Source organism: Musa acuminata, chromosome BXJ3-3, assembly GCF_036884655.1.
Source record: "Musa acuminata AAA Group cultivar baxijiao chromosome BXJ3-3, Cavendish_Baxijiao_AAA, whole genome shotgun sequence".
Taxonomy (NCBI): domain Eukaryota; kingdom Viridiplantae; phylum Streptophyta; class Magnoliopsida; order Zingiberales; family Musaceae; genus Musa; species Musa acuminata.
In genome coordinates, this window is record NC_088351.1 from 11238661 (window position 1) to 11306497 (window position 67837).

At 42.3% G+C, this 67837-nt stretch overlaps 11 protein-coding genes across 13 annotated transcripts in view; 9 read left to right on the plus strand and 2 right to left on the minus strand.

Moving 5' to 3' along the window:
- Positions 1-7361: 7361 nt before the first annotated feature.
- Positions 7362-9129, plus strand: LOC135633368 (dof zinc finger protein DOF1.4-like). The gene is made up of 3 exons (XM_065142749.1): positions 7362-7515; positions 7576-7910; positions 7989-9129. Exons 2-3 carry the CDS (start codon positions 7884-7886, stop codon positions 8754-8756), a joined length of 795 nt encoding a protein of 264 aa, XP_064998821.1. The 5' UTR covers positions 7362-7515; positions 7576-7883; the 3' UTR covers positions 8757-9129.
- A 566-nt stretch (positions 9130-9695) lies between these two features.
- Positions 9696-12864, minus strand: LOC135633367 (E3 ubiquitin-protein ligase HAKAI homolog). Of its 2 annotated transcripts, none has more exons than XM_065142748.1 (3): positions 12510-12864; positions 12239-12297; positions 9696-11131 (listed from the first exon to the last, which is right to left on the minus strand). In XM_065142748.1, the coding sequence occupies exons 1-3, from the start codon at positions 12771-12773 to the stop codon at positions 9940-9942; spliced, it is 1515 nt and encodes a 504-aa protein (XP_064998820.1). In that variant the 5' UTR covers positions 12774-12864; the 3' UTR covers positions 9696-9939. The 2 variants fall into 2 exon arrangements, with proteins under 2 accessions (XP_064998820.1, XP_064998819.1); XM_065142747.1 differs by having other exon boundaries at positions 9696-11143.
- A 3805-nt stretch (positions 12865-16669) lies between these two features.
- On the plus strand, positions 16670-21811 carry LOC103978246 (uncharacterized). The gene is made up of 6 exons (XM_009393969.3): positions 16670-17326; positions 18141-18352; positions 18447-18648; positions 18793-18878; positions 19221-19312; positions 21072-21811. Exons 1-6 carry the CDS (start codon positions 17240-17242, stop codon positions 21323-21325), a joined length of 933 nt encoding a protein of 310 aa, XP_009392244.2. The 5' UTR covers positions 16670-17239; the 3' UTR covers positions 21326-21811.
- A 607-nt stretch (positions 21812-22418) lies between these two features.
- Positions 22419-26041, plus strand: LOC103978245 (iron-sulfur cluster assembly SufBD family protein ycf24). The gene is made up of 2 exons (XM_065144826.1): positions 22419-23919; positions 25675-26041. Exons 1-2 carry the CDS (start codon positions 22456-22458, stop codon positions 25891-25893), a joined length of 1683 nt encoding a protein of 560 aa, XP_065000898.1. The 5' UTR covers positions 22419-22455; the 3' UTR covers positions 25894-26041.
- A 132-nt stretch (positions 26042-26173) lies between these two features.
- On the plus strand, positions 26174-28123 carry LOC103978273 (probable pectate lyase 4). Its single transcript, XM_009394005.3, has 3 exons — positions 26174-27113; positions 27182-27537; positions 27629-28123. Exons 1-3 carry the CDS (start codon positions 26667-26669, stop codon positions 27984-27986), a joined length of 1161 nt encoding a protein of 386 aa, XP_009392280.3. The 5' UTR covers positions 26174-26666; the 3' UTR covers positions 27987-28123.
- Positions 28124-29310: 1187 nt separating this feature from the next.
- On the plus strand, positions 29311-30468 carry LOC103978243 (NDR1/HIN1-like protein 6). Its single transcript, XM_009393967.3, has one exon. The coding sequence runs from the start codon at positions 29547-29549 to the stop codon at positions 30273-30275; it is 729 nt and encodes a 242-aa protein (XP_009392242.2). The 5' UTR covers positions 29311-29546; the 3' UTR covers positions 30276-30468.
- An 873-nt stretch (positions 30469-31341) lies between these two features.
- LOC135633379 (GEM-like protein 4) lies at positions 31342-36715 on the plus strand. Its single transcript, XM_065142758.1, has 5 exons — positions 31342-32037; positions 34854-35712; positions 35805-35885; positions 35971-36245; positions 36330-36715. The coding sequence occupies exons 2-5, from the start codon at positions 35592-35594 to the stop codon at positions 36540-36542; spliced, it is 690 nt and encodes a 229-aa protein (XP_064998830.1). The 5' UTR covers positions 31342-32037; positions 34854-35591; the 3' UTR covers positions 36543-36715.
- A 599-nt stretch (positions 36716-37314) lies between these two features.
- On the plus strand, positions 37315-45397 carry LOC103978241 (lysine-specific demethylase JMJ26). Its single transcript, XM_009393964.3, has 15 exons — positions 37315-37978; positions 38106-38309; positions 38398-38531; positions 38790-38889; positions 38991-39123; positions 39196-39259; positions 39352-40093; positions 42223-42552; positions 42718-43399; positions 43738-44168; positions 44265-44337; positions 44460-44545; positions 44682-44801; positions 44924-44993; positions 45187-45397. Exons 1-15 carry the CDS (start codon positions 37604-37606, stop codon positions 45243-45245), a joined length of 3603 nt encoding a protein of 1200 aa, XP_009392239.2. The 5' UTR covers positions 37315-37603; the 3' UTR covers positions 45246-45397.
- Positions 45398-45532: 135 nt separating this feature from the next.
- LOC103978240 (plastid division protein CDP1, chloroplastic) lies at positions 45533-52819 on the plus strand. 2 transcript variants are annotated; one of them, XM_065140991.1, is made up of 12 exons: positions 45533-46389; positions 47431-47544; positions 48379-48483; positions 48569-48691; positions 48765-49133; positions 49214-49309; positions 49377-49502; positions 50959-51024; positions 51107-51898; positions 51970-52160; positions 52258-52364; positions 52587-52819. In XM_065140991.1, the coding sequence occupies exons 1-11, from the start codon at positions 46108-46110 to the stop codon at positions 52346-52348; spliced, it is 2355 nt and encodes a 784-aa protein (XP_064997063.1). In that variant the 5' UTR covers positions 45533-46107; the 3' UTR covers positions 52349-52364; positions 52587-52819. The 2 variants fall into 2 exon arrangements, with proteins under 2 accessions (XP_064997063.1, XP_064997061.1); XM_065140989.1 differs by lacking the exon at positions 52587-52819 and having other exon boundaries at positions 45533-45894; positions 46012-46389; positions 52258-52580.
- Positions 52820-63181: 10362 nt separating this feature from the next.
- On the minus strand, positions 63182-66222 carry LOC103978239 (probable metal-nicotianamine transporter YSL8). The gene is made up of 6 exons (XM_009393960.3): positions 65444-66222; positions 65157-65320; positions 64970-65067; positions 64736-64870; positions 64429-64618; positions 63182-64349 (listed from the first exon to the last, which is right to left on the minus strand). The coding sequence occupies exons 1-6, from the start codon at positions 65943-65945 to the stop codon at positions 63243-63245; spliced, it is 2196 nt and encodes a 731-aa protein (XP_009392235.3). The 5' UTR covers positions 65946-66222; the 3' UTR covers positions 63182-63242.
- The window catches only part of LOC135632488 (uncharacterized), a 4299-nt gene continuing 2561 nt past the window's right edge, over positions 66100-67837 (plus strand). Inside the window, exons 1-2 of the mRNA XM_065141096.1 lie at positions 66100-66179; positions 66475-66667. Of these exons, the coding sequence (XP_064997168.1) occupies positions 66100-66179; positions 66475-66667 (273 nt within the window). The remainder of the gene's footprint in view (positions 66180-66474; positions 66668-67837) is intronic.

Genomic DNA, 67837 nt, shown 5'->3' on the forward strand with positions numbered 1-67837 from the left:
CTCAGTACTAGATGGGTTCAGAGGGAGAGGCAGGGGCCTCAAGAGCAGTAGCTCTTGTCGGTCGGGCCTCCAGCGGGGTTGCACCGGGGCTACTAAGGTCATTCCTCGGGATTGTTCCGCCCTTGGCCTCTTTCCGTCCATGCGCTTTCCCACCACCAAAGCTTCGGTGGCAATGTACTGGTTGGTGCGCTGGAGCATTTCGGGGATGGTTGATGGCGGCTTCTTTATCAATGACCAGAAGAACCTTGAAGGCTTCAAACCCATCAGAAATGCCTGCATGATTAAAGAGGTATGAGCGTTCGGGAATCCCCGGATTTTGGTGGCGAAACGTGCCACAAATTGAGAGAGTGACTCGTCTTTGCACTAGGACAATGTGAGCAAGGTGGCCATGGAAGGCATGGGTCGCACGCTGGTGAGGAAATTTTGCTTAAACTCCCTTGCGAGCTGGTCGAAAGACAAGACCGAGGACGAGCGCAACCGGTTGAACCATGCTCATGCCGGTCGCTTGAAGGTGGTCGGGAATGCCCGACACATCAGGGCATCGGAGGTGCCATAGAGGGCCATCACATCCCGAAACGCGGTGACGTGCTCTACGGGATCGGAGCCACCATCGTACGTCTCCAATGTCAGCAGCCTGAAGTTGAGGGGTACATGCTTGTCCTATATTTCTTAAGTAAAAGGGGATCCGCCCGAGCTGCCTTCGCCCGACTCCCCCCATAACTTTTGGAACTCGCACTAGAACTCGTCCAGACGGCTCGAGTAGACCTCTCGGGTCCATCATCTGCTCTTGAGCTTCTCCCATCCCGACTTGCTCCCTGCTCGGCCTTTGCCATGTCAAGTCGGTCAGGGGAGCCGCTAGCCACACGATTTAGGGAATAAGCGGGATCCGTGGTAAGTCCGGGGAGCGATAGCCCCGGGTCATTGAACAGGCGCTAGTAGCGATCTGGCGTTGAGGCCAGGATCGCCCCGTCAGAGGGGTGACCGATCGGTGGTTCTCTTTCGAGGAGAGCTCCTACGGGATGCTCCTATGACATGGTCCTCCTTCTAGCGCCAAATATGTTGGTGAACAGATGCACCGTGGCTGATGAGTCAGCACGGCTTGGTTCACCGGTCGATGTTGAGAGTCTTCAGTCGTCTGAGCTGGTTGCCGAGGTTGGGAAGCTGGTTGGTAGCTCTTGTTTGAGACATTAGTTGATGGCTCTCCGCCGGGATGCTGGTCGGTGTGTTGGGGGGAGGCGATCTCTCTTGATCGAGATGATCTTGCTTTGGGGATGACCGTTCTCTTGCATATAAGGCACCGTCGGGTGGGTACTAACCATGGCCCCTCAACGAGTAAGTCAGTGTGGGGTTCTGCTTTTTGTTTTTTTTTCTCCCATTGGGCCAGATGCCGGCTAGGGGCTTTTATACTACTGTACGAGAGTCGATCATATGCGGGTTTGGCGTGGCAACCGATCCTCGAGGGGTGAGTTGGTACCTTTGTGCGGTTGTCGTCCCAAGACGTGCGGAACGATGCCATGTTGTCACGGACTTAGATGGTTTTGCCTATGTCATGCGGCACCCTTGCGTGTCCGTCCGCAAAGGTCAGCCTCTCCGAAGCCTCCCATAATCCCTTAGGACCCACAAAAGAGAAAATAGGTTAAAGAAAATGCCTCACTTGGGATCCACAATCAAACATTTCCGGAAACACTTCATAGACAATGCAAATTACAAACATACTTTACAAGCTCTGAATAGTTGTACAATAAAGGGTCAAAATGGTCCATTATAGATCGAAAATATTTCACAAATATCCATATGACACAACCTTTATTTACAAGCCTAAAACGGCCACTAAACCCTACTAAAATGGGACTATTAAGCCTTCGACCGTCCCTCTACTGTGCAAAGCATGAATATACCAAAAGACACGGACATACATAAGTATTACATCAAACATCCTATTTAGAAGTTTGTCCGTGACATTCTACCCCACTTATTCCTTCGACGTCCTCGTCGAAGCCTTTTGCCAACACTATAACTCCTCGCCTTTATTGAGTCTTCAATCTTCTGCTCTAGTTACAATGCACCTCTTGGCTCCCAACTGCTCTCCGTTGCTATTGTTGAGTTGTCGAACTTTTGATCCACCATGTTGCTTTAACTCGCCAATAACTCTACTCTAGTGTGGGTTGGCTGAGTTGTGTTGATCCCTATTGGTTCCTACGGATTCTCCAAATGAAGAAAAAGACCATCCTTACTATGCGCCAGTCTCTCAAATGCCTCCTGCTGCTTGAATTGAGTGGATGCTTGTTGGAGCTTTGACGAGCATCGCCTCACAAACTTCTGATGTTTTGGGTCTTTCCTCCGTAAAATTTGTCGATTGACTCTTCTTTCACTTAGTTGACACTTCCAAGTAGATTTGCATCACTTCCGCTTTCAATTGGCATTCTGTTGAGAAATGAAGCAGATAATCTACTCTCAGTAGCACTGATCACCATTGGTAAGGATATAATAACTATTGTCTTTTAATATCTTCGAAGAGTCTTTAAACTTGTGTAGAGCTCTTCTACTAGATAGATAAGAGAATTGGGGCACTCGGTTTCACCCATTCTCTTAAGAGTTGAGAAGACAATAGTTACTTGACTTCGCCCGCCTCCTTAAGGGTTGTACTCCATGCATCAAGCTGGTTACTAGCTTTCGCCTGCTCTTTGCTCACACATATGAAGTACTCGAAGTGTTTGCACTCCTTGAGTTGAGTTAGCTACTTTGATTCACCTTCTTAATGCCATCGAACTTCTGGAATGTAGGAACTTTTCACCCCAACTTGGAGTAAGTCTCTAATAGTTTTGGTCGCCTCTAGGATTGTATCGTCTTCTCCATCAACCCAACCGCTTACTCCACTGAGTAGAAAAGGTACAACACCGTGTACTGCCTGCTTCGTTCTTTGGTCGTGCACTCTTGCATAACCCGAAGTTCTTCACTTTTGGCTATCTTGATGAGAAGCTTGTTGACACTGATCTTATGAAGTTCCTTGGCCTCTGCTCTTCAGCCTTATCTCGATACTTGGAGTTTGCCTCTGCATGCTCCACCTCCTCGGCTCCTTTTCACGACCAAACGCTCTCCCTCCATGAGAGCAAGGGATCAATGATTTTCACGGAAGTCCTGCCTCTGCGGTACCATGGCTCTACTATCCGTCGCCTCGCATTTGTATCCCTTTTCTTCACGATCAATAGATATATCTCTGTGGCACTCCTTCGAGTCCATCTCCATTCTAACTGATGCTTGCTTTTGGGTAGCTAAGTCCCTCTGGACTCGTCGTCGCTTCCTTGCCCCTTTTGACCCCATGCTTCAACACCTCTGTGTTCTCCAAGCAGCTCCCTTTGGTCAATGGAAAGACATACTACAACTCCCATGCATAGCCTTTGCTATCACGTTATAGGGTTTGCACCGATTCTGTTCTCCTTAGCTTCCTTGGTAGCAATGTTCGCTTACTCGAACTTGTCCTTTGACTTGCCGGGCTCCCTTAAGCGAATATAGGCTCTGGAGTAGTCCAACTCTCCAGTTGCTTTGATCATACCTCTGCATGATCAAGTCCCTCCCATGGGACTCACTGGTACTTGCATTCGAACTTTTCCCTTGGTGGAACACAGCCCCCATATGTTGATGACCAAGGCTTTTATCCGATGAAAAATTCGATGCACGCATGGAAGACCCGCCTCTACGGTACAATGACCTTCACTCCTTGAATCCATAGCCCTTCTTGCCGTTGTGTTGTTCACCGAAGTGGAGCTTCCAGAAGCTCTCGATCATACCTCCATATGATCTAGTCCCTCACGGGACTATGTCATGTGTATCATATTGCCACGAACTATTCCACCACGATCCGCTACACCATGTTGCCTCCTTGTGACATCTCTATTGCATTATGATCCTTGTGGGATGAACTCGAATTATGATCCCTCCATGTGTGGCCTCTGCCAATACATCGTAGGGTCTCTTTCACCTTCGATTTTGTTCGCTCCTTTGGCAATCGACCTTCATCCAGCCATTCTTGGGTCACACTTAGATGAAGCACCGCTCTAGGATAGTCCATCGCCTAGTAGCTCATGAAGTCCGTCGACTTCGCTGAAAGTGGTGCACCATTATCTAAATCCTGGGCCTCTGCCCCTATCAGCACAATCTCCGCTGCGCACCACTTCCTCCATGGCAACTTGAATGGCAACACTATGGCACATTCTTCAAAAGTACCTGCCTTCGCATCCTCTTGCCCCATGCCAAGGCCTTCTGAACCCAACTTCGTCTCCGCAAGTTGAGTCGCCTTCGTTCCTCCATCAAATGCTTCTCCGAGATAAGGTGCATGTGCCCAGAAGCTCCCTTCATCTTTGGCACCATACAAGATGAGTCCGCTCCGTTAGAATGAAGGACCCATGGAACAACATGATCCTGTTCTTACCTCTGCAAGAGTTCATGTCCTTGACCTCTGTCCAAGGAAAGCACTATGCCTCCGCTCCATGTTCCATCTTCTATGCTGGCTCCCTTCATGCGACTTGGGTACTTCGCCAAGTTACACCCAAGTTGCTCCGCTCCTCGTTTTTGCATTAAGTTGATGGTGGCCCTCGCGCCCACCATTCCACGGTTCAGCCCTCTCTTGAGTCTGATCTCTATATCGACTCCAAGTGTGCCTTCATTTGTGTTGCTTTGGGTCGCTCCCCCACTTGATCTCGCAATGCATCCACTAATGTATTCTCTCAAGCGAGATCATGCGATGACTCCTCGTCGCTTGCTCAGTCCATTAAGCTTCGTGGAGTTGTTGTTTGTTGAGGTACACCTCCTCAACATGTGCGGTGTATTGTACATGATTCTCCCTCTAGAGAAATCGGGATCTATCCCTACTAGATAATTGTCCCGTTGGAGCAACATCTCTCTTCGTTTCGGAGACCACCATCCCCTTGGACTACTCCGATTTGCTGAATTCGCTGCACACTTCAGCCTCCTACGGATGTATCCTTCACATTCCAAAGAGAAAGTTTTAATGCTCCATGGCACCGAGTTTTGGTTGCCTTGGGATGGCCATGAACATTCCATCGTCTGCATACAATCCCATGCATGAGTATCGAATTCTTCAAGTTAGCAATTCCCTATACCTTTGTGAGCTTTGCACAACTCTTTCAGTCGTTGAGCAACTTATTCTACCTTGCATGGTCTCATCCTTTACTAAACGCCTCGCTTGCCTTAAGTACCATCAAGTATAATTGTCAACGTCGAGCCATAGCTCGAACTTAGCCATCCCAACCTTTGTGCGCTCCGCATTCTTCCAAGCTTGTTTGTTCTCGTGATGCCTCTTGCGCGAAGGGTTGACTATTCTTCTGAATGCCAATCTCATATACTTACTCCTCCGAACGACTCCTTTTCCCTACATTTCTATGGCTATTTTTCCCCAAATGGTCATGCATGTGCTGACTGCCCTCAACGCAGCCCCGCTAGGTCCTCTACGTTTGCATGCCAAGTGTTTCTATGAGTGCTTGTCCCACTCTGATACCAACTGTCACGGACTTAGCTGGTTTTGCCTAAGTCGTACGGTACTTTTGCGTGTCCATTCTCAAAGGTCAACCTCCCCGAAGCCTCCCATGATCCCTTAGGACCCACAAAAGAGAAAACGGGTTAGAGAAAACGCCTCACTCAGGATCCACAAGTAAACATTTCCGAAAACACTTCATAGACAATGCAAATTACAAACATACTTTACATAGACAATGCAAATTACAAACATATTTTACAAGTTCTGAACAGTTACACAACAAAGGGTCAAAATGGTCCACTACAAACCAAAAATCTCTCACAAGTGTCCACATGATACAACCTTTTTTTACAAGCCTAAAGCGACCATCAAACCTGACTAAAATAGGACTATTAAGCCTTCAGCTGTCCCTCTACATGCTGTGCAAAGCATGAACATACCAAAAGACACGGACATATATAAGCATTACATCAAACATCCTATTTAGAAGTTTGTCCGTGACAATACGGTGTCGTCCCAGGCTTACCAGGACGAGACATACCAAGCGACGTCTTGATACGATTGCTGGCTCGACACGTGGGGGTGCTTCTCTTGCTGACTTGGTTGTAGCGTAGCGTGGCATCGATTGTGACGTAGCTTGGGCCCAAAATATATCTTATCACATAGTATTTTATTACTATATTATAAATATTATTGAAATATATTATAAATAACATCATATCGTGTTGATTTGATTGTCATTCCTTCTAAACTAATATATTGATTTTAATTTATAATTAGTTTGATTGAGATTATGAGTATGTTTAGATCATATTTTCAGATAGGATTTTGCGATGATCAAAATTTTATAATAGGCCAAAAACACTATAACACATAAAACACTTTTCCGAGTGAAAAAATTAGCAAGGAACGGCTTGGGTATTTTTCAGATTAGGATACTGTTTAAAGAGAATAAAATAAGATGCATCGATTAAAAATTACCTAAAATATGAATATTTTCTAGGAAAATCGCTCATCAAAAGTACTTTTAATTTAAAAAAAAATCTAAAATAACCCTCAAACGTTTTCCCATCAAAAAATTTCGCCCATTCTTTTATCAATTTTCAATTATTACAATGTTTTCACTTTGCTTGTTTACAATATTTTTCAATAATATTTATAATATTTTATTAATATACTAAAAATACTATAATTTGACATCATATGCTTCTTTGATTGTCGTCACTGGTAGACAATATATTGTGATACTATATTTATATTCTTGCAGTTAATTTGATTAAGATTGAGAGTCTATTTAGATATATAATTTTTTTAAAAAAAATATTTTTTTAATTATGACGATCAAAACATGGATGAAAATTTATAAGGATAGCTTGGATTTTTTTTAAATTTAGGAATACTATTTGAAAAAATAAAATAAAAATATTGATTAAAAACCCAAAATATAAATATTTTTTAAAGAGATCACTCGTGTCTATATATATATATATATATATATATATATATATATATATATATATATATATATATATATATATATATATATATATATATATATATATATCATCTCATCGTGTGATAGTAGTGCAGAGGAAGATTAGGTGTAGCGTCGCGACACGTAGTTTTGGTGGCGACAGTGACGGGCGCAGACCAGCTCGGTCCATCCTCGTCATCGTCGTCTTCTTTCCTTCTCCAATACTAGACAGCGCCCACCGTCCCACTCACCTTCCTCCACCGACCAAACTTTGGTCTCTGTCTTATCTGTCGCCCACTCGCCCCCGTTGGCAACCCCTGCACCTCGATCGACCGTCCGTCGTACTACCCACTTCGGATTCTCCCCGTCCTTATCACCCCAACCCCCCATCCCTCGTCCTCCTCCGTCTTCCACCCCGTCCCTCTCTCTCTCTCTCTCTCTCTCTCTCTCTAATGCCCGGGAGTCCGGCAGTCTCTCAGGAATCTTAGTCATTGCTGTGACACCAATTACGTGTTGCTTCTTCATAAAGAATTGGTTTGCTTTAGAAGTAAGCTATCACTCTCTCTTTCTTCTTTATCTCGCCTCCCATTTATACAACTTGCCGCAGGCATTAAAAAGGTTCGTAGCTTCCAACGCTGGAGAAGACGCACAGCTCTTTGATCTCTCTACGCCACCAAACAATCCCACATTTAAAGCACACGAATTAACGTCAGCTGCAGCTGCAGGAAAGGACAGGGATCAGCGGCGATTCCACGCTCTGTAGGCCAATTTATTATCTCATCCCAAATCCGACATGCCCTCAGCTTCTGTTCGCTCTCCCAACCCCGGTTCTGTGCTCTGCCAATCCCTGCTGCCCATTCTTCCTCTTTCCACTCTCCCCCTCTTTCATATCGCTAGTTCTTGCAATCAAGTAGCATGGGAGAGCGCTTGAACTGCGCACAGGTGTGATTCTGCTTTCGTGTTGATTGGTCATGGTCTGTTGTACTTGCGATCTCAATCTGAGTTTTATTTGTCTTCAAGGGAGTGAATATGGTTAACGGGAGAAACCAGCAGCAGGAGAAACCGACGCATGAGGCGACGGCCGCAGCGGCGCTTAGATGCCCGCGCTGCGACTCCGCCAACACCAAGTTCTGCTACTACAACAACTACAGCAAGCTGCAGCCGCGGCACTACTGCCGGGCTTGTCGCAGGCATTGGACCGAAGGCGGCACGCTCCGCAACGTGCCCGTCGGCGGCAGCCGCAAGAAGAAGCGCCCCCGGACCGCTCGAACCGCAGCCGATGGTACAGCAGACGATCACGGAAACGGAAGCGCCATCAGCAGCAACTACAAGATACCAGAGTCGGAGGACAGCCATAGCAGCAGCGGTTTCACCGACACATCCGACCAGGTGATCCTCCCTCGGCCAACACCGTCGTTGCCAACATCACAGCACGAGGACAGTCATGGCACTGGCGAAATAAGCATGGTGGAGTCATGGGCGATGTCCGATCCTCCATTCCCGACGGAGTATCATGGCGCTGCTCCTGAAGAGCCGGACATCTTGGGCTCTTATCACGAGACCGGCCACCCCTTCTCTTCATTCTCTTCGCCATCCTGTTCATCTTCCTTGTACGATTACGCAGGGCAGTACCACTTTCCTGCTGATGAAGGCCTCTTTGCAATGGAGATCTCGACAACGAACCCACCGGCGAGCAACCTGAGCCACTGGGACGACATCATCGACCTCGTCAACCTCGAACTCAAGCCGCCAGCATCCGACCGCGTCGATCACACTTTGAGTTACTGAGGTATTTGCGGCATTCCTGCTCCTTGTTAGTGGATGTTGTTCCCTGGAGGCGGACGGACAATGAGGAGGACACCAATGGATCATTTGGCTGCAATGATCGCTGAGTTGATCATTATGAGCTTCTCCATCTTTGGCTCACAATTCCATTGCTTGGTGGTTGCAGTAAAGACTACCAAGATGCCATCTATGCAGCTGCAGTAAGAAGACAAAACCATTCCAAAGATATGTGTTTTGAGTTCTCGCCCACTTCTTATAAATCATCCGAATATTTTCAGTGAGATTTCTGAGATTTATTGGAACATTTCAAAGCCAAAAGAGTAGGAATCATGACGTTGCATATATTTAATTTACAGATGTGTGGTTTTTGGCTTAATCCAGCTCGTATGGCTCTATCTATGCACATAACTCACATCGTATAGCTCTATCTATGCACATGACTCACATCGTATAGCTCTATCTATGCACATGACTCACATCGAAAAATCAAAGGAGCTTATGAACCGAGCTGCGGAGAGTAAATCTCACATCGTATAGCTCTATCCATGCACACAACAACTGCAGTTTTGGAGATGAACCCTTCCAGTGTGATTAATTGGATGCACTGATGAACTATGTCATCTACAGGAACGAATTAGATACAGGTCACCGAATCAAATGTAGATACCAAATTGTCATTAGCTAACCATGCATCACAACCAGAAGATAAAAGGATCACTAAAGCAACACAGGCAAACGAGAAGAGCATGATCATGCAAACCAAATCAAAGTTGTTCTGTCATTCAATAGAAGTGAGCCGCAATTCAAAGGTGTGCAATGGTAGGTTGTTGCGGTTGACATGAATCATCGTGATACCTCCGGGAACATAATCCACAAAGTTGAACAACAACAGAAAGAGCACACAGCTTTAAGCATTTTGAGCATCCCACGGGGGGCAGAGAATTGAACCATAAACTTAGGCATTTGAACAAAGCACTGAATAAAGCATTCCTTTTTAACAACACAAGCATTATGCAGGAAAAAGACATTCAACTGCACAAAACACTAATTAAGGACCGGGGATGGCGTCACAACGATACAAAGCACATATAACAAAAGCAAAGACCATGTGTTAAAGAAACACAACAACATGGTTTTAAGCCAAGCACTATTACGCACAATTGGCAAAACCATGACCATAATCCTACTAACCATAGCGCTGGCCCTCTTGGTTTGCAGTGCAGAAACTGGAGAAATTTCCTGCATTAAGCTGCTGAGACATGGGCAGAGGCAGTGGAGGTGGAGGTGGCGGTGGAAGTGACGCTTGCAATGCTACTGGCTGTGGCAGCTGAGCCAAAACACCCTTGTTATCACTATTAACAGCTGAAACACCCTGGAGCTGTGATTCCTGACCAATTTGAGAATGATTCAGCAGCCATCCTCCAGCAAGCTGACTGCCATCACCTTGCAAGGACTGAATTCTTCCCTGAGAATCAGTCAGATTCATGTATGCTTCTGGAAGCCCTTGAGTTAACATGAAGGGTCGGTCCAAGGGTACAACCATCTGGCCAGCGCCCCATGGGCGTGGAACACTGCCTGCAAAACTTGCTATCCCTGCTGGAGCAGGAGAATATCCCAATACTGACCCCTGTGCTGGCCCACCTGCTGGCATCAGTTCTGGGCGTGGAATTTCATAGGGAGCACTGTAATATTGCTGAGAGCCTTCTGCAGAAAGAGGATAGTTAAATGTTGCAGGGGGAACTACGGCCTGGTTGGCATTCAGAGGTAATTGATAGTTCGGTGGCAAAGGTGGCTGCAGTGGTGGGTAATCTGAGAATGAAGATTGTGAAGGATTCCCTGCGTGTTTCTCAGAGAGCAACTGGTCAGAGACTTGCTGATTCGGATGACCAGACTGGCTCATAAAGCTTTGGGGTTGATTGATCCAGCTGTTGGGATTGTCAAAGCCTTGAGGTGGGTTATTGTCTGCCTGCACATCACCTGGCTGGCGCTGGTGGGGGCTCTGAAATGGCACTGGCTTCAAATTAGGTGGCACCATGGAGGGTGGATGATCACTAGACTGATGACGATAAGCCCTTTCATCACGATCCTGTTGCTGGGAATTTGTCCCGGGCGAGAAGCCTGACTTTGGAGGAGCACGTGCAGTGGATGTCTCTTGCAGAAATGATTGCTTATGAGTGTCTGTAGATGAGGCTCTAGCCTCCTCCTCAGTGCTACCTTCCTTCTTGGGATTGGATTGAAGAAGATTGGGATGAGTTTCATGGATATGAGATTCGAACTCTGATTTTTTAAGAAATGACTTAAGACAATGGGGAGCTGCACATATAAAAATGCCCTCCATCATTTTAATAGATTGGATCTTCTGGATACGTTCATCGCAGCTGCAAAAGACACTGAATATCAAGAATTTACAACGAATTGAATTATACTACATTCCAAGAATGCTCTTGATATAACTAGAAAACTACATTAAATAGAGCTTAATGACCAGAAAAAAAATCCATGTAGTCAACCCATATGGTTAAGATATTACATCTTTTTCTTATTGTTGTTGATGAGGGTAACAATTGCGATAAGACTCGCGTGACATCAGCCACACCAGGTGACGCATCACGCCTCTGTTGACCTGATGAGGCACCCGGTCAAAGCGGACCGGAACGCCTACCAAGGCACATTAACACACTACTCAGGCTCGGTCCCTCACGCCACGCCAATGGCAATGTCAGACGCTTCCAGAAGTACGATCTTGCTCCCTGCGGGCAGGCACATCATGCAACAGTAATTCTTACTATAAAAACCCTCACGCTCTGAGGAAAAAGAGAGGGACAACTTAGCAAAAGAAACCCCCTTCACCATCCGCTAACTTGATCGTCGGAGGGGTCGGGCCGAGCACCCCAACCCGACCTTTGTGCAGGTGCGAAGGCGGAGGTCTCCCACTAAACGCCCAAGCGAGGAGTCCCTTCCCGGAGGAAATGACGACCTCGTCCCAATCGGACCACCGTAATCGGCCACCTCAGCAGTCTCGAGGAATGTCCCAGGGAGATCCCCCATCATCCGGACCCGAACCAAGCCGCGTCGGCCCCGAGGCCACAGCTTAAAGTTGTTTACACTAACAGCTGTTGCTGTATTTTTATCGATGAAGTCAATATAGAATGGACATTAGTTTAGTATATATGTTTTCAGTCAGCAGGTAATGATGCCAACAACCAGGAAAAATCCGTGCACAAAAAGGCATTGTAGCCATACTTCTTATGGCGGATTGTTAGCTCTGATCATGCAAACAATAAACAGAGATAATTATATGCATAGAAAGTTCAGTATCGAGCGACAAAATGGATTGGGAACAAAAGAAAGCCTCTCCAACCATAATGCCTCTATGAAAGAGTCGAATTTCTAAGTTCTGATAAATAGATTGAGCATATCTCCGGGTTAATCGGTGAACTGCAATAATGAGATTCTTAAATGAAATAAAGTTGAAGAGATCTTACAGGTAGCAGCTAGCATCACTTCTTGCACATGTCAAACAGAAAGCATGTTCACAGGGCACCTGCAAACATGTCAGAAGGGTTACAACATGGCATGAAACCAAATGGCAAATCAAGTGCCAATGCGATTAACTAGCAATTTGCAATGTACTACATCTATTCCTCCCTTATCAGGATACAGACTCCCCCATAGCTAAACACTGCTCTTTCCTCGACCAAAAGAGAAAAAAAAAAAGGAAGAAACACAAGGGAAGGGGGATAAGGGGATTCGTACCAGGCGGCCGTACAGAGCGATCGGGAAGTCACAACGAACGCAGAAGTGGACCCGCTCGCCGAGGTTGCGCCGGGAGCGGCGGCCGACGGTCCGGACGGCGGCGGCGGAGGAGGTGACCGCGCCGAGGCTCTTGGCCACGGGGAGGTCGGCGATGACGAGGTGGTCGGGGCAAGCGACCGTCACCGTGTCCGCCGGCGGGGGAGGCTTCGCCGCCGCTCCGCCTCCGTCCCCCGCCGATCCCTTGCTCAGTCGGATCTGCAGCATCGCCCTCTGTCCGCCTCGCTCTCCTCCTCCCTCGCGATTTCGGCCGTTCGGATTTGGGGCTTATGCGGCCCCCGTCTAGGTCTCTCCGTGAACCTTTGCACGTGAAGGACACGCGTGATAGAAGCGTTGCAATGGACAAGCTACGCCTGTACAGAATCGTATTCCGTTTCGTAACAACGTCTCGTACTGCGTATGCTAACGTACAGAAGATCTAACGGTCGAGATTTGATTCGATGCGGTGCGTCCCACGAAGAAATTAGCCGAACAATGTTACTACTAAATCGTCATATTGATGCGGCTTTCGTGATTCGTGTTAATTATCATGATTGCAGTACAAAATCATGTAGATATATTTCGTTGGACTTGTCATACCGACAGACGAACAATTCTGAACCATAATATCTGCTTTATTTCTCAGGAAGCTTCGTCCAACACTAAGAAACTGGGAAAGGCACAACGCAGTGGGAGATTTTGAAGGAACAACTCTTAACCCCGACTTCGAAGCAGTCGATTCGGATCCTTAGCAGGTAGGGGTGCACTTGACGCACTTGAAAGGGCAATTCTGGGGCTCTTTCTCCGTCGAGTTGGTGCACACCTTGAAGCATATCACCTTCTTCTTCATGCAAAACTCTGCGGAGATGCAACCGGGGTTGAACATTTTGTCCTCGTCATTGGCTCCTTGGACTGTCTTCCCGGTGCTCCTCCCATGGCCATGGGAAAGCTTCTCACCTCCCGTCACCTTCCTGCTCTTGGAAGTCCATGACCCGCCCCTCCTTGCGAGCTGCCCATGCATCCCCCTCCCCGTGTCGGTTGGACCACCGTTCACCTCCGCATCCTTCGGCGAGGAGGAGGCATCGACGGCAGCGACAGCGAAAAGAAGAACTACGGCAATGAAGCAAGAGACCTTCATGGCTGATCCTTTGCTTCTGTGTGTGCATGGAGAACATGCTCGGTTTTATAATATGGCGAAACTGAAAGCTGGAGTTGTCAACATGGCGTGGGCCAACAGATCCGAGGAAACGAACGAGGCGTGCTCATCATGCGCATGGAGTTCGTGAACCATGGAAGAACAAGTTCGAATGCATGATTTGGTAACTTAGTGGATTACCATCTTCCATTGTGTGTTAACCTTCATAAAGCTCGAATGCCATGGGTTCTTCAAGGAATGTGACAGAAGTTGGTAACAAGCAGCTTTATCATTAAAATCTTGGGGATCTAACAAAGGCAAGTGACATCAAAATAAATGAAAGAAAAGAAATGTCATTTACGATCCACCTAGCGACACACTACCTAGCTATGGATCACAGGCGAGCAGTCAGAGAGGCAAAGTAGAAGCCAAGAGCACTTCAAAGTTGGATTGCAGGGAGATCGCATGCGCAGTCATGCACTATTGCGTGGAAACAACTTTTTGTTGCAGATCATGTTTGCTAAAGAATGCAGCTCGATTGATTACGCTGATGTCTCCAAACGTGAATCATTAATTATCTGTAATCCTCTTTAAACAGTTGGGAGTCTCAGCCATGACCATGTGCAGCAGCATGACAGGTTACCGGTGAGGGGAACACTTCATCAATCTACCTCACAACAGCCCTCTTTCATGTGATGATGGGACCAACGCACCAGTTTCTCATCTTCCACTACAAATGCCGGAAGTCTGAAATGACAGTCTCCTCCTACTACGTTGGTGGATGGCGACCCAGTTGTGCTGCCTGCTCGCACTATTGGGCTGTCATTTGGTTCTTTCTTCGGCAGTCATGCCAAGACGAAAGAAGACTAAGAACTGCTCTGCAACTTTGCTCTCCTTCCGATCTTGGCAATTCAATGCTCAGAAAGCTGTCATAGTAAGTAGGGACAGTGGGTTCATTGTGTAAAAGTGGATGCACCTCTCTTTCTCTGGCTGGGAAAACTGTTCACAGTCTTTAGCAACTGGGAGAATTGCTAATCAACTTGCGTGAGACAGTGACAAGTGCTATCTGATATCTGATTCTAGCTGATCCCAATGAGGAGTATCTCTTATCCAAACAAATCAAAGATCCACAGAGCAATATTGTAGCATGATTTGGATTAACTAGATGTGTGCAGTAGATTTCAAGCATTTCGATGGATTATAACATGACCTCTAGCATCTTTTTATCATGCAGTTTGACACAAAAATACCACCTAAAAAGCTTCTATTGCCTTCATAGAATGATTCTTGCAAGACCATACTGACCTGAGTATACTATATATATATATATATATATATATATATATATATATATATATATATATATATATATATGTTAGCTGCTGGTAGAGCTTTCATGGCCATCTCTAGTTGAAGCAAATCATCTTCAAGTTTAAAGCACAAATTCATGGATGTTGGCAATGACATCAACCGTACGCATCCTCTTGCAACTTGGAAGCAGTTGCCTACTTTCCATGACTTCTGATCTCCAGATGTAGTGTACTGATTCCAGCATCTCACTGCAGACCATGAGCGTCGAATCCAACGCCTTTTGACTGAATGTGAAATATATTCACAGCAATCTTGATGGTGCTACCACATGAACTGAACTCCTCCTTGCACCGCTCTTTTCCTCCCTGTGAATCAGCATCCTCAGCAGTAATTGGATTCCACGAAACAATGGACTGACCGCAGATGTCTTAGGTGGGTTCCATGAGGAATAATTATTACTCGAGTGTATTCCGAAATCTACCCTTCTTTGTTTCCTTCTCTAGTCGAGACCGTGTACACTGTAGGAGTGGGATGTGGGATCTTCTTAGCCCCGTAAGAGTCTCAGCGAGACTCGATGTAGCTGAAGATTTACTCTGTGAGGTTGCCAAGATATTAAAGTGTGAAGGCTTCATCTCAACTACATACATGCAGTAGCTTATTTGTATTAACTCAAGAAAGCTGCTTCCGAACTCCCAGTTTGACGGTGGAAGAATGACATGGCCAGCATATCAATGATCGATATCTCATATATTTCAATGTTGTATGATTGACAACTAATGTTATATGATAAGCATCTCAATCTCATATGTTCAATATCTTTGTGCTATCGATATCTCAATATTATATGATTGACATTTCGATACTATATGATCACTATCTTAAAGCTTTGTGCTTGATATTTGAACTACGTGTGACTGACATGATGTCATTCCCTCATACGTTACTGGCTACATCACTGTTAACACACAACGCATGATCCCTGGTTTGAACGTAACATGATTCTCCTATGGTCGGGAGATGTGCATAATCATCTCCGATGTCAATGCTCATCTATAAACCTTCATCGAGTTACACTATGGAAAGCTTACGTTTGTTAGTACACAAAAATTCATAAGCTCTTTATATATTTGACTATGAACGTCTCAACATTCATTCAACACTTTTAAACTCCCTAAACCGACTTAAGTCTCAAAAGTATTTTGTTGGGTTTATATCCTCAACGTAGTTTTATAAGCTTTAATACTTTAATAATTTGATTTTTATTATTATCTAATCCGAGAATCAGATTTTGACTTAACTTCAGAAAAAGAAAAAATGAAGTAAAAAATTAATTATCATCGGACACGTTTGTAAAAATATTGGACGCCATGACGAAACATTAGCGCCACAAATTCCAGAGGACCGCAAGCCACATGAAGGGGTTCCGAATGGGGTCGACGTGGGCCCCGCCTGATGGAAGACTAGGGAGCACACACAGGTGACTCGGAGATAAAGAATCACCTACTACCGATTTCTACGCGCGAGCCTTACTCGCCGAGGTGGTCCTTCCCGGGTCGTCGGATGTGGAGCCCGCGAGAGACGTGCGCCAACCGGTGGGCCAGTAGTCCGCGTGGGAGTGGCGCTGCCCCGAGGACGAAAAGGCCGAGTACAGTTACTACGAACCACGCGGCGGCCCTCCTCCTCACCTCTCGCCTTGTCCCCTCGTCGCACTCTTCTCCCATCGGTCAAAACAGAGGGACGGAATACGCACCGCAAATTCTTCGGTTCGCTAAAGGAAAGTGGGAAACCGGATCCCTGCTTCTCCTCCTGCTCCTGAGCGTTCCCTTGCTCTCTCCCTCTCCCTCTCTCTCTCGTGCATCTGTTCTTCTGCATCATCTTCTTTGCTCTGTCCGAATTTGTCGCAGTGCTGCTGTGCTTTCCTGACCCGATTTGGATCGAATTTAGTTTCTTTTATGTTGTTGCTGTTGGTCGGAGCGCATTGATGGAAAAGATGATGAGCTTTCTACTCTTTTGTTTCGATCCCTTCGAGGGATAAACAGTGACGGAGAGGATGATTGGGTCGTGAAACCTGCCCCGAACTCCGTACTTGATTATTCCGAGGGAAAGAGAGCTCTTTCTCCTTTTCCCTTCTTGTCTGTGCTTCTTTTACTTCTGTTCTTGTCTTGTTTTCCTCTTCTGGTCCTCTTGATCTGTGATTTCGTAGTTTTGATCTGTTGAGTTAAATAAATAGTGTTGTATCAAGAAAGAAATGGCGGTTAACTGGAAAAAGCGCTCCAATCTGCAGTCTTTCCTCACTCACACAACGCCGATGGTTCCCGCTTACCCTCTTCCAAAGGTGACTTCTTTGCCTTTTTTCTGGCATAACCACAATCCAGACATCTTGTACTGATTTATTTGCCCTTTGGTTTATTCTGTTCTTTTATAATTTAAAGTTTTGAGAATCTTTGATGTGCTCTTTTTCCATTTTTTCTGTTGAAGATCTTGATCTTTGTTTCCTTGAACGAACAACCAACGCCTTTTCTTTTGTTAGTTTGTTTCGAATGGTGCGCTAATGGATGTGTCGTAGATATCTTAAAGAGATCTTTGTCAAAGGAATGTGGGAAATGAGTACTTATGGAGTGAACTATAGATCTCGGTCTTTTGCTCGCTTGGTAATGTTTTAACAATTTAGAGATGTGGACAGTGATGATTTCATTTTTTTTTCTTCTACTGGTTATCTGCCTTAATCTAGCATTGTCTCATGGCATGAGAGCCTTCCTAATACCTTTGCAGCACAGCATATTTCATGCTATGGCAGTTGACACACTCCTGTGCTGGCAAAAATTGGCCTAGCCATATGTTACCGCCTCAGTACAAGTTGGTAATACGTTTTGATTCATCCAATTGGGATAATGACACTTGATCTTAAACTAGGCGTAGAAATAGTGTTTTTCTCTTGTTTTCGAACCAAGACATCTTTATATACTCTTCCCAGTCTCACTTTTTCAACATTCATTCCAATACATATAGTCCAGTCAACTTTTCATATCTTTCTTGTATTGCTTATTTCCTCTTTGTTTCTTTGGTTTGTTAATTTATGTTTACAATCATTCAGTGATATGTTCTGATTAAGTTCTCAGATTTCTAATGTTAAGTTCTAACAATTGCAGACATGTCTGCGAGATTTAAACTGGCAACTGATCTTACGGGGCAAGATGGAGTATTTCAGTCTTGGAGACCTTTGGGATCAATATAGAGAGTGGAGTGTCTATGGGGTTGGAGTTCCAATTATTCTTGACAACTGTCAAAGGGTAGTGCAATACTATGTGCCGTACCTCTCTGCCATCCAAATTTACACTAACAAATCTCTTGCTCCGCATAGGTGCTTGTACCTGACATACTTTTGTCGTAATTGTCTTAATAATGTTGGGTGTAAGAAACAGGAAGCTAAGCTGAAATTTTCCCTATTTATGTAGGATATTTCTGGAAGAGAGTGAAAGGGAATCCTCCAGTGATGATAGTGAGAGTGAAAAGTTGTCCAGGTCATCGGATGCTGTGTCAGAAGACTCTATCCTTGACCAGGATAGTTCATGGTCAACAAGAGAAATCCTGGGGCAATTGTACTTGCAGTATATAGAGTATGGTTCTCCTTATGGAAGGATACCACTCATGGACAAGGTACAAATACTCTTTTGCTAAAAGTTCATGTCTAATTCATTTTCATGACTTTTTCCACTTTGTCAAAAGCATAAAATAAATTAGGTTTTAAGAGTCACATCTTATACTTTGTTGTTCATAATGTCCTTATATTCTGTTTAATAGGTAAATGAACTAGCACAGAATTATCCTGGTTTGACATCATTCAAGAGTGTGGACATCTCACCAGCTAGCTGGATGTCGGTTGCCTGGTATGGCTACATATCTATTCCATCCCGTTATTGTTTAGGTATCTAGAGCCATTGAGTGGTTTCTAGTGAACCTTGGGCTATTGAAACAATTTGGAAATCCATGAGCAAGGTAGGAATGCCATCTTTTCCTTTTTCCAAATAAAAAGAAGTCAGCAAAGCATGCAAGTAAATCTGCTTAAATTTAGTTTGATATCAACTAGTTGTTAAGAACACATGGCTATATAAAGTTTCAATGGGGTTGAAATGCTTACAAGTCAGTGTTTTATGGTTATTGTTGCTTCTGCTTATAAATAGCTGATTCTTTTGATTTATATGTTTCTGAAAATTTTGTTTCCGTATCAGGTACCCTATTTACCAGATTCCAAATTGTAGACATGTAAAGGATTTGTCTGCATGCTTTCTGACTTATCATACTATCTCTGCATCATTCCAAGGTATGCCCCTTGCATGGTTGTCGAGAGAACAATTATTTTGGTCTTGCTTTTTATTCCATTAATTGTTTTTATAACACTGTTGTTGCACAAGAATGCTCTTTTTGGTTGGTTAGTGTTTAAAGTTATTTGGAGGACAGTCCCTTGTGTATAACATAAAAACTCATGGGTTCAGATAGTCTAATTTGAAAATCAGTAATGTTTGTCAATTCTCAGCCTACTGTTTTCATGGTTCAACTTAAAACATCATATATCACAAAAACTCACATTTAGTCTTTGAAAGGAATAACAGCATGAATTATCCACATGCCTATAATCAGTATTATTAGAATATTTCTTCTTCTGGTTTATGAAATCTTGTCATGGTTTCAGTAGTTAGTTTGTTGCTACTGGAGCTGTTAATAAGCACAGACAATCTCTTCTAGGACTTTGTGTGGTTTTTGAGAATTTGCAATGACCTCCATCTGTAATTTTTTCCCCAACTCACCATGTGCTACATGTTTTATAGGTTTTTTGTCCATTTCTGTGACTGGAATTGTGTGACAAACACTCAAGCATATAGTTTGATGATCAGTATTTGTGAAATACAGTTCTGAAATTACTAATATGAAATTGATTGAACCTATAAAAATGTTAGCAATCCTATAAATAGATAAAAGGGTAGCCCGATGCACAAGGCGCCCACCAATGCAAGTTTAGGAGCACAGCCAACAAGAATTTTAGTTACCCTGATTGCAAAAGAGCAACATTACCCTAATATCAAGACTTACTAATTTATGTAATTAGATACCATATTAAATATACTGGTGATGGAATCATTGTTTTATCTAAATGAAATTCTTTGGAAAAACATTAAACCTGAAATTTCAAAGTAACTTAATGTGTTAACTGATACTCTACATGTCCTTAATGTCTCAGAGAAAGTTTTTCTCAAACTACAGTTTTGACTTATTCCTACTTTTGTTCTTGAAATGGATTGGAGCCCATCTCTGTGTCTAGACCATCTTGCCATGGAGTGGACAATGACTTCAAATTTATCGAAACAGACATAGAAGATCTTTAATATACTTGGTTAGACGTAGATGAAAATTTTCACCATGTCTTGTGACTTCAATACTGAGGTGAAAAAAGGAAATATTGCAAGAACTTTAGTTTTGCAGGAAACTCGTTTGTCCTGACCAACAGAAGTGAGAAGACTGTCAGTCATCTGTTATAAGGATGATGTCATTATAGTTGTTCCTTCAAAAGATGGTGGTGGTCTTCCACATAAAGAGGGTAGTATCCAGTGTAGAAGTTGGGTGAACTAAGGTTAAATATAATATAGTATACTTGTGAAACCAAGTTGAGAATCTTGCTGTAAACATATCTCTGCTACTTATGGATACTGAAGAGTTATAAAGCCAACATACATAGCTTTCACTGTGATTATTGACTTACGAAAATAACTCATTACATCAAGTTGTGGTAGACACAAACCACATACAATTATGCAATGTTGCAGCACTTATCCAAATTTTGTCATATTCATGTCCCACCTCACCCTTTTCGTTTGTCCAAATTTTGGTTTCTGTATTGGCAGAATTGTTTTATCTGCATAAAGCATGCTGCGGCATAGGTATAGTTTTCTCAAGAGTTGATAGCCAATCTTGTCATGTTTAATTAATTATCATTTGATATGAAAACAAATTGTTTAATTTGCTTTTATATTTCCAATGATGAAATTCATCTCTCAATAGCTTTCCTTTGATGTGGAACTCTGCAGACAATAATGTACCTGAGGACATGATGGACTCATTTCATATAACTGAGAGCAATGCACGGAAGCAAAAGAGATGGGGCAACTGTATTTCTCTTTTTCCCTTTGGACTAGCCACATACAAGTTACAGGGGGGCCTCTGGAGAAACCCTGAAACTTCAGATGATGAAATGATCAACTCCCTTTATAGTGCAGCATACTCTTGGCTGAAGCAGCTTGGAGTTGACCATCATGACTTTGACTTCTTCACCACTCACTAAATGTAAAGGATCGCCTCTTTCTTTGGTAGTTCCCCATGCCACCATACACCTTTTGAAGAGAACTCTTTCGACTGACATTGGTGATAGATAGGTCGAAGGATTACAAATTTCTTTTCTTTGATACAAAAAGCCGATGGTGATCAAACAGTCTTTCGATCAACTTGTTCTCACTCCAAGAAAGGCTTCTAAGGTCCTAGCATAATACTTTTGATTATGAGCCTAAATCACAGATTATGTTGGGTTCAACTAATAGTTTTGTGTTGGAAAGTCACTTGTGGTGGTGGCATGAGCTTTTGGCATTTCTAACTGCAGTCTCTTGTGACATTTTGCTTCTCCTTACACCGATGTTTCATGCTTTTTTGAGACATTGGAGGATTCTTTACCATGTCTTTTCATTGTATACTTGATAATGATGAATTCCTAGAATACTTTGTACTAAGACTGATTTCTATAGTACAATGTCAGTGCCATTTTATTCTTCTTCCAGCTCCATGAAACAGTGTAGCTACTTAATTTAGAAGCTTTTGTTAATTTGCATCTTGTCATTCTGGACATACTTCATGTTTATAGTATGATCATTAACTTCTCATGTCAGTTCTTAATTTCTTTTATATGATTAGATATTTGTATGGTGTCATGGAAAGATTATTCTTTTGTACTTTGGATTATTACAGAGATAAGACTGTGTAATGACTTTAGATATTTTTTTCTTTTTTGAACTGATGATCTTTTATAATAATTGATCGCAAATAAAATCTAAATTCTACTCGAGAGTTTAAATACACAAAGTCTTCTACAGGCCATAATTCATCTTAATAATGAGATATGTCTGCTCATTTGTATCTTGACGCTATCATTGATCTTACCGATACACGTGTATGAATCCGACTCGCCAGGCTTGTTTTCATATCGATCAACACCCTAATCGGATTCGGATTTAGATGAATCCGCTACCATTTCTGCCCGCCTGAGTGAATAGTGGTCAGGCCGATCCAATCTACGGATCCATCCACGTGGCTTCCTTTTAGCGACTTCGGTGGGGTCATCCGCTGCCACACGGCCTATTCCTAAGTCTTTCCCCCGCCCCTCTTATTCTCGACACTACCTCTTCCATATCTCCTCCCACTTCCATGGCTTCCTCCGCCTCCTCCTCCCTCTTCTCGCCTCTCTCTCCTCTCCAAACTCCATCTCGATCCGAGCGTGGCACTCTCTCGGATCTTCGCTTAGGGTTTCGTCGCACCCGCTTTTTCCGCAATTCGAGAACCCTAATCCCGACACCGTCATCCCAAAGGAATTCCCTCCCCGATTCGATCCGCGCCGTTCAAACCGACCGCACGCCCAGCCGTCCCTCCAACGAAGGCGGCGGAAAGGAGGACGCCGATCCCATTGAGCGATTCCTGAAGCGAGACTACTCGCAGTGGGGCTTCGTCTCCGACATCGAGTCCGTCTCCATCCCCAAGGGCCTCAACGACGGCACCATTCGCCTCATCTCCGCCAAGAAGGGCGAGCCCGAATGGATGCTTCAGTTCCGCCTCCGCGCCTTCCGCCGTTTTCAGTCCATGCGCGAGCCGCAGTGGTCCGACAATTGCTACCCGCCCATCGACCTCCAGTCCATCTGCTACTACTCTGAGCCCAAGCGGAAGCCCAAGCTCGGCAGCCTCGATGAGGTCGATCCCAAGCTCCTCGAGACGTTTGATCGCCTAGGCATCCCTCTCAACGAGCAGAAGCGCCTCGCCAACGTTGCCGTCGATGCCGTCATCGATTCCACATCTATCGCCACCACGCACCGTGCCGCCCTCGCTGAGAAAGGTGTCATCTTTTGTTCCATCTCCGAAGCCATCAGGGAGTACCCGGAGCTTGTCCGCCGGTACCTGGGGGAGGTCGTCCCTCCCGGGGATAACTACTACGCGGCCCTCAACTCTGCCGTCTTCAGCGATGGGTCCTTCTGCTACATCCCCAAGGACACTGTGTGCCCCATGGAGATCTCCACGTACTTCAGGATTAACGATCGGGAGACGGGACAATTCGAGAGGACGTTGATTATCGGTGATGAACGGAGCTACGTAAGCTATCTGGAAGGCTGCACGGCACCGTCATATGATAAGAACCAGCTACATGCCGCGGTGGTGGAGCTGTACTGTCATGAGGGAGCTGAGATCAAGTACTCCACGGTGCAGAACTGGTACGCTGGTGATGAGGAAGGCAACGGTGGGATCTACAATTTCGTCACAAAGAGGGGGCTTTGTCAAGGTAAAGGGTCGAAAATTTCATGGACACAGGTAGAAACTGGCTCCGCAATCACATGGAAGTACCCCAGTGTAATTTTGAGGGGGGATGACTCGATGGGTGAGTTTTACTCGGTGGCACTGACTAAAGATTTCCAGCAAGCAGACACCGGAACAAAGATGATCCATCAGGGGAAGAATACAAGGAGTCGGATTGTCTCCAAGGGCATCTCTGCTGGGAAGTCTACGAATTGTTACCGAGGGCTTGTTAAAGTCCAGCCTGATGCAGAAAATTCTCGGAACTTCTCACAATGTGATTCTATGCTGATCGGTGACACAGCGGGTGCAAACACATATCCCTACATAGAGGTAAGCTGCTTATCTATGGCTAACAATGATAGATCATTCTAGCTGATATCATAAAAGAGACCTGTCATTTTACTTCTCCCATAAAAGAGATGCTTAATTAAGTTTTTATTTGTTATGCAAACCAAACATTTTAGGTCATTTAGAAACATCAAATTTGCTAGTTTTCTTGAAACTTATATGTGATGATAGTAGAGTACACTGTACTAGGGCTGATATGTGCTTTGTATTCATAGACATCAGATAGTAATTTAATTTGTATCCTAACAAGTCCATACCCATGAAATGTTTAAATCGGGAATTGACCATGTCAGCCAACCTGTAACTTCTCCTCCTTCACTTTTATTCAAATTCTTGTTGTTGGCATTACTTAACAATCTTGCCTTTTTTTGTGAATTCACTCTGATTTCGTGACCATCATTAAAGTTAGTTGTGTCCTGTTATTTATTTTTGCTCCCTCTCTCTCTCTCTCTCTCTCTCTCACACACACACACACACACACACACTCTCTCTACCCTTTTTTTTTCTATTTTCTCTTTTATAAACACTGTCCAACCAGAACATTCAATTTTTTTGGCTAGAAGAGTTAAAAACCAATTAAGATTCTCAAAATGTCATTTTGATATCTAGCCTGCAGAAGTTTGAGGAATACAGAAGATGAAATTGTCTTTATCTGCTTGCTAAGGGACTTGTTTCAATAGCATAACTTATCAACATACTGTAACAGTTGAACAGGTCATTCTTGTTTCTCAATCTATCCTTGATTGTTCTTGATTTTTCCTACCATGCACTTGATCAGATGCACAAAAAAAAAAAAATCATATCAGAGGGATGACGGTAACATGGTCCCGGAGGATCATTTTCTTCTTCCTGGAGGTTCATGACTATACACATAGACTAGACACTTATTCTGACTATCTTGATGAAATTGCCAGATAAGTGGATGGTCATGTTGTTTAAAATTGAAAAACCATGTTTGAATATTCAAGGGGACATTTGGTTTGGGTGGTCGGAAACCTGGCATTTGTAATACAAGTGGTAACTTTCAGCATGGTGGTTGTTTTGTTATTACTTATAGTGTAGTGATTTTCAGCAATATACTTGGCAAGGCTTGTTGAGCACTTAGTGAGCCAAAGTTATTCAACTTTGTATATAATGTTCCATGACTCATCTTGAGGGTAATTAACTTGCTTTCTATTTTCTCACTCTCAACTATTGCCAAAACAAACTTGCTCTATTAGATATTGAATATTCTAGGATTGTTGTTGTGTTTTTTCTTTTTTCTGACCTGTGCGATCAACATACTGTTGTTGACACAGCATGGGATCTTAGCACATTCTATGCTATATTTTGACTCTGGCTGGCTGCCTTCCCGATACTAGTATTTCCGAGCCAATTGACCTGTTTTAGAAAGCACACGTCATCACCTCCAAAAAATAAATTCTGTATTTCCATAGGCGCTTATGCGTGTATCTTTGACATTCTTGGCAATGAAATATATTGGGTAGATAATTATGAATTACACGATCCATAAGGAAATGGAACATCTAGTCAGCAGTCTGCTAGTATCGGTTGAATTGGCATCAGTATGGTGCTATGGTATTTTTTAACTGTACGTTCAGTGTTGATGTTTCTTCTGTGTAGTACATACTGATGCTAGATTATTATATGCACCAATAAATCAATTAATCTTTTATGTCTGTAATTTAAATCAATTGCTTATTCTTTAATATTGATGTTCGGCTTTTCATCAACCAGGTAAAGAACCCTACAGCTCGTGTGGAGCATGAAGCAAGCACTTCTAAGATAGGTGAAGATCAACTCTTCTATTTTCAGCAGAGGGGGATCGATCATGAAAAGGCTGTAGCTGCAATGATTGGTGGATTCTGCAGGGATGTTTTCAACAAGCTCCCACTGGAGTTTGCCTCCGAAGTGAATGCACTCATGAACTTGAAACTGGAGGGGTCTGTCGGGTAAAATTCCTCTTTCTCTCATCGCTTACTGATGCTGTGACTTGTTTGTAATCCCTTGTATAGCTTTGTAAGAACTAATCGACTTCCAGTAGACACACAAAAGCGCACTTGAGATGGTTGCTTATTTGTCAAATCCAAGCATACCTTTTTTATTTTTATTTTGTTTCTGTAGATGAGAGTGATTCTTAGATTGATTGACCTGTATTTACAAATGACAGATGATGTTGATCAATCATGCACAGTATCCTCAAGCAAGGCAGCCCTTTTTTCTTTTCTCCATTTCGTTTGTACCAAATTGAGTTCAATGGACCTCTACAAACATGGATGTTCCCTTGATGATTCTGATATCTATATGGATCTTTTGTCTTTGTCGCATTAGATTTAGTCCCTGTGCGAGCTTAAACCCACAGCAATAATAATTGTACCCTTTGCATGTTGAGCTAATGCGCTTCTGCCTTCTTCTCGTTTTAATCTATTCTGTGCTCGCACATTACCTTAGTGATGAATACGATTGCAAGGTTTAACTTTAGTCTGATGACATCCAATTGCAAGCGCTGCTCATCATAACTTGGGCCACCCCACCTTAAATTGGCCGATGGCTTCCCCCACCTTTGATTGGTACCAACTGCTCTACCTAACTCTTTCTAATTAAACACGGCCTCACTACAGCCTCCCTAACAGCCCATCCAACGAACACTTGGTCGGCCCCCTTATATATCCACCAAAACCCTCTCCCACTTCTCCATCGGATCCCATTCCCTCGCCTCGCCTCTAACGATGGTTTCGACTCACCTCCCCACCAGCCTGTGCAAGTACCTCGCCCTGTTCTTCTTCCTCCTCCTCCTCTTCCCCTTCCTTGTCGATGCCCGCGCCCCAGGACGCATGAATGCAATCGACCATTGCTGGCGCCGCGACCCGAAGTGGGCGGCGAACCGGCAGCGACTCGCCGTTTGTTCCGTGGGATTCTCCGGCAAGATGAACCAGAACAGGGGCCGCGACTTGACGACTTACCTCGTCATCGATCCCAGCGATGATCCGGTGAACCCTCGGCCTGGGACATTGCGGTACGGCGCTACGCTGCTCCCGGGGAAGGTGTGGATCACGTTCAGCAAGGACATGCAGATCAAGCTCGTCCGACCTCTCGTCGTGAAGAGCTTCACCACTATTGACGGCCGCGGCGCCGACGTCCACATCGCCTACGGCGCCGGCTTCTTGCTTTACGAGGTATGAGTCCCTGGATCCGATGAGATTGTGCCCGCCGCATCCTGAGCTGGACTGTTGACGATGGGCAGGTTGAGAGTGTGATCATCCACGGGCTGCAGTTCCACCACATCCGCTCCAAACCCCCGGGACCGGTCATGGAACCGGAGGGAGAGCTCACGCACATGGCAGGCGTGGACGGCGACGCCATCAGACTCGTCGCCGCCTCGAAGGTCTGGATCGATCACAACACACTGTATGCATGCGAGGACGGGCTCCTCGACGTGACCCGCGGTTCCACGGGGATCACCGTCTCCAACAACTGGTTCAGGGACCATGACAAGGTGATGCTCCTGGGACACGACGACGACTACCTCGAGGACAGGCGGATGAGCGTGACCGTCGCGTTCAACCGCTTCGGTCCCAACTGCCAACAGCGCATGCCGAGGTCAGCCACCGATCTCCGCTCAGTTCCCTCGCGTCGCAGCATGATGCAGCCAGCACTCCGTGATCATGAAACTGACGTCCAACTATTGCAGGATAAGGCACGGGTATGCACACCTGGCGAACAATCTGTACGACGGGTGGGGGGAGTACGCCATCGGCGGCACCATGAATCCTAGCGTTAGGAGCGAAGGGAACCTGTTCATAGCATCGGGCTCAAGCAATAAGAAGGTCACGCTGCGAATGGTCGGGGAAGGCGGAGGCACTTCCTGGAATTGGCAATCGGTGAATGATGCCTTCCTCAATGGAGCATTCTTCCGGCAGGCAGGATCACCTGTGGCCGCTCCGAGGTACAATAGGCGCCAGGTGTTCCCTGTAGCGAGGCCCGCCGACGTGAGGTCATTGACGAGCAATGCCGGTGCTCTCCGCTGCCGCACCGGACGCAGATGCTAACTGAAGCCTTCGGAATGCATCAGGATACGAGCTGCTTCTAAGAGGAAGAGCATCGATAGAGGATCATCGAGTGACTCGATGTATATATCGTGTGCAACCTCCAAATGCTCGAAGCATGAAATCTAGAGGCTATTCGAGTACCTTGTTAATTTTCAATGGAAATTAAGCCTTTATTGAGAATCAAATCCTATGCTTAGAAAGTACTCTGAAATATAAATCAATACTATCCGGCGATAAAAAAATATTTAAATTAAAATTAATTATAATGTACTCAACATATTTTTATAAGTTAATTTTAATCTTATTTATTTTTTATGTAAAAATAATTGAAGTGTTACGGTGGATATTAGTGATGTCTAGATTAGTTCGATTCGATTCAGGATTATGTTCACCGAGGAACGTTGGTTTAGTGACTAATTTGAATAAAGATCGAAGTCGAATGAGATTTTCAACTAATCAAGTATTCAAATTAATTTTAAGATAAAAAATTAAATAAATTAAATAAATAATAATTAATTTTGATTATAGTAACAGAAGAATATTTTATAATATTAATGATATATTTTTTTTTATGTTTTATATATTAAACTAATTGTGCAAATATTTGAATGATTTGTGTTCGCTGACTATGTAGTCACATGTGGATGGATGGGATGAACACATTAAGATAAAAACTATATATTATTATTATTATTATTATTATTATTATTATTCACTACGTGAACACGTTAGCCAATGTGAAAAGAAAGGGTAAAGTCTATAGCCGACAACTTGGCCATGGAAGCTACTAGATGGCGTTACCGAGAACATGTTTGTTTGATCAACGAAGGAGTTGTCAACGTTGACCGTGAACTTCACATAGAACAACGAAGCGGGCGACCTTTCTAAAAATGCTTCGCAAGGAGTGACGTCACACCAAGGCGGCAGGCTTCTGTTCTTTGACGACGACCCCAACAGTTTATTTTTAATTTTATAGCATTATAATTACCCATAACATCACAGTGTGTGATGCCTACACGCGTGTATCAAATTCATTATATATCTAATTGGCATGTCCACAAGACATAATTTGCGTGTGTACAGGGAAATTGAATGTTCGTAGAGGGATCTAAAAATTCTTTAAGTAAGACCGAGTGTTGTGTGCTCAAATAGATTAGATCGCCAAGTCAAAGTTTGTAAGGTAATCGATCCATAGATGTCTTCTGGATGCTAACACCTGTCGATCCATCGTCCTTTGAATGGAGAAATTGAGGAGGAGATGAAGCTTCCATGGAAATATAAATTGCTCGATCACCCTCGGAAGCGAGCGTCTGTATCTCCTCCATCTCTTCACACCACACGTTGTAAAGGTTCGAATAGCTTTGCAACACATGGAAGAGCGCAAGGAAGAAGTCAAGGTCCAAGACTCACACGGGGTTTGAAGCCGCCGAACACCTTCGAAGAACCCATCCATTCGTCCGGTCTTATATATCGCCTCAATCTATCTTACACGCCAAGGACTTCATTCATCCGATCGACCTTCCACCTTCGATCGCGAGCGTACTTTGAGGCCCATCGGACATGGCTGAGCGCCACCGAATCCACCCGGCGGTGGACGTCGAAGCTCTGTTGCCCTCTTCGTCGCACGCTCCCAGTAAACCTCTGCAGACCCAGGCGGCCGAGAAGACCGACCATCAGCCACCGCCGCCGCCGCCGCCGAAGAAGCGGAGGAGCTGCTGCTGCCGGTGCCTGTGCTGGACCGTCCTCACCGTCGTCATCCTCGTCGTCATCATCGGCGCCATCGTCGGCATTCTGTACCTGGCCTTCGACCCGAAGCTCCCCAAGTACTCCGTCGACCGCCTCGCCATCTCCAACTTCACCGTCGACGACAACATGACCGTGAGCGCCACGTTCAACTTGACGGTCACCACCACGAACCCCAACAAGAAGATCGGCATCTACTACCGGGGCGGGAGCCACCTGAGCGCCTGGTACACCAACACCAGCCTTTGCTCCGGCACCTTCCCGGTGTTCTACCAGGGCCACAAAAACACCACGGTGCTCAACCTGCTGCTCAGCGGCGAGACGCAGCTGGGGAGCGGGCTGCTGCAGGAACTGCAGCAGCAGCAGCAGACGGGGACGATACCGCTGGTGTTTCGGGGGAATGTGCCGGTGAAGGTGAAGCTGGGGAGCTTGAAGCTGCCCAAGGTGACGTTCAAGGTCAAGTGCGACATCATCGTGAACAGTCTGAGCAGCAGCAACACCATCAGCCTGAAATCGAGCAGATGCAAGTTTAGGTTGAAGCTTTGATTCCTCTCAGTTGGAGTCATCATCTCTTTCTTTCCATCGGCACTGTTGATGTGGAGTCACCCAACGTTGCTTCGTTATGCATAAAGATTGTAGTCTTTTTGGTTTACGATATACATTTAATTGTCGTCAATTTCCATCGATTGTGTAAATACAAATCTTACCGATATTGATCTTTGGTTACTTATCTCAAAAATATATCACTTCTTTGCTAATAGCTTTAGTTTATAGGATCATTATTCATTTAATTCAAAATATTTATAGTAGTTTGTGAGTTCCAATCTTAACTATTGTTTGTGCAATATCCTTCATTCTATCACAAGTATATCATGCACTAATCAGTGGAAATGATATTGCATAAATAATTAATTAAACGTCAAGTAAAATAAAAAGGGGGAAATATATCATTCCAACTCATAATCTCTGATGAATAAATATGTATATATATATATATAATAATAATAATAATAATAATAATGTTTGGATGGTTTTATATATATATATATATATATTCCAAGTAATGAAGGTGGTGGTGGCCAACTCAAACACTCATATCCCCTACAAGTATTCAATACAAGTATTCAATATATTGGTTTCTAAGGCTAAAGATTTAGTTGTAATCCTAAATTTGAACATAACTAAAGAATATTAGTTATGATTCTAATTTTAAAGTATCTTGAGATGATAAAACTAAAGAATCTTCTTGATATATGTAATTTGAATATTATCTTAAATAACAAAGAAATATTAAAATATTAATCTAAGTTCGAAACTAAATTTGTCATAAAATTCAATTAAATATTTGATATTCAGAGTAAATATTGTTCAATAAGTTTTTTTTTTTTTAGATTCATACAACGATAAATTTAGGCTTTCAATTTTTTTTATAATAATAAATATCTTATATTTTTAATTTTTGGTCGGAAAAGAATATTTTGTTTTATAGAAAGAGAGTTTTTTTAGGATTTTCTTAAACGAAGATGAAAGAAAAATATCAATTGTTTTAAGTGAGAGTGTACAGAGCCAATTAATTGTAAGAACTTATTATGATTTTTTTTCCTGAATTATTGAATCATGTTAATATTCCCAATCCTGAAACCCTAATTGCAATCCAATTGTCTGTGTCCTCAGGTGTTGGATCTTCTTGGTAATTTCGGATGCCCTTGTGCTTGTCGAGTGGTGATTCTTCTGTGTGCGCCCTTCTGCAATGCCTTAAATGCTTGCATACAGCTTTTTTGGGCGTGATTTCTGTATCTCAATCCTGATGCCATTCGACTTGTGTTGTTCAAGATTTAGCATCCGACAGCTACATCGAGGGATTCAGCGAATTTAGAATAATTAGGTTCCTCCTGTCTTGCATTTGCAAGCTTTTCTTGGGTGATTCTGGGAATCCTCTTGCAAGCGTATGATCTGTTTGCTAAATTGCCGAGGTGGCGATGGAGGAAGCAAGATGCAATTCGTCGTGGACTAGGGTGCAGGAAAAGGCATCTGAGAGTGTTCTAGCAGCTTACCCTGAGGATTGCAGCACACGGTGGGAGAAAATCGCTCTTGCTTCTTGTAGAGGATGTCAATGGCATCGAGTCTGAACGAGTCCCTTTGCCATGCCCACTCATCTTCCTCGGAAGGTGGTGACCCGGCCAACGAAGATGGCATTGTATAGACGGGAGGGCACTCTCATGATGATGATTCTGGCCGTTGGTGGGAAAGCATCAACGTCTGCTCAAGAATGCAGGAAAGGAATAACATGGACTAAAGATGAGCACAGGTAAAATCATACGATCTTTTTCTTGATGACATGAACATAGTAGTCAAGATTAAATGCTTGTATATGACATGGTTGTCTCTTTTCTCCACAAATGTTCCGTTTTTTCTTTCTATTTTTTCCTTTTTAAGAAAATTCTCTATGCATGTTCTGGGCTTAGACTCTAGATGTTTTGCATCATTAATTTCTGACGGTAAATAACAGTCTTTGGTAGACATATTAGTTTGTGGTTTCATGGCATTGGCTTCCCATATATGCTGCAAGTTACCTTAACACTCGTTCAATGCTAATGATTTTCTTCACTTTGAATCAATCAAGTTCACTGTTTTATTTTTTGGCATCCTTCTTGTAGCAGCGAGAGCCAGACAGTATATATGGTTGTCTTACCATAGTTTTTTGTTTCTTCAAACATTAAGCTTTTTATTGAATATTTTTAGTTCTTTATCCTTGGTATAATTTTGTAGATTCTATTCAGAAATGTTTCTTGAACTTTTAATTTTTCTCGGAGTGGAAACTCGAACAAGTAGTTGTACAGTAATAACCAGTCTGTAAAGTAAGCAATGGGTTTTTGGATGCTTCCCCAGTCATCTTGGCCTTTTGTGTTTCTTCAAGTTCTTTGGGTCGTCATTCTCTATCTTGATTGTATGATGTTGTCTAATTGAAACGAGTAATAGATGAAGAATAAAAGAATAAATATAGATGACAGTTAAATTTTAAGTCGCTGTTCCAACAGAAAGCAGATGTTCAGCAATACAATCTTTCAGTCAATTTTACTCTACCTGATATAGTGTATAACTGTATATACGAAGGCCATCAGCCTCTGGTTTTCAGTGTCATCTTCTTTTTTCCTCAAAGGCTTAACGTTGACAGCAAAAATGTAAATGAACAGTATGATCCTTTAACAGTTTTATGATTGAATTTTCTTTTAAAGAAATTAAAATTTGGAAAAATCAATCTTCCTTTCTTCTTAGATAGAGATATTAATGTGGATGTAATCTGGTTTATATGGTGAGGTAGCTTATATTTGAATAAAGTTGATCTGTATAGAAATTGTTAGTATTGTTAACTAAACATGATGTCCAGAAAACTGTCATTTATAGTTTAACATTCAGTAAATTATGTATGGTTCCCTTACATACAATCTGGATTACCATTTGACACATTTGACGTGACTTCTAGACTGATATAACCTTACTCCTAAATTTGATCTCACAATTATTTTATTATTTAATTCCCTGAGAAGTGGTTCTCACATTTTTTTACCACGAAAATCTTATAGCAATGTCACAAAATATTTTGATCCAGCTTCTTTGTTGCATCTCTATTCGCTTCCAGCATTGCCTATTAAGCAATAAATATTTTTGTAAAAGTTCAGGCAAAGTTTTTCTTATCATCTAGGTTATAACTGCAACTACTTATATAAACTAACAATCTTGCCTTATTTTCAACATATTATTTCTTCTTGGACTTGAAAAGTATGGAAAAGGTGATCAGAGGAGCATTTCCCGGAACTTTGTTATCTCAAGAACACCTACAGAAGTTGCAAGCCATGCACATAAATGTTTTATTTGATTAAACTCAATTAATAAAGACAGGAGACGAACAAGAATCCATGATATCACCACTGTGATGAATGGAGATACATCACCAGTCAAATTGATGCCTCTCTGGAAGCTGTAGGGTAGTCTGCAAAAATTCTTTTCAATCATCTGCCGCCCTCTTATTCCTGCAGTACGCACACCAGTAAATCTTCCTGTTCCTGCTGCATCCCCTATGGTCTATCCATTCCAAACCCCATTTTCTGGTGCCGTAGTTTCTGCGCCCCTGTGAGCATCCCCCCAGCTACCCATCAAATGCCTCCCTGATCATCTATTAGCTAAGAACATAAAACCTCAATGTAGAAAAGAATGGCACATCTGCTACTTGCATCTACTTCTTAACACTGTCAAATAAGCTTAGAGCTTCAAGCACAAATTTCCGTAATCGTGTTTGGTAGTTGTACAATTGCTTGTTTACTTATGAATCATGTCAAAAAAAGCTATAATAGAGGAAACTATTGATACAGGAATACAATATGCAGTAGTTATGGCAGTCAAAATAGAAAAGAGCAGCTTTTTCTGTGTTCCTTAGTCAAATTCCATGGTCTCATTCAACCTGTTCAAGCAGTTCATGCTGACATATTAGTGAATCTGCAGATCTTTTGTGTCTAGATTAGGTTGCTTTTTGTAGTTTGTGTCTAATTCATATTCCCATGTGCTTAATGTCTTGAATACCATATAAAGTTACTTTGTGCATTTTTTTCTTTTTGACTGAAATAGTTATGTGTATATTCAGCTTTGATTTATTTAAAGGATAGGCATGAGTGATGTAAGATCATTGTCTTTTAGAATTGAACACTACTTACTCTCTTGGCAAGTTATCTGAAGTAAATTGGTGACATCCTAATAAATCATTTTACTACCTTTAGTATTGGTGCATGATTTTCTTTTAACTGCATGAGCTGATTTACAATGAATGTGTTTTTAAAATTGGATTGATTCTATCTGATCCAATTGCATCTCTGAAAGACAACTTTTCTTCTCTTTTTTCTTTTCTGAACTTTGGAAACCGATTACATTAGCATTCTAAATCAGAATAATGGAAATGTGACAAAAATTTGTTTTACATGTAAGATCCTATTATGATAGAGTCCTAAGAAACTTTTGATAGATCTTATAGTGCATCTAACTTTCACTAAGTGGTGCAAGTATTAGTGGAAGAAAATGGAAGCACTTTCCTTCCATGGGAAGGCTGACTGATCATTCTCTGATCTCATTCAGGATATTCACTTTCCAGATAGACAAAGAAAGTTAATATCGCCCCCTCTAGCTGAAAGATTCAACAAAGCCACCACCAAAAAGACAGCAGAACAAGCTGCTGACTCGATGATGTGTCAGGCATGATGGGCAACCTTAATATGATAGTTTAAGTGATAACAATAAAAAAGAAACTGGTGGTATTCTGTTCAATCTAAGCACATGGAATGTCCTTGAATGATAAATGTGATTAGCTCACAATCCAGAGTTCTTTTCCTTTTACTGTTGCAAGCAGTTTTCTCTGGTTCATGTCACAAGAAGAAAAATCCAGTACAGCTAATTTCCTAGGTTGCTGTAAATTACTTGGTGCTTCTCAATAGTTGGAAATTCCTGCAATCCATAAACATTTTTTTAGAATTTGATTGGTTCAATAATACCACAAGTAGTGGAGATGCCAGTACCTGGAAATAGTGGAAACCCACCGCAAAGATAAGTTCAGAAGAACTTTTGGTTCTTATCCTTTTTACTAGGATCATGACTATCCTTTTGTGCTAAATGAGGTGATGAGGACTCTCCTCTTTTTCTCTTCTTGCTTTATTAGTATGCCTTTATAACCGATGACATTAGGATGACTGTGCATCACAACTCAAGATGATCAATACAAAGTCACATTGTCACCTTATAAAAGCAGACTTGCTAGTCTGATAGAAGCCAAGCATCTCAGATAGCAGTGTCGGTAAAAAACGTGAGCTTTATTTCAACATGAAGATCCCAAACAGCAATCAAGTGGCAGGAATTCCATTCAAGTCCCTTCAAACTGTTTCTGAATCCAGAAGATTGTGTCTTCATTCTACCTCCTCTAGGTGCTCCCGGTACAAACAAAGTATGTATTATCTCTCTGACACTCGGGCACTGGTCTTTTTGGTTTCATCTTTGTTGATATCTTACAACTAAAAGAATCATTTTTGTTTGCAGAAAAACTGGATTTGGTGATTGATTGGATGAGCAAGTTCAGCAAAAAAGCAGACGGCTACGCAAAAAGCATTCGGGATCATGGTAATTTTCCATCTCACCTCATTCCAATGCCATTTATATATGTAAGACCAGTGATTGACAATCTTTGTTTCACTGCAAATGACAGTGAACTTAGGCACAAACTTCTCGGAAACTTTGAAGGGAAAGTTCAGCCTAGGCACGAAGATTCTTAAAGCCGGAGGTGTTGAGTGTGTCTTCAGGAAAAAATTCTGTGTCGAAAAAGGAGAGAAGCTGCTGAAGGCTTTCCAGTGCTATTTGTCAACCACAGCTGGTCCCATTGCGGGGCTGCTCTTTGTTTCCAATAAAAAGCTTGCATTCCACAGTGACAGATCTCTCAGACTCATCTCTCCAAAAGGAAACGTAACCAGAGTCCCTTACAAGGTAGATAGAATCTCTCTTTTTCTTGTTGAGTAGATCAAGATGGAAAATAGCATCACTTAATAGTTTTGTGTATAAATTCTGCAGGTTTTGATCCCAGTAAATAGGGTTAAAAGTGTCAGTCCAAGTGAGAGCTATGACAAGCCTAACCAAAAATTCATTCAGATTGTTACAGTGGATGGATTTGAGTTTTGGTTTATGGGCTTCCTCAGTTACCAGAGATGTTTCAAGTGTTTAAGACGAGCCATGTCAGAATCCCAAGTTGGAGTTTTGCAGTTGACTCATTCGATCGAAGTCTGAAGCCGTCTCTGCATGTCTTCGACACACGAATTCAGTATAATGTAATTATGAAGACTGAATTCCTTGTGTTTATTTATTGTCTTTGAAAAAGAAGAAAATTATATTAAATATAATTGAAAAGATAGATCTGGTGATACAAAAAAGAAGAAGAAGTGATTCTTCACATTTTTCGTAAGTTTTTGAAATTTTGCAGATGGTGTCTCCTTTTTTTTTTTATTAGTGTAAACAACTTTAAACCATGGCTTCGGAGCCGACGCTGCTCGGTTTGGGTCCGGATGACGGGGGGTCTCTCAGGAGGGTTCCTTGAGATTGCGAAGATTGCCGACTCCGGTCGATTCGATCGTGGAGGTGGGCCGTCGTTTCCTTCTGGAAAGAGCTCCTAGCCAATGCATTCGGAGAGGGTCGTATCGTCTTCGTCCCTGCACACAGGTCGGGTCGAGATGCTCGACCCGACCCCTCCGATGGTTAAGTCAGTGAATAGTTACAGGAGGTTTGTTCTCGGCGTTGCGGCCCGTGTGGGTCAGGCGTTGTCAGCCCGCCAGAGACGTGAGGCGTCAGCTGATGTTCACGCATGTCTTATCGTAATTATCATCCTTATCACAATCGATAACTACGTAAGGATTCATCCAACTTTGGTAAGACTTGCAACTTTAAGTGCCATTGAGGGAATCGCCTACTCGAAGTCTTTGTTACATCCATCCGAGGCTTTCCCGTGTCCCGCGCCCCGGGGGGGGGGGGGGGGTGGGGAGTGGGGCGTGGGGTTGGGGGTTGGAACTCGTCGCGGTTCCCTTATAAGCCGCATTTCTTCCCCTGTAAATCGCGTTCACCGTATCGCCATTCCGTACAAGCAACAGTTGGGGGCCTCACTAATTTCCGTATCGCCATTCCGTATCGCCCCTCTCTCTCTCTCGTCGCCTCGTCTACTAATTTCCGTCGCCTCCAATTCGTCTTCCACCGCCACCGGCGCCCTGAATGCTTCCTCGCCCCCACTTCCTCCTATTCTCCTCCTTTGGGGGGACAGCTGCGGCTTTCGGGGAACCCTTTCCCCTCCGTCTCCCGCTATGAGTGGGGAGGAGCCGCCCGACGACCGGCGGTGCTTGTGGCGGTGCAAGAACTTGCGGATGGAGGGCGCTGAATTCTGCTCCGATCATCGCGGCCTGCAGAGCGCCGAGAAGGGCAGGTGGGGCTCCTCGTCCTCCCGGTCCAGGAAGACTAGGGTTAGGGCTCGGCCGGAGGAGGGGCCGCCTGGGGAAGAGGAAGAGGCGGAGAGGGAAAAACTCAGAAAGAAGAACGAAAGCCGGGCCTTTAGGCCAGCGGGGTCGGCCGCTAGGGCTGCGGAGCGGGATGGCCCGAAGAGTATCCCGGTGAGGGAGCGGAGACGTCTGATAGTGGTAGACGAGTCGGACAGCGATGAGGAGGAGGATGCATTGGTGAAGGTGAGGCAAATGTGTTCTTCTCATATAATCGATCTTCTCTCTCGCATTGTTTCTGGTGCTTCGTTTCTTCCTCTGGTGTTGGTTAAAATTTTGTTCGTTTTGCTCGATGTTCGGACCTGGGTTGCAGGAGGATGACGACGATTGGAAACAAGAGAACGTGAAGGCTGGAAACAAACGGAAAAGAATGCACTTGGATATGCAAAAACGAAAGAACAGAAAAACTGAGAAAGAGGCTTCAATCACGGATAAAGATGGTCAAGGAGCTGGCTCTTCTGCCGCTAGCGAAAAGTCCAGCTCTGAGAAGACTGCACAGAATGAGAATTATCCAGAGGTTTTCCCGTTGCCTTTTCCCTTCCTCTATTGATCTATCTTTCCTGTTGGCTGGTGATTCCTTAATCTGTTTGTATCTCATTTTTCAGGTACCTAAGAAGAAGAAATTAACGGGTGATGATGCTCTTATGTGTCATCAGTGCCAGAGGAATGACAAGGGAAGAGTTGTTTGCTGCACGTCATGCAAAAAGAAACGATTTTGTATACCATGCATAACTCGCTGGTGCGCTTATTTTCTCTGTTTTCTTTATTAATCAGCTATATTCATGAACTTGCAGACAGTACTGTAATGATCGAACTATTGCGATGGTCACTTGTCTGTTGCATTCATATTCTGACATTTCCTTATCCTCTTTTAAGTTTGTGAATTTTTAATTCATGGTACTGAATTGGCATCCTCCATGTGATTAATAGGGTGAGAACAAGCTTCCAGTTGTGACTCTGCTCAATTTGTTTGTGCATCTTGGTTGCTGGTGTGTAGGTATCCTCATTTGTCAGAAGCTGATTTTGCAGCAAGGTGCCCATTCTGTCGCAATAATTGCAATTGCAAAGCATGCTTGCGAATGCTAGGTCTTGCTAAGGTTTGCTTCTGGCTATCATTATTCTACTCTCGATGTTTCATCATGTAATTTGGTTTAATATTTGGATCTTATCTAAAGTCTTCTGTTATAAAAAACTGCAGCCTCCAGGAAAACTGATCGAGAAGACTGACAAAATTAAGTTTTGTTGTTATACTCTACGTTTATTGCTTCCTTGGTTGAAAGAGTTAATCCAAGAACGAAATGCTGAGAAAGGAATCGAAGCTAAGATTCAAGGTAAAATTGACATAATGGATTCTAGTTACTTCTCTAATAATTCTTTTCCTAATGATTCTAGATTCTGAATAGGTGCTGCATCAAGTAAAATAAAGATACAAAGAGCGACATGTGAAAAAGATGAACGCATATTCTGGTAAAAACATTCGCCTTAGTTAATATCATGCTTCCTTTATTTGTCAAACTAGGCCATTGGAAGGTGTAACCATCTTAACTGGTTTCAAGCAGCAATGTTTGCAGAACATCCATTGTTGATTTTCACAGAAGCTGTCCAAGCTGTTTATATGACTTATGCCTTGGCTGTTGTCGGGAACTTCGTGAAGGTTGCATTCCTGGTGGCCTTGGGAAAATAATTTTGCCCTATCAGGATAGAGGTAATGATTACATTCATGGGGGCAACCAACATCGTCAAAGTAATGTATCCGAGGGTTCTTCAACCAGGCAAGCTAGCTCTCATGTTACTCAGCTGAATGAATGGAGGGCTAATGAGGATGGCAGCATTCCTTGCCCACCTAAAGAGATCGGCGGCTGTGGTTCTTCCCTTTTGGAGTTGAGATGCATGTTTAAAGAGAGTTTGCTTTCTGCTCTGGAAGAGAAAGCTGAGGCAATTGTCAAAGAGAGTCAATTTTTAGAATGCATTGGTAATTCTGATCGATGTCCCTGTTTCAGCGCAACTGGTCAGACTGATAATAGCAGTAGGATGTTGCGAAAAGCAGCATGTCGTGATAACTCAGATGATAACTGCTTGTATTGTCCGACTGCTAGTGACATTCAACAGGGTGAACTGGATCACTTCCAGAAGCATTGGCTAAAGGGTGAGCCAGTGATTGTTCGGGATGTTCTTGAGCTCACATCTGGGCTGAGTTGGGAGCCCATGGTTATGTGGCGGGCATTGCGAGAGAAGAAATTGGCTGAGAAGGCTTCCGAGAGGCTTACAGTGAAGGCAATCGACTGCTTGGATTGGTGTGAGGTTAGTTTTGAGTCCCATGCCTGTTGTTATGGTTATGGCATATCTCTATCTGTCCTGTGGAATTCACTGTATCATAATGAAATTAAATATCTTGGCAATTGTTTACTCTCTTTTACTGGTGTTAAGTAACAAACCCTTTCATGCAAGTAAAGGGCATGCTTGTTTCGCAGCAATTTGAGTCTTAGAAGTGTGAGTTCAGTTTTTGATGCAACCTTCATTTTTGGGCTATTTGGATGTGGTTGAGCTTGTGCTGATGGTATTATTCCAATCAACTTAGTTTTATTTTGGCAGTTCATGGCCCAACTTTATCATGTAACATTAGATCTAAGCTAATCTACATCTATGTCTGAGTCAAATCTAAATGCAACTTAGTGCATGTAACTCATGCATTGCAATTAGAGAGACTGTTTCCAGTGACTGAGGAAAACCTGATAAAATTAAATTTAAGCCAAAATGGTTGATCTTGACCTAAGTGGAACATCCTGATGTGACTTTCACGTCTCATATATGGCATAGTACACAAACTTGCTGCATTTCAATGTTGTTGACTTGACAAAAGCACTTGCATTCTGGTACATGAGTTTTGAGAACATAAATCTCCTGGTTGATTTTTAACTTCAGTAACATGAATAGCTTATTGAAATTTTAGTAGCCAATTTGATTCATAGTTCTACTACCTTAATACATGAACTTCCAACTGTTGAGATAACAAGTTTGAAAAAGTATATTCACATGTGATAGTCCAATTCAGTGATTGCAAAAGGCGCTCGGGCGCTCGGGCGAGGCAAGGCGAGGCCCGAGCGCCTCGCTAATGTCCCAGGCGGCGCGCTTCAAACAGGCGCCGCCTGGGCGCTCGCCCGAGCCCAGACGCTGGGCGCTTCGGGCGAGCGCCTGGGTAAACCAAGGCGACCAAACCAGAATTTTAGGTCTGGTTCGGTCTTGGTTCGGTTGTTAGTTGGTTCAATCGAACCAACTAAACCGATATAACCCCAACCCTAACCCAACACTAACCTGCTGCCGCTGCTGCTCTCGATCCCGATCCCGATCGCGATCTCGTCGCTCGCTGCCACTGCTCCCGCTGTCGCTGCTCGCGCCTCCCGCGAGCCTTCCTACTGCTCGCGCCTCCCGCGAGCCCTCTCGCTGCTCGCGCCTCCTGCGAGCCCTCCCGTGAGCCCTCTTGCTGCTCGCGCCTCCCGCGAGCCCTCTCGCAGCTCGCGTCTCCTGCGAGCCCTCCCGCGAGCCTTCCCGCTGCTCGCGCCTCCCTCGAGCCCTCCCGCTGCTCACGCCTCCCGCGAGCCCTCTCGCCTCCTGCGAGCCTTCTCGCTGCTTGCGCCTCCCTCGAGGCCTCCCGCTGCTCGTGCCTTCCGCTCCCTTTCCCTTTCCCGCTACCGCTGCCGTCGCTCGCCGCCGCTGCTGCCGCCGCTCGTCGCCGCTGCTGCCGCCGCTCGCCGCTGCTTCCTCGTTTCTCCATCAGGCTCAGTATACTCTTAATATTAAGTTTATTTGAATTTTGAAATGATTAATTTTCTGTTAATAGATTAATAATATATTATTTTGATTTTAATGTTGTTAATTTTTATTTATTTGAAATTATTAATTATATTATATATTTTTATATTTTAGCGCCTCGCTTCACTCGGGCGAGCGCCTATCGCCTCGGGCGTTTGCGGACCTTGGCACCTTTTGGCGCCTAGCGCTTTTTAAATCACTGGTCCAATTAGTCCTACATCAGAAGTAGGAGAGAGTTATGGTGATTTAAGGGTTCAACGTCTAAACTGGGCTTGAGCATTTTGGGCCTTGTGTTGTTGGGCTCATTAAGGTCTTGGGTCAGTTTTTCCATGACGCCAGGTTGTGACATATGCATGTTGCAGTCTGTGCTGTGAAGAACTTTCCTTTGGGTTTACAGTTATGATCTATGAAGGATCCATATTAGTAACTGTTTATACATTTGCTGTTGTATTCTCAGGATGTGGCTTATTCTGTCATTATATTATAGTGTAAATTGTCTTCACTATTTTTTCATGTGATTAATCTCTGAAGCTGTTAAGATGCATACTGCCGAATTGGCTGTTTGAGTCTTGTACACAAACCAAGTGGACACTTTGTGATAACCATTGTATACTTTGCAGGTGGAGATAAACATTCACCAGTTCTTCACAGGATATACTGAAGGAAGGAAACACAATAATGGATGGCCTGAGATGCTCAAGCTTAAGGATTGGCCTCCAGCCAATTCCTTTGAGGAACGCTTGCCACGTCATGGTGCTGAATTCATCACTGCTTTGCCATTTCCTGAATACACAGATCCTAGGTATGGTCCTCTTAATCTTGTTGTGAAGCTGCCAAAGGATGTGCTCAAGCCAGATCTGGGGCCAAAAACTTATATTGCTTATGGACTTGCTGAAGAGTTGGGCAGAGGGGATTCCATAACTAAGCTTCACTGCGACATGTCTGACGCTGTAAGATGTTCCAGAAACTCATGTCTTGTATAAATGCTGCTTTGTAAAGTAAAATTAGATGTTTGCACTATTTGCTGACATCTTCAAGAGTTGCTTTGAGTAGTTATTGGATCCAGCTTACTCAGGAAATTCTACTGATGCATATTAATCCTACCTGCCTTTCAGGTAAATGTTTTGACACATACAGCAGAAATGACCCTTTCCAGCCATCAGCTTTCTAAGATAGAGAAGCTGAAAAAGAAACATTTGAAGCAAGATATACAGGAGCAGCTTTATGCTGAACAGGAAGACAAAGGAAAAGTAGTATCTTCTGCGGAGAAAAATATTATGGAGCGGACTGACAACATTTCAAATGTGGCCTTGGATGATGAAAAAATTATGCCAATGCAGTCTTCCAGTCATGTGGACAAGATGTCTGCTGATGTACTCGATGATAAAAAATCAGAATGCATCTCTACAACTGATATCGATGTGAACACATCAAATGTTCAAGTCAGGGACGCAATGCATGTTGAGAAAGTTCCAGAGACCTGTGTTACTGGTTCTGAAGATGAAAAAACTGAATCTTCTCAACTCTGTGATCTGAATCATGAAGAGGTCACTAAAAATAAACAGATGGATCAAATTAATGTTGACCAGAATGGGTTTGACAATGTGAGGATGGATGAGAAAGCAGTTGATAAAACTCATCCTTCAGCTATACCCATTAGCAAAGATACATCTGAGCAGGTCCATATTGAGTCACATTCTGTTGTTCATAGCAGATTGTCTGTCTCTGGACCCTCCATTAAGCACTCTGGTCAATCTGGAAATGATAACAAGAAGGAAGCATCCGATCAAGATATCGGTAATGAGTCTCGCATGATTGATTTTATTCACAAAACTGATGTTCAAACTCTCGTATGCAATACTGTACTGTACCGGTGTTTCGAGGTTGGCTCGGTATGGTACGGTACTAGTGTACCGAGCATTATAACACTGTAGAACTATAGCACTGTTACAGTATAATACTGTAGCACTGTTACAGTTTAATACTGTAGCACTGTAACGGTACCGAACGGTTCGTGTACCGGTATACCATCGGACCGGTACATACCGTCCGTATCGGACGGTACCATTCGGTACTGCATACCATGCTCTCTGTGTTGTTAAAACTTGAAGATAATGGAGAATTTTCTTGTGCAGTGGCCAGTGTTGGATGTAACTCCGGTTACTGTTGCACCAAAATTGAAAATACTGAGGCACATGATGAGGGAACAACTATGGACAAAAGTGCTGCTGGTATTGTTCAGAGGAATGGAGGACCTGGAAACACGTTGGGCAATGTAGTTAATGACAGCAACTTAGGAGAAATGCAGAGTGAGGCTGCAGAAACAGTGTATTCTGATAAGCAGGAACATCCAGAGCATTTGGAAGGTCGAGCAGAGACAACAAGAGGTGTAGATGAGAAGTGTGACAAACAACCTGCTGCGGCTGGCATGGAGGCGGAGCAGAAACATCCTGATGGTGGTGCTCTATGGGACATTTTTCGTAGAAAAGATGTTGCGAAGCTGGAAGAATACATCAGAAAGCATTCTAGAGAGTTCAGGCATGTCCACTGTTCTCCAGTAGAACAGGTATATATTCTTTGAATTCCTTCTGGTTTACATAATGGTTATTTCATATATATTTCTTTGTTTGAAATGAAAATTAAATGCTTTTTCCCATATCAGGTCATCCATCCTATTCATGACCAGTCTTTCTACTTGACGATGGAGCATAAAAGGAAGCTTAAGGCTGAATATGGTAAGTAATTATACGGTATTAAAATTTTAGAAACTTTTAGCTTTTCTATAATATAAAATTGGCTACTTATGTTGGAATATCATTGAACACTTGTATTGATCCTCATGTTTGTGTTTATGTAGGAATTGAACCTTGGACATTCGAGCAAAAACTTGGTGAGGCTGTCTTTATCCCTGCTGGATGTCCCCATCAAGTCAGAAACCTAAAGGTAGACTAAGTTTATTTATCATTCTTTTTGTGATAATTAGGTCATTTTTAAGATGACTTAACTCTGAGCAGCATATAATAGTGTTATTAGTTATGTAACCAGCAAACTAATAATCATACTGTTCTCTCCTGAATAGTCATGCATAAAGGTTGCACTGGATTTCGTCTCTCCGGAGAATATTCGTGAGTGCATTCGATTGACAGAAGAATTTCGCACTCTTCCGGATGAGCACAGAGCTAAAGAAGACAAACTAGAGGTGTGCTCGCATGTGCAACTTTGTGAAATATTTTATTATTCTATTCCTTGCAATTGCTAGGATCTTTCTTTCCTTTTTTCCTTTTCCAAGTTTAACTAATTTAACTGTCTTGGAATCTCCAGGTAAAGAAAATGGCTCTGCTTGCGCTCCAACAAGTGATAAAGGAGTTGAATGACTTGAAGTATAAACCAAGTTAAGGTCCTTTTGTACACCTGCGTATTTATCGTCTCGGAAGCTTTCTTGTTCATTTTGTTGTTCCACACATGGTTTTGTTTTGAATGTAATGGTCATTATGTTCTTGTTGTTAAATCAACCAATATACTCTGGCAAATGGGGAAGAACAAGTGCCAGAGTTATGCTAAATTCATTGTACACGTTTTCTCAGGACCTGCCTCCAATCACAAGAGTCCATGTAGGAGTCTGAAGCTGAAGAAATGGCAGTGATGCCCCAGCTTCACCCACTCTTGATATCAGTCAGGCTTATCTCCTTGTAGTTAACCCCCTGCCGTGTTAAACTGTTTTTTGGTAGACAGCATGTATCGTTACATTAGATTTGTCCTCAAGTCGGTGGCTAAAATCTCCTCCCCATTGGCACATGCGTTTTGTTTGCGTTATTTTTTTGTACACTGCATCTGCTGCTGTGGTAAACAAAAAATGCAAAGTCACCTAATGATGTTTTTATTTTGGGGCCGAACAGCCGTTTTTCGCTGTCAACAGCTACATATTTCGTAGGTTCGATAGTTGTTTCGTGTGTGTAGTAGTGTTTCCTCACCAGCTCGCACTGCCTTCCGTGCCCATAGCGTTGCTCTGGTCGTGACTTTTGTCGGCGGAGGCTCTCTCCGACGATCTGGCCGACGAAATCGATGTTCAGTTTCCCTGATTCAACTCCCGACCTCATTGACGACTCGTGCTACGAGCCAACGGCGTTACTTTGTCGTGACTTTCGTCGGGGAAGTCCTCGCCTCCGACCTGACCGACGAAATCGACTGCAGTCACGATTCCAGCGACGAGCCAGTAGCGATGTTCCTTTGGTCGTGACTTTTGTCGGGGGATGGTCTCTTTTCCGGATTGACCGACGAAATCGAAGGCTTCGGTTTGAAGAATTCCCGCTTTTATTTGTTTATTAATTCTTTTTTATTGTTATGTGCCTTCGTTTCGCTCTTTCGACAACCGGTGGCCCATTCTTCTCTCTCTCTCTCTCTCTCTCTAGAGTCGACACCCATCGATCAGAATGGAGCACGGGAAACCCTAATCTCAGGTCTCTGAAGAGGGGAAGGAGAGGACGGTTTAGGGTTAGGTTTCGGCCATGGCATCGTCTCGTGCCGTGCTCGGGCTGCCAGTGAAGTGGCGGACCTTTGGGAATGGAGCCCTCGTGGAGAGACGGAGGGTTTTTGCTCTAGGTGATGTTGCCTCCTCTTTTGCTCGCGACGGGGAAAGAAAGCTCCTCGGGCATCTGGCCCTAGTGGCCAAATCGCATTCCAGCCGGGGGGAGATCTCTGGGCAAGCGAAGCTGAGGGTGTTGGAGGCTCCGGCCGCAGAAAATTGGCAGATTCTATCCGGGGTGGAGATTCCGGTGACTTGTTTTCAGGTCAGGAAGTCACTCGAATCTTTTCACGCCTTTATCAGCGTTATGTCTTTACATCTTGTTCCAATTACTACTATGGGCAATTTTCAATAGGTAAGGCGGGTAGCTAGGAAAAATATTTATGTTTGTTTGGTTTCTTTGATCCAATTCATTAATTTTTGTGGCAGAGAAAGTCGATTGCTGTGCTTTTATAGGTTTCAAATTTGTGTAAACGAACAAATTGGTAATTCACTATTAGAAAATGTAGCTCCATATTATATCTTCTTGTTCTTTTCTGTGTATGCCATAATGCTACATAGACCTTTGTTTGGCTTCAGAAGAGATTATTGTGTGTGTACATCTCCATTCTCAAGAGAAGCAGAAAAGTAAAATAGACAAGTCTATCTTGTCATGGGCGTCATAAATTATTCAAAGGATGGAGCACTTGGATGCTTTTGTGCTGTTATGGAATTTACCTTAACAAGTCTAGCTTGTCATGTGTCTACATGATTGTGTACGAGAGGAGTTGAGGGAAAAAAAATTTTCTTTGTGTTGATTTGGGAAGGTTATTTTACTTAGATATTTATCTTTCATGTAAAAGTGGTAGTAAATAATTCATGAAATGAGACCAATAATTGCTGGACAAGGTTGCAGTTAGTATCATTCTTAACATGAGATCAGGAGCTTCTGTAAAGCAGTTTTCAGGCATATGGAAAAGAAGTAATTGAATTTTCATTTTCCTATGATCATAGGCTAAAACACATCGAGCAGATATTTATTGATCAAACAAACTCCTACTTCTTCAGTTATCAACATTTTACCATCGTTTCTTGATGAAGAAATCTTTAGGGACAATCACAGTATTCAATTGTCTACAAATGAGTGGTATTTTTTCCCTTATCATGAGAAATCATATCCTACAAAGTGTATTTTCTTTATTGTCTTTGTTTTTTTTACTTTGGTTTGAAGAAATTTTGTAGTTATTTCCACTATCATCCATTTAAAGGAAGATAAGGTTGACTCTCAAGGATATATGCCTGTTGAATTGCTTCAACAAACTTGCAGCTTCTAGGTGTTACAGCGCAATCAGAAAAGGATGAGATTGCCAAAGTTGTGATGGAGTTGAAAAGTTCAGTGATTGAAGATGGATATACTGCAGGCACCATTGTTTCTCGGCAGGTACAGGAATGTGTTTTTGATTATTATCTATTTTCATATAGATGCCTAAATTTGCATGATATGTTGTAGTATGAGGCTTCAATGTTGTATGGTGTAGGGTCTGTTGATTGATGTAAGGGATAAACTTCTTTTTGAGCCAGAATATGCTGGCAATATAAAAGAAAAAGTACCACCAAAATCTTCTCTTCGAATCCCTTGGTCTTGGTTGCCTGGTGCCCTATGTCTTCTAAAAGAGGGAAGCTTTTTATCTAAAGCCTTTCCATTTAGTCAACATGTCTGCTGTATTCTTGGTTGCAGGAAAACTATATCTTGAACTTTATTGACAGAACAGCCTTTGTCATAATTCTGAGAAACTAGTACTATGATGATAACATGTGATCAAAGTTATCCATTACAGATAAGTGAGCCATGTAGAGTTTCTTATACATTCTTTTGATATCATTAGACTCCCCTAGTGAACTTTTAGCATGCTGTGCAAGGAACCTAAGCTGGTTTTTGGGCCAAAAGTTACGAAACTGCAGATGTTTTTTGTATCATTTTTTATGGTAGTACCACATACTCCAGTAAGGCAGATTAAAAATTCAACAGATTGTAGTAGGGATATATTCAGCTTTGAATTGTAGTTGGGAAGTTTGAGCTGATATTATTTGTATAAAACGACCTTATAATATGTCAATCTTTGAAGGTGTCACTTGATGCCTCCTGCATAAGATAATGCTCATTAGTTAAAGTTAAATAATGCCTAAGAAAATCAGCACCCTTCTCCTCTTCCTCTTCTTCCCTGTTCTTGAGCAAGTAACTGTTTTGGTGACTGGAATGAATGCTTTGGTCCAGGTTGGAGAAGATAAGATGGTTCTAGAAATTGGCCAAGCAGCGTTACAACTTGCTGATGCTAAGCCATATAGTCATGATTTGCTTCTCTCCATGACTCTAGCTGAAGTAAGAAAATATCTGCTGATACGAGTATTTAATTGTTTGTTGTACTCATACTATATTGTTTATTTGTTTGGTATCTCTTTTGCAGTGCTCAATTGCAAAGATTTGTTTCGAGAACAACAAGATATCTGAAGGCTTTGAAGCTCTTGCATATGCCTGTTACCTATTAAGGAGCCACATCTCTCTAGGGAAAATGCCATTACTCTCGCAGGCAAGCATCTTTCTGTCATCTGGATCAGTCTATGGTTCTGTATGAAATGTCTGATGTCGAAGCAATCTTTTAGATAGAAGAATCCTTAGAGGACCTTGCACCTGCTTGCACATTGGAGCTTCTGGGCCTGCCTCATGTTCCTGATAATGCTGAATGTAGACGTGGAGCATTGGCAGCTTTGCAAGAACTGATTAGACAGGGTCTAGATGTTGAGTTTTCCTGTAGAGTTCAGGATTGGCCTTGTTTCTTGATTCAGGCTATGAACAAGCTAATGGCATCTGAAATTGTTGACCTTCTTTCTTGGGATTCCTTGTCCATTAAACGCAAGAATAAAAAATCCATTGAGTCTCAGAATCAAAGGATTGTGCTTGATTTTAACTGCTTTTATTTGGCCATGATCGCTCACATTGCTCTTGGATTTTCAACACGACAAAATGAGATGGTACTATCACCTTGCTGGTGACAATTTATATTTATTCTTAACCCAGACAATGATGTAACTCCAAGTATATCGTCTTGCAGATTTCTAGAGCAAAAACCATTTGTGAGTGCTTGATTATATCAGAGGGAGCAGAATTGAAATTTGAGGAAGCTTTTTGCTCATTTCTTCTTGGTCAGGTAACATGTTACGTGAAACATTTTTTATATTATATATATACATTTATGTAACAGACTATATATTCAGGGTGGTGGGATGGAGGCTGTTGAAAAGCTTCAACAGCTTGAAGCAATCAGAAGTTCCACCTCACGGAATTCACTATCCAGTTTGAGTGGAATGGACAAGGACAAGGTCTTAGTTAACCAGGCACTGGTATGTATATGATACTTTGTTACCATCTGTTGTGCTTATTCTTTTTCATAATTAACAAAATTTGTTAAGTTTTCAAGTTTTTTGTCAGTTGCTGACTGACATTCAATATGCCTCTCGCTAAAAGTGATGATTCCATATCATTAGTTCTGACAATATTCTTAATTTGGATGGTTACTAGGTATGTTTCTTTTTATGGAGAAAGACAAAAAAGAGAGTTCATGAACTTGCATCTTTTAAGGGCATTGATTCTTTAACTTAATAATTAGAAGGACTTGAAATTAGTAATGACTGGATTAGCTTCTGTTTTCTAGTAATCAACTATAGTTGGCCAGGTTTTCACCCTTTACCCAGTATTTTAACATGGTAGTTCTTCTTGGGTAGCTTAAGAATAGTTTCGAAGCTTTTAGTTGCTATGAAACAATTTCTTATGCAGCAAGCCAATTCTCATAAAGCCAGCCTCTCCTATCACAATCGAATAGCCTACTAGCCCTATAACTTGAGTAGAATAGGCCTTACATACACGTGATCCAAAATGCATAACCCTACGTCACCAGTGCTTCTGACATCCTTTGTTGTCTATCTCACTAAGAATCTAAGTATGAATTTTAGCTAGGATGATCCAGTGGTTGCAAAACATATCTTATTATGTTGTGATAATGGTGGCGAACATGCCCCCTTGGTTTCCTTTGGAAAAAAAATACTGGCACCTGATATGCATACAGTATCTGCAAATATTTGCCATAAGAATTTAAGCAAAGGAAATTATTGTGGCTGAATGGTAAAGTTTGAATGTAGGAAACAGTTAGAAGTTCTTGATAACTTATCCCTGTTTTGTTTTTTTTTTTTAAATTAAAACAGCATCTTGTTTGGTCATACCACCACCTAGTATGGTCATTGAACTCAAGTTCAAAAGTTGTGGGTGGGATGCTGTTCAGTTACCATTGGTTTCGTATATTATACATATCTGTGATAATCATTTTGGATTATCATACGTATATGTAATCTGATTATTTTATGAATCTTTATCCTTTTCATTCGCCTTGGGCATGTTTAAGTGGGTTGGTAGGTCAGTATTGAAGTTGCCACCTGTTTGATTAAGTACACATGCTCAATGATGAATGATCTTCTTATATCATTTAATTTTCATGATAATTGCATTGTGCATATGCTTTTATTGGTGGTGGAGAACTACAGGATTTTGGGGTTTAAAAGCTCCAGCGTATCGGGACACCTTGAACTTTTCATGTTGGTCGTGATGAGTAGTAACTTCTCATGTGTTTTGATTTTATCTGAAAGTAATGTGGAAGATAAAGGACACTGGATATACTTTTATTGCCTTCTTAAGACTAAGCCTCAATTTTGTAAAATTTGCATGTGAACATGGTAATTCCTTACCAGAGAACTTGCCTTAAGGTTGAAATTGTCTTATGCCAGACGAAATGCTGAAATTTACCAGGAAACTTGGCTGAAAGATGCTGCTCTTTCTCTCTTTCTGGATACACACGATTTCTCTCCTTCTATGGTGAGTCTTGGAGTGTATTGATGTATAATAATGCAAGGCCATTTATGCTGGCTAGTTTCTAACATTTACAGATATGACATAGGCCAACTTCTTTGGGAGTCCAATGCGAATTCTTAGTGTTGGCAAGCAGAAAATAGGAACCACAAAATCACTTCCTTCTGCTGGCAATCGTATATCAAATTTTGGTCTTTTACCCGACCATGGAACTTCTGTTGCGCAAGCTGCACACGATAATTTGACCAATCATCTGGACAAAGCTTTCAAACATCTTTTATCAGTTAACTTGCAGAGACAAATGTCTGTAGGTGATCCTACTGGTAATATTAGTCTGCCATCTTCTCAGCTAAAGAGAAATATTGATTTTCATTCCAAGAGATTCTGGGAAAGCTGGTTTAGCAAAGGAAATATGGCAGGAAAGATTGCCCATACTGCTCTTGTTGGATGGATCGTATTTGGTGCATTTAAGCTCCTCACTATGCGATCTGGTAATTCTAACGTGCCATATGAATTGAAGACAAGTCACCCTTGCAGTACTAGTCAAATCACTGCTTCGAGTCATCATGGTAGTTGTGATAGTGCATCTGCTTTCGTAAAGAGGGATCTAATGGGTCAGCTACGGAAGTTTTGGGCTATTTTCAGGGGAGACCTCAAGTGTACAATTGGTGTTGGAAGTTTGCAGAATACATGGCCCACCGATGATCTTTCACGTTCCTCTGCTGTTGCTGCTGGTACTCAGGTACATAGACGACAGATGGCTATTGAAGAAGCAGAAGCACTGGTGAAGCAGTGGCAAGATATAAAGGCTGAGGCATTAGGTCCTAGTCATCAGATTCAGTTGCTGCCTAATATTCTTTCTGAATCGATTCTTTTAAAGGTAATCAGATCATTTGTTGATTTAGATATTCTCTTGTTAATTGATTTATGTTATGCATTTGTGATTGTCAGTGGCAAGAATTGGCAAATTCAGCAAAAGCAAGATCCTGTTTTTGGAAGTTTGTTTTGTTACAAACCTCTATTCTGCATGCTAAGATAGTCTCAGATGGAGGTGATGATGAGATGGCTGAAATCGAGGCTGTGCTTGAGGAAGCTGCTGAACTTGTTGATGATTCTGAGCCAAGAAAGCCGAATTATTACAGGTTTCCTAATACTAGTATAATCATTACAGGTCCACTAAGCATTACTGGTATGACTTTTGAAGAACAGATTATTTGATTTCTATCATTTAATCTGCAGTACATACGAAGTCCATTATATCCTTAGAAGACAAGAAGACGGTTCATGGAGATTTTGTGGAGGTGGTATCCAGAATCAAAATATGACATGATGAGCTTATCAATCAGGTATCGTGTCTTATAAAGGGCAATCCTTTTTAATTGTTCATGCATCTAAGAGGGTGGCTTCACATCATTGAAGTGTAAAGATGAAGAGGCTGAGCTTCTGCCACTGAATTTTCTTGATTTTTAGAAATGATTGATTGGTGGATGCCTGTTTGTTAAACCAACTGCATTTTTATGGTTACGTGAGTATTCTTTCTGAAGAGGACTAAAAATTTTCTACTTCAGATGTCCCAGCTGGTTTGGTTTAAGGCGTGGGTTGATCAATTCTTGCATCCTTCTTCCTTCAGGAGTAACTACCGTAGGTTTGACTTTTTCATTCTCATGCGATGATGTGTCTTTTTGATTCTTTATCTCGTGCTAATGTAAAGCATACAGCCTTGTTCCCGTCCTTGTCCTATTACCGTCTGTATATTTGCCGAGAATATATGCTTTTACTAGATCGGTGGTATATTTCCTTCCTACTACTTCCATAGAGCAGAAGTCCCAGCTTGCAACATCTACATAATGTTACAGCTATCATTGAAGTCACAAGCCAAAAAAAAATAGGATCCGTGTTAGAAACAGGCCTCTTCTGTCCTTTGTTAATAAGCGCGCACTAAGAAGACTAAAAAGGAAAGAATCACAATATTCTATTTGCCTTTTTCAGTTTTAATCAAATATTCACAAGACAAAAAAAGTGCAATAGCAGCTTTTTGAAATTTTCATACCTTTGCCGGACGACACGGTTTGCAATTCCCTGCAAGTTCAATTAATGTTTATTTATATAATTGATAAAAATTGTCGGTTAATAAGAGACCCAATGTATGATCGTTAAATGTCATGACTTATTTTGAGAGGCTAATCAAAATAATACTTTGATTTTGACTTCCAGAATACCATGTAATAATACATGAAATAACCACTTCGATCTCGTTTGGTTATTCTTTTACAATATTCAATTAGACAGCAAACTAAATTTTCTTAAAGAATCAGCTTTAAGAAAATATCATTGCTTCGAATAATAATTGTGCTTACTGGCCACAAAAATCATATACCAAAGCAACAGATTTGATTATCTCTGCTTTGCAACATTGAACATCACATTAATTAATAAAATAAAAACTTTCCACACCCATGAAAATTTTGTGGATATCGGCAGTGTCATTCATGGCGACCTGTTAAATCTTTCTTTCGTTTCCCTCACCATATCCAGCAATGTGCTCCTTATGCCTCAAACCAAGTTTCTCAATTTCCTTCTTAATCACATCTATTCCACCATCATTTCTCATAGATTTCGTGCTGGAAAAATTGTCAAACATGCGACCTTTCTGCAGGTGGAAGTTAAATGGAAAATCCAGAGAGCTTACCTGCAGTTTGTCTGAGCACCAACACCAGCACCAGCAATTACCGTCACCCTGATTTACAACAGAGAAATCAAACAAAGCAAGAAAGCATATCTAGCTACAACTCAAAGAGAAGGAAACTTCCTTCTAAAAAGGACCTGGATAGGTTTGGGATCCAACGACAGAACTACTCCTGCAATTTCTGTTATCCTCCGCATATCAACAGAAGTGAAAAATGTTTAGAGATTTACTAGGTGGATGTGAACTATGTAATTTGCTAAGTGAAAATCATTAAAAAAAAAAAAAAGGTGCAATGAATTAGATAATAACGTGACAGAAGACTTTTATAAAAGAATTGATCAAGTTAATTCTAAAAAAAAAAGCTAAATAAACATGACCAAAAAGCCTACTTTCAAGCCTCAAATCTTTCAAAATATATAAATAATTGAAGAGTATAATATATGGATGTAAAGATCTCATGACAATGAAAAGGAATCAAGATCTAGTTTTAAAGAGCTTAAAATTACCTATTTATCACTTTTATTTTTGTATTTTCTTTAATTATCACATTAACTAATTTTCAAGGCTCCCTTCTATTCTTCACATTAAAATAATATCTTTCAAGTATTATAAAAATCTTGTCGATATAAAAAGTTGATTTCTTTCTTTTCCCTTTATAATGGTAGTTTGCTAGAATTATTTCTAGTAGTATTTTTTTAAAATTTGTTTTATTTCTACGTTAGTCGGTATCATATCCTTGCTCTCGGTGTTAGCATGATAAGTTTGTAGTTAGGAAACGAAGAAGCATGCTCTACATTCACCGCTAATAATAGATCTTATCTATCAAAAACTTAATTTGTTAAGTACAACTCTATAGCTCATCTAGTGGCAATAACGACGATGACAACATTATCGACGATGGTAGTGGCAATTTCGATAGTGATGACCTTCATGATGGAGGTAATGGTAATAACCCCAGCAATAATGATCATGAAATATCAACCCTATTGTCATAGACAAAACTAAAAATGAGATGTTAGATGTAATGCTCATGTATGTCTATTTCTTTTGATTTTGTCCATGCTTTGCACAGCATGTAAAGGATTTCAGACTATAGTAGACTAGTTTTAGCAACCTCATTTTCTTTGGTTTTGGTGTCCGTCCTAGACTTGCAAATAAATGTTATGTTATGTGAGCACTTGTAAGGATTTCATACTATAGTGGACTAGTTTGGACCCTTTGTTGTATGACCATTCAGAGCTTGTGAAATCTGTTTATAATTTATATTGGCTATAAAATGTTTAATGAAATGATTGCTTGTGGATCCTGAGTGAGAGGTTTTCTTTAACCCGCTTTCTCTTTTGTATGTCCTAAGGGACCATAGGAGGTTTCAGGAAGGCTGACATTTATGGATGGACATGCAAAAGTATCACATAACTTAGACAAAACTAGCTAAATACGTGACATATAGTATTAGAGTGGGACAAGCACATATAAAAATACTTGGTATGCAAACGTGGGGGACCTAGCGGGGCTGCATTGAAGGTAGCCAACATACACGACCGTTTGGGGAAAATGAGCATGGAGATGTATGGAAAAGGAGCCACTCAAAGGAGCGGGCATCTGAGATTGACATTCAGAGGAATGACCAACCCTTCATACAAAAGGCACCATGAAGACAAGTAAGCTGGGAAGAATGCATAGCGCACAAAGGTTGGGATGGCTGAGTTCGAGCTATAACTCGACGTTAGCAACCATACTTGTTAGTGATCAAAGCAAGCGAGGCGCTTGGTGAAAGATGAGACCATGCAAAGTGGAATGTGTTGCTCAACGACCGAAAGAGTTTTGCAAAACTCATGGAGGTAAGGGGGGGTATTGCTAATTCGAAGAACTTGATACTTATACAAGGGCTTGTATGCGAACAGTAGAATGTTCGTGGCCATCCCAAGGCGACTGAAACTCGACACCATGGAGCATTGAAACTTTCTCTTCGATATGAGAATGATACGTCCGTATGAGGCTGAAGTGTGCAATGAGTTCGGCATGTTGCTAGGCCTTAAGAGGTACAATAGGGGCTATATTGGCGAGGAGTCCTAATCTAGCAAATGCATTTACGGGGGCAGAATAATGTATACTTTATTCAGCAAGGCGAAGTAGTCCAAGGGGATGGTAGTCTCTAAAACTTCCAGAGAGAAGGATGTGAAGAAAAAAGTTGCTCCAACAAGTCATATACTTTGGAGGGATAAGTCCCGGTTCTTCAGAGGGAGAATCATGTGCAACAGACCGCACATGTTGAGGAGGAGTACCTCGAGACAACAACCTCACAAAGCTCAACAAACCGAGCCAATGGCGAGGAGTTATCGCATGATCTCGCATGAGGTAATGTATTGATGGATGCATTATGAGATCAAGTGGGGGAGTGACTCGAGGCAACACAAAATGAAGGTACACTTGGAGTCGATATGGAAATCGGACTCAATGGAGGGCTAACCTATGGAATAGTGAGCACGAGGGCTACCATTAACTCAATGCAAATCAAAGAGCAGAGCAACTTGGGTGTAACCTAATGAGGGACCTAAGTCGCATGAAGGGAGTCGGCATAGAAGATAAAACATAGAGTGGAGGCACGAAACTTTCCTTAGATAGAGATCAATAATATGAACTCTTGCAGAGACAAAAGTAGGATCATGTCGTTCTATGGGTCCCTTATTCTGATGGAGTAGACTTATCCTGTATGGTGCCAAAGATGAAGGGAGCTTTGAGGCACATACACCTTATCTTGGAGAAGCATTTGATGGAGAAATCAAGATAACTTAACTTTCGGAGGTAAAGTTGGGTTCAGAAAGTCATGGCACGGGACAAGAGGACGCAAAGGTAGGTACTCTTGAAGAATATGCCATAGTGGTGTCATTCAAGTTGCCATGAAGCGGGGTGCAACAGGGATTGTACTGGTGGGAGCAGAGGCCTAGGATCTAGACAATGGTGCACTATTTCAGCGAAGTCAATGGATTTTGAGACCTACTAAGTGACAGACTATCCTAGAGCGGTGCTTCGTTTGAGTGTGACCCGAGAGCGGATAGACGAAGGTCGATTACCAAAGGAGCAAACACAATCGAAGGCGGAAGAGGCCCTGTGATATGTTGGCAGAGGCCACACATGGAAAGATCACAATCCGAGTTCATCTCATAATAATAAGAATGCATTAGAGATGTCACCAAGAGGTGACATGGTGCAGTGGATCATGGTGGAATAGTTTGTGGCAATGCGATACACACGAAACTAGTCCCGCGAGAGACTAAATCATATAGAGGTATGATTGGAAGTTATTGGAAGCTTTACTTCGATGAACAACACGATGATAAAAAAAGCTATAGATTCAAGGAGTGAATGCCATGGTATCGCAGAGGCGAGTCTTCCGTGCATGCATCGATTTTTTTATCAGATAAAAGCCTTAGTCATCAATATATGAGGTTTGTGCACCACCGAAGGAGAATTTCGAATACAAGTACTAGTGAGCCCCATAGGGGAGGACTTGTTCACAAAGGTATAATCGGAGCGACTAGAGAGATGGATTGCTCTAGAGCTTATATTCGCTTAAGAGAGCCTGGTAAGTAAAAGGACAAGGTTGAGTAAGCAAACGTTGCTACCAAGGAAGCTAAGGAGAACAGAATCAGTACGAACCCTATAATATGATGGCAGATGCCATACATCGGGGTCACAATCTGTCTTTCTATCGACCAAGGGGAACTGCTTAGAGAACATAGAGGTATTGAAGTAGAGAGTCAAAAGGGACGAAGAAGTGACGATGAGTCCATAGAGACTTAACTACCCAAAACTAAGCATAAGTTAAAATGGAGGTGGACTCGGAGGAGTACCATAGTACCACAGAGGCAGATTTACCGATCGCGAAGAAAGGGACAGATACGAGGCGATGGATAGCAGGGTCAAGGGCATGGCAACGCCATGGTACCGCAGAAGTAGGACTTCCGTAAAATCATCAATCCCTTGTTCTCATGAAGGGAGAGCACTTGGCCGTGAAAGAGGCCGAGGAGATGGAGAATGCAAAAACAAACTTCAAATACCGAGACAAGCTTGACAGGCAAAGGCCATGGAACTTTGTAAGATTGGTGTCAATGAGCTTCTCATCAAGATAGCCAAAAGTGAAGGACTTTGGGTCGATACAAGAGTGCTCGACCAAGGAACGAAGTAGACAGTACGCGATGCTGTACCTTTGCAACTCAGAGGAGTAGGTAGACAAAGATAATGAAGAAGACAAGGATAGTCTTTTCCTTTATCCGATGGATCCACAAGAAATAACAAGGATCAACACAACTCAGTCGACCCCACACCAGAGTCAGAGTCATTAGCGAGTTGAAGCAGCATGGTAGATCAAAGTTTGACTACTCAACAATAGTGGCAGAGTCCAGTTTGGAGCCAAGAGGCGCATTGCAACTAAAACAAAAGATTGAATACTCAGCAAAGGTGAGGAGATGCAGTGTCTGCGAAGGCTTCGATGAAGACGTCGAGGGAATAAGTGGGGGAGAATATCACAGACAAAACTATAAATAGGGTGTTTGATGTAATGCTCATGTATATCCATGTCTTTCGGTTTTGTTCATGCCTTGCATAGCATGTAAAAGGCTAGCAGTAGGCTTAGTAGTCCTATTTTCTTTAGTTTTAGCATCCACCCTAGGCTTGCAAATAAACATGATCAAGGAGCTTATTTGGAGTTTCAAATCTTTCAAAATATATAAGTAATTAAAAAATATAATATATGGTTATAAAGATCTTATGATAATCTACAAGTAGATACTAAGATCCACTCAAGAATATCATGGGAAGACTATTCTGGATGAGCCTAAAATTACCTATTTATCATTTTTATTTCTATATTTCTTTCGATTATCTTATATTATTTAGTTAATTAATTTTTAAGACGTAGAACTAGTATAAATAAAAACCCTCTCTAAGCCTTTTCTTCATATAAAAAATAATATCTTTCAAATATTGTAAAAAAAATTTAATATAAAGTGTTGATTTCTCTCCTTTCCCTTTATATGGATAATTTAATAGAATTAATTCTAGCAATATTTTCTTAAATTTTACCTCAAGGGTATAGCAAGATACCCATAACTCATGACAAGCAGAAATTCCAACAGCAGGCCCTACTTGAAGCTCCAGTGTCATCAAATAGATGAAGTTAATAAGGAAAACAACAAGCAAAATGTAATTCTGAACGACTTGACAAAAGATCAGCAGACACTAATCAGCCCAGTGAAGATGAATAAAGCATCGATGCTGCGTCCAAAATGTCATACGGATGTAACTGATAAAGATATGTAATTTGACAGCAAGGTGTATCACAAAGTCTTCTTTACAAGAAAGATAAGCAAATTATACCCAGCCAGGCATCACTTCGCCATTGATTCCGCTAATATTAATTCCAGCATCAGATCAACCTTGGAACGAGGAAAACAAGATAAGAAATAACAGCATCAGATCAGGACCTGAGGACAAGGAAATCTACCAAGTGGCCACCCAAGAGGCCACTGAGACTCCTCCTGAAGCAGAGTGTATTCCTGCTCAATGCCACACCTGAAAGAATGAATCCTGGTTAGAAATTAACACAAGGCCATAGTGTAAATTCTGTATAAATTCAATAAACATGTGCTTTCGATTGAAAAACATGTGTTAGAGTCACTGTCAGACAATCAATTAGGATTTGTGTAATTTTCATACTTGCATAGTATGAAATTTTCCTTTACAAACCACAGAACAAATTTACTCAAGCACTTCAAATTTTGAAAACAGCAATATTTCATCTTGCCAAGTGGAATAATGACTTCAAAGAGATATGCTCACAAAAAGCAACATAAGAACAAAACATATTCCTGCAGTTGACATTGTTGTGTCAAAATCAGTTAGGGGTGGGATGTCAACTGGAAGTTTAGGAAGGCCAATAAACGAGCCTTAATAAAAAGAGAACATATATTTAGATGGCCTTATCAGTCAGCAATCATACTTTGTAGTTCCCTCAGATTACTCGAGATTAAGCTACAAGAGTGATAACCATTTCGAACGACTAATAGAAAAGGAATTCGTGTTATATTACGTTGTCCTATTTAATTAGATAAAATATATTATAGATATGATTTGATTCTAATTATGGTTATTGGTCAATAAAAAAGAAGTCTATATTAAAATAGGATTCTCTAGGAGATAACATGGAGGGAGAGACTTCTAGGGGCTAAGGGCTTCATCAGTGCATCAGAGTGCATCTGAGTAGCATCTCAACAATTGAAAAATTAAGGTTTTTCTCTCAATCTCCCTCTCCTCTAATCCCCTAATCTCCTTGATATTTCAGATCCAAAGATAAAGCACTTGTACATCAGATGAGGTTTATTCTTCTAAACAGCAAGAAAGGTACGTATCGTAATATTATTAGATCCAATTTATTTGATTTCAATCTTGGCATAAAAGTTTTTCCGCATTACAGATAATATGATTACATATTTTATGCTAACAATCGGTATCAATACCAAGTTATTAAGATCAAACATATTAGATTGATATATTTTTTCTATATAATTTGCTCTATTACTGATTATGAGCAATGTATAATTTTATGTTTCATCGATGAGTTTACTATTTACTATCATCGATGTTATTGAGACGATCATCCTGCCAAGCGCGCGGGCAGGAACCGCGGCAGTCGCGCGCAAGTAGTGGCAGCGGTCGCGCGCGGGCACGGGCGGCACAGGTAGCGCCGCGGCGTGGCAACCGTGCACCGACGGCGGTCGCGCGCTGGCAGCAGCTACGCGTGGGCAGGAACCGTCGCAGCGGCCGCTCGTGGGCAGAGGCAGACCCTACGGTGGCAGCGGCCGCACGCGGGCAGGTACCGCCGCAGCAGCCGCGAGCGAGCAACGGTAGCAAGGCAGATTTGGGTTTTTAGCATAATTACGATTTTGACCTCGAGGCTAAGGTTTTGTAAAATTATAATTCTGCCCTTTGCAAATTTCGTAATTCCAGCTTATGTTCTGTCAACATATTGATAATTTTACCATCGGTCTAATTTCTGCCATGAATCGCATATTTCTGATTTATATCCTATCAAATATTTACAGTTTTATTATTATGAAATTGAGAAATTTGGTTTGTATTCTCAATTATAAAATTAAAAAATATAATTTATTATAATTATGATTAAATTTAATCATGATTATATTTTGGTTATTTGATTGGATTTAATTTTTGATTAAAAAATTATAAATTATGGTTTACTTTATAGTTTTCTCATATGAATTATTGATTATATATATGATAAATAAAATCTAATTATTGTTCTTAAATATTTATTTAGTTATTTACATGTATTTGAAATTATGAAATAATGTTTACCTTTCACATGAAAGCATGATTTATATATTATCATGATAAAGTTTTCTTTTGCTGATTAATGTTTAATAATTATTATGGTTATTATTCTATTATTGAACTACTTAGCATTAATGTTCAATAATTATAATAGTTATTATTTTATTATTGAACTACTTAGCATTAATGTTTAATAATTATTATGGTTGTTATTTTATTATTGAACTACTTAGCATAAATTAAAAAAATTTGATGAATATTATTTGTAATTCATCTCTTTAAGTTTTATCTGACTTGTAGTTACCAAAGTGGTCTTGGATGATAAACTTTTGTGATATGAATTACAATAAAGGTCTTATCATTTATAGGACATTTTAGATTATATTTTATATTTTTGTATTAGTCCTACAACCATCAAATTGACCTGGACCGATAATTTATAAAATACATTATGAAATTATTCCTAAATGATATTAAATAAAAATAATATTCATAATGACAATATGAATCAGAATAAAGAAATTTAGTGAATATTATTTGTAATTTATCTTCCTAAGTTTTATCTGACCTATAGCTATCAAAGTAGTTTGGGATGATAGGTTTATGGGATATGAATTACAATAAAGTTCATGTCATTCATGGGATATTTTAGATTGTATTTTATCTTTTTGTATTGGTTTTGCAGCCACCAAAGTGACCTAGACCAATAATCTATAAAATACATTATAGAATTCATCTTAAATGATATTAAATAAAATAATATTCATGATGACACATATAATTATGAGATTTAGATAATCCCAAAGGAAAATCTATTTCAAATAATTATGTGATGGAAAATAAAAAAGAAGTCCATATTAAAGTAGAATTCCTTAGGAGATAACCTTGATAGAAGGAACTCTCCTAATAACTTATCCTAGACCCTCTGCTCTCAACAGGACCTCTAGGGGCTAAGGGCCATCATCAGTGTGCATTAGAGTGCATCTGAGTAGCATCTCAACAATTGAAAGATTAAAGTTTTTCTCTCAATCTCCCTCTCCCATAATCCCCTAATCCATCAATCTAGGTGGTTCTATGAAAAGATAGGAAGAGAGGAGAAGGATCTAGTTCTCCTTGTCGATCTTTGCAGATTGATATTTCAGATCCGAAGATAAAGCGCTCGTAGATCATATAAGGTTTATTTTTCTGAACAACAAAAAATGTATGCATCTTAATATTATTAGATCTAATTTATTTGATTTTAATCTTCACATAAATTTTTTTTCGCATTACAGATAGTATGATTACAGATTTTGTGCTAACATATTCATCTTCTAATTTGATTTCTAACGTTGAATAAATGACAACTTATAATATCAAATAAGAAGCTATCAACATCTTTTACAAAGAATGCCAGGTATAAATTATTATAAGGCTCCTCGACCATCACTTTGTTAGTAGTTAATCGAGGTTGATGAGATCTCGGAGGAGAGACATGACATGACTCCACACAACAAACCAACCGAAATCAAGAAACCAAACGGAGATAGAGAGTGGTACGAGAGGGAGGGAGTCTATTTAAAGCCAATGGGATCAAAATAAATGAAATTAAAAAAATATTAATAAAGAGGAAAAAAAAAGATATTTACATCCACATCGACAAATATAATTAATAATACAAAATAATATTTCCAGGGATTTAATTCGGTGTCGTGGAGCGGTCTCGTCGTACGTGGCTTTGCGTGGGCGTGACACGTTTCAATTTGGCTCGTCGTAGATGAATGGAGCGACTCGTCCATCGATTTGGCGCGACTTATGGGTGTCGAAGACGTTTCATGGGATTCTTGAACCTATCGGAATCTTTGCCATATGTGGATAGATGATACTTGATACACAGGGGTGGACGGGATTACACCGTTTCATAGGGATAACTGCACTGTTAATGGGATTCTTGAACCTATCGGAATCTTTGCCATATGTGGATAGATGATACTTGATACACAGGGATGGACGGGATTACACCGTTTCATAGGGATAACTGCACTGTTAATGGGATTCTTGAACCTATCGGATCTTTGCCATATGTGGATAGATGATACTTGATACACAGGGGTGGACGGGATTACACCGTTTCATAGGGATAACTGCACTGTTAATGCTCCACCAGTAATTCCCTGAAACGATGGTTATTTTGGACACCATGAGCTCATCCACTCAAGAAGGCGTCTACCTTGTCGTTGTCGGCACGGGACAGGAACTTCATGCATATGGGTGGCTGCACCTTCGCTAAGGACAGCAGAGACGCCGGCAGCGACCATATCCCGTCGCCGCATATCAACCCCGATGCCACGGCCGGCGCGAACACTGTGGCGTGCCGCTTGTCCGCCCTCTCCCACAAGTAGAGTATCAAGCTCCCCACGCACATGTCGATGGTGAAGTAGGACCCCAGGTAGAACGGTATGGCCATGCCCATGGCGCTCGGGATGTAGTTGTAGATCTTCCAGTTCTTGTATTTGGCCACCTCCTTCAGCCCGTTGATGGCGAATGACACGAAGAAGAAGACGGCGCACAAGTTCAAGCAGTACTTGGGGAGCGCCGAGAGGCCCTCCACGCCAAGGATCGCGATCCCTCGATAGACCTTGGCGTACGGCGCCGGGTACCCAGACGTTTCGCTCCCCAGGTCGAAGGCTGAGTAGAAGATCCAGAAAACACTGGGGGCGATCACGCATCCCATGGCCGTCCCGATTACTTGGCTCACGAACATGGACCTAGGCGACGAGAGGGTAAGATAGCCGGTCTTCAGATCCTGCATCAGATCCGATGCGGTCGACACGATGCTCATCATGACGCCGCACGAAGCTAAGCCAGCGAGCACGCCGCCGTTGTTCATCCCAATCCACGCGCCGAAAATGAAGATGGCGAGCTTGCCGTAGCTGGAGGCGAGAGACCAGTCGGTGAGCCCGCAACCGTAGGAATTGCAGAAGGCAAGGACCGGCGCGATGATGTAGGCGACAATGATGTGATAGAACTTGAGCTGGGGGAAGATGAAGGGAACCGTGATGACTGAGATGACGGCAAAGAGGACGTAGCCCGCGATGGCAACCGTGGTAGGGATCTGATCCTTGAGGAAGACATTGCTGCGGCGGCGGTCGTCGAAGCTAAGGCAGGGCCCAACAAGGGCAGCAGCGTCGGCGAAGGGTGTGGCGGCGTCCTTCCGCTGGCGCTTGTTGTACATGTCGTAGGAGCTGCGGAAGAACACGACTAGAAAGTGGAACAGCCCGTCACCCAGTATCATAGCAATGGATATGAACACCTGTTACAGACGTATAGTAGGATCCATCACGACAGATTGTGAATCTTAAGCAAAAGCGAAGGAGAACATTGATGCAAACCTTGTAACCATTGATTCCATGAAGACTGCTTTCAGGGAGCGATGCATCATACCACACTCCCTGCTTGCTTCTTATATAAGGCCACAGAATGCCCCAAGAGATGATAGACCCGAGGAACAGCGAGATGTTGATTATGTAAGGGCAGATCATCCCAACGCCCACATAAGTGGCAGAGAAGTCGAAGTAAAACCTGCAAGCCAATTTTGAGCTCCCAATCATATCCATGCATAGCTCGTGAGGTATAGAAAAGCAATGAAACCAAAAGTGAGAAAGACTTGTATATTGAACAGAAAAATCATTATACTACCTGTTCTCATAAGCTTGGAGCCCAAATGTGGGGAAAGATACGAACCCACAGCCATCACTAGCAGTGTAAAACCATTGGAACATGGCCCAAATGAAGCTAGCTCCGAAGGTTTTGAACAAAAGAGACACTTGCTTTCTGAAGTCAACGATTGATCAGGAACATAGTTCTTCAGCAAGTCATATTTCGTTTGGTGCGATAAGAACTAGTAATATATATGCTATATGTATATTTTACCTGGCAAGCAAGGCTCCCTGAGGGGTGTGAAAGCTGTTGATCAAGTGAGCAGTAGCCGTGCCGCTTGGATATGTTAGCTTATATGCGATGATCATTATCTGAGAGACAAAAGATGTAACATTTGAGCTCATTAATGACTTGGATAGAGCATATTACAAAGTGAACGAATGGATGGCAAGCAGCTCACCCTCCGCAGTGGTACAACCGAGAACAAGCCGACAAAGCTGACCGCCAGAAGGAAACAAATCAGCCAACCTAGGGATGGTTCTTTCATGTTAACACCGGTGTCTGCCTCACCAAATTGATCTGCAACTTTCTTGCTCATGCCAAGTATATAGCTTCCGAAGCCACCTGATGCCAGCGTACATTAATGCTTCTTTATGCGCTCGCTCACACATGTACCAAACTCGTATGCATGTTCGAGAGGGTAAGGAAGAAATGAAGGAACGAGCAAACCGGATTGCTGTCACCCACCACTGAAGGCGATGCCGGAGCAAGCGACGACGCATGTCTGGATAACGGTGTTCTCCTGGCGGGTGAAGGGCTGGTTGAGGAGACCGGTCTTCTCCAGGAGCTTGGTCCAGGTCTTGACCATGAAGAAGCCGAGCAGGCCCGCGGAGACGTTGAGGGAGGGGATGATACCCGCGGTGAGGTTGAGCTTCATGACGATGAAGCTGAGGAAGAAGCCGAGGATGGCGCTGACGGCCAGCGAGCGTAAGGTGAGCTGCTGGGTCCATGGAGGCACCTCCTGGCAGTCAAACATCCGCTCCACCGACTGCTCGTCGTCCCCATGCTCCCTCTCCCCTTCTCCGGCTGCGGTCATATTCTCCCTCGCCGAGAGGGTGGGGAAGCGAGAGAAGGGGCAAGACCGGGCCTTCGCCTTACGGAACTGAAACGGAAGAAACAGGCGAAGAAAGATCGATGAAAGGGAGAGGAGGAGAACGACTATTATATGATGGGCAGGGGGAGAGGCCATGATTAACCATGGCGTGAGATGGCCAACGGTTGTTGCTTATTATGTATGGCGGAGGATGGAGGAACGCTGTACCACCCACCAATTATAGCTTGGGGTATTGCCTTCCAACATGCATATGCTAATCTCATCGTCCATTGAACTCATGTCAGACCCAATGGCTTGTGGGTCTCTTCATCTGTTCTTTCGAACAGAAATTAATTGCAAGGAAATTGAGCTGGTCAAATCAAGTGACAGGTGAGATTAAAAGGCACATCAATAATTCATGTCTTCAATATTGTTTTGTGTCCTCTTCATCTATGACTCACGATACTCAAAGAAACAACTGTTGGAACATATAATCCAGTCGATTCGATCATGGCATCCAGTCGATTCACCTGAACTCACACTGTAACTCAAAACACAACGGAAAAGGATGAAGAGAAGATGGGAATGGCAGTGAAAACGCAGAAACCCTTCATCGAACCTTACGAAGACAATAACTGGGAAAGATGTGTCATGTTTTCCAAGGACTTTCTTGAACTGTCAACAGAGTCCCACCTTCCTCCTCAGACACAGGATTACAGATAGTTCACAGTTCAAGAAAGCCTGTGGAGAACATGCCGGCGATCTTTGATTATCATCTGCCCTCGCACTACTCTGCACATACGAGTGTCGACTCCAAGAACGCAGTCACGAGAGGCAGTGGAAGAGGGAGGAGGAAGAAGATAGGGAAGGGGGAAGCGGTGTGTGCGGGTGAGAGGCGAAGCAGGCCCACGTCCGGTTTATATAAGGTGGCAAGAAGATAATAACCGGAGAACCGGGTCGGCTCAGTAACTGAACGGGAAACCCCACGTGCGGGGCCGCTGATTCGGTACGAGCGCGTCTCGATTCGTCGTGCGACGCGTGTCCTTTCGTGGTCGTACGTGTCCGTTCCCGAGGTGGGGGGTCGTTAGTGGGCGGGGAGTGGCGCGGGCGTGCCGGCTCGCCCAGCTGTCTCTTGATCATCGCAGCCGTTGCTACGATAACGGACGGTGGTGATGGGCGGACGCATGTGGTGTCCGGTCCATTCGCCGGGTTGGGCGCCGACCGGTTTCCGTGAGCCAGCGGTTTTGTGTCCCTTTTTTAAATGCGTGTGATTGGGGTTGGCTAAACCTAAAAATTTTAGGTGGCATGATGACCCAAACACCACCAACTTATGGGTTGATGTCACTTAAATCCTCTATTGTAGTGTGTGTTTTTTTTTAAAATGAAATTATTCCCTTTTTTTTTTATAATGATAAAATCGAGACTAGTAAGGACGATGATGAGGATGCACAAGCAAGAACGGTGAGAAAGACATTTATATGATATGTGATATAGTATATTCTGGTATCTACTTTATGGATACGTCGATTGCCATGACGGACCTGGCACGACGTTCCAAAGTCAACATGGTGTACCAAGCTAACTTGACATCCCGAATCTAAACGAGGTAGTTGCTTGCCATCCACGCCACTAGCACACTGCACAAACACCACTCAAGGTTGTACAGAGTAGTATAGCTCCATCTTGAGCTACTTCAAAGGTGTAGAGCAGTATCGAATGAGACAAGGCTGAACAAATCAAAATATACCCGTATCCCAATACATAAGCTGACTACCTATGGTAATGGCGACCTTTAAACATATGTGTATGAAGATATCGATGATCATTAACAGCTACATACGTTAACACACGACAACAGGTATAAAAACCAGCCCCCAAAATAGTACTAGAGGTCGGATCTCATACACACACTCTTACTCTCTCATCTCCAACTCTTGCTAACTCAAGCATGTCAAGTCAAAAATCCCCTTCTCCGATTTCGACCCATGTGCAGGCACTCTACGAACAACTAAATAAGAGAATCTTCAAACTCCATATGTGAGAACGAG

Bases quoted from the DNA above. Each gene is read 5' to 3' on its own strand.
- LOC135633368 (XM_065142749.1), top strand. From the start codon at position 7,884: ATGGGAGAGCGCTTGAACTGCGCACAG. The intron at 7,911-7,988 runs GTGTGATTCTGC...TTTGTCTTCAAG, and splicing joins AGCGCTTGAACTGCGCACAG to GGAGTGAATATGGTTAACGG.
- LOC135633367 (XM_065142747.1), bottom strand. From the start codon at position 12,773: ATGCTGCAGATCCGACTGAGCAAGGGATCGGCGGGGGACGGAGGCGGA. The intron at 12,298-12,509 runs GTACGAATCCCC...ACATGTTTGCAG, and splicing joins TCGCTCTGTACGGCCGCCTG to GTGCCCTGTGAACATGCTTT. The intron at 11,144-12,238 runs GTAAGATCTCTT...CTTGATATTCAG, and splicing joins AGTGATGCTAGCTGCTACCT to TGTCTTTTGCAGCTGCGATG.
- LOC103978246 (XM_009393969.3), top strand. From the start codon at position 17,240: ATGGCGGTTAACTGGAAAAAGCGCTCCAATCTGCAGTCTTTCCTCACT. The intron at 17,327-18,140 runs GTGACTTCTTTG...TAACAATTGCAG, and splicing joins CCGCTTACCCTCTTCCAAAG to ACATGTCTGCGAGATTTAAA. The intron at 18,649-18,792 runs GTACAAATACTC...TCTGTTTAATAG, and splicing joins GGATACCACTCATGGACAAG to GTAAATGAACTAGCACAGAA.
- LOC103978245 (XM_065144826.1), top strand. From the start codon at position 22,456: ATGGCTTCCTCCGCCTCCTCCTCCCTCTTCTCGCCTCTCTCTCCTCTC. The intron at 23,920-25,674 runs GTAAGCTGCTTA...TTCATCAACCAG, and splicing joins ACACATATCCCTACATAGAG to GTAAAGAACCCTACAGCTCG.
- LOC103978273 (XM_009394005.3), top strand. From the start codon at position 26,667: ATGGTTTCGACTCACCTCCCCACCAGCCTGTGCAAGTACCTCGCCCTG. The intron at 27,114-27,181 runs GTATGAGTCCCT...GACGATGGGCAG, and splicing joins CCGGCTTCTTGCTTTACGAG to GTTGAGAGTGTGATCATCCA. The intron at 27,538-27,628 runs GTCAGCCACCGA...CAACTATTGCAG, and splicing joins TGCCAACAGCGCATGCCGAG to GATAAGGCACGGGTATGCAC.
- LOC103978243 (XM_009393967.3), top strand. From the start codon at position 29,547: ATGGCTGAGCGCCACCGAATCCACCCGGCGGTGGACGTCGAAGCTCTG.
- LOC135633379 (XM_065142758.1), top strand. From the start codon at position 35,592: ATGAAGATCCCAAACAGCAATCAAGTGGCAGGAATTCCATTCAAGTCC. The intron at 35,886-35,970 runs GTAATTTTCCAT...TGCAAATGACAG, and splicing joins AAAAAGCATTCGGGATCATG to TGAACTTAGGCACAAACTTC. The intron at 36,246-36,329 runs GTAGATAGAATC...TAAATTCTGCAG, and splicing joins TAACCAGAGTCCCTTACAAG to GTTTTGATCCCAGTAAATAG.
- LOC103978241 (XM_009393964.3), top strand. From the start codon at position 37,604: ATGAGTGGGGAGGAGCCGCCCGACGACCGGCGGTGCTTGTGGCGGTGC. The intron at 39,260-39,351 runs GTAAAAACATTC...GGTTTCAAGCAG, and splicing joins AAAGATGAACGCATATTCTG to CAATGTTTGCAGAACATCCA. The intron at 42,553-42,717 runs GTAAGATGTTCC...CCTGCCTTTCAG, and splicing joins ACTGCGACATGTCTGACGCT to GTAAATGTTTTGACACATAC.
- LOC103978240 (XM_065140991.1), top strand. From the start codon at position 46,108: ATGGCATCGTCTCGTGCCGTGCTCGGGCTGCCAGTGAAGTGGCGGACC. The intron at 47,545-48,378 runs GTACAGGAATGT...GCTTTGGTCCAG, and splicing joins GCACCATTGTTTCTCGGCAG to GTTGGAGAAGATAAGATGGT. The intron at 49,134-49,213 runs GTACTATCACCT...ATCGTCTTGCAG, and splicing joins CAACACGACAAAATGAGATG to ATTTCTAGAGCAAAAACCAT.
- LOC103978239 (XM_009393960.3), bottom strand. From the start codon at position 65,945: ATGGCCTCTCCCCCTGCCCATCATATAATAGTCGTTCTCCTCCTCTCC. The intron at 65,321-65,443 runs GTGGGTGACAGC...CGCTGGCATCAG, and splicing joins CTCCGGCATCGCCTTCAGTG to GTGGCTTCGGAAGCTATATA. The intron at 64,871-64,969 runs GTAAAATATACA...CGTTGACTTCAG, and splicing joins CAGGGAGCCTTGCTTGCCAG to AAAGCAAGTGTCTCTTTTGT.